At 39.2% G+C, this 72,089-nt stretch overlaps 1 long non-coding RNA gene across 1 annotated transcript; it reads right to left on the reverse strand.

The window, feature by feature from the left end:
- Positions 1-43,375: 43,375 nt before the first annotated feature.
- Positions 43,376-43,854, reverse strand: LOC110711153. The gene is made up of 2 exons (XR_002509280.1): positions 43,722-43,854; positions 43,376-43,584 (listed from the first exon to the last, which is right to left on the reverse strand). It is a non-coding gene; the product is annotated as an uncharacterized LOC110711153 (long non-coding RNA).
- Between the last annotated feature and the right edge of the window lie 28,235 nt (positions 43,855-72,089).

The raw sequence follows: 72,089 nt of genomic DNA on the forward strand, positions 1-72,089 counted from the left end.
CTGCTGAGCACAAGACCCTTGCTCAAACACGAAACCACGGTATGGTTAAGACTATTAAGAGGATAAGCACAGGAGACCTGAAGTAGAAGCAGCAGTCATCTATGTAATGTTATGTACTACAGCTTGCCAAAATTCTTAACGACAGTCTCAAACTGATTTTAATCCTGAACGCTCAATCCAATGCCTCTCATGGATTTGATTAAGCACATTGACTGTTGAGCCTTCAACCCAACTGTAATTACAAAATTTTCTAGACTTTGTAAAAGTTTCATGTTCATTAAAAATCCCAGAAAATATTATATCTCCATTAATTTCAGAATATACTTAGGGGCATTTGGTGGGCCTAAGCTTAGTCAAGGCTCAAGAAGCCCAAAACACCAGTAAACTAAACACTTTATTTTTAATTTTTTTTTATGTATTACGTATTACTTCGTATAATCTACACTACTCCGTAACATACTTCGTATTTCGTATTAAAAGACGTTTTTAGCCATTAGCAATGTACTTGGTACGAAGTATTACTTATTTACATGTGAAAATAATTAAATGCTTATATGTTACCTTGGGACCAAGAGTATTACTCCATAGTCCATACATTATAAGTCTTACCATCTTAACTATCTATTTAATGTATTTTCTTACTCAACAAACATATAGTTAAGTTGAATAAAATGAGAGTTTGGTTGTTCTATTTTTTCACTATGTAGTGACGGGGCATTTGGTTGGAGGGATAGGGATAGGGATAAGAGGGATAAGAAGGAAGGATAAAGATAGGGAATTGTTAGGTAGGACAAGGATAAATAATTCTTATCCCATATTTGGTAAGTATGGGAAATAAATTAGGGATAAGTAATAAAATTATAAAAATACCCTTATTAACTTCTATCCTTTCTCTTTACCCTTTCAATTTCATTAAGGGTAATTTGGTACTTTTCAACCTATTTCTTATCCCTTCCCCTTACAATACCCTCCTAGTTATAGAAATGGAGGGATAAGTGGGTATTTTTATCCATATCCCCTACCCCTTACTAATCTCCATCCCTCCAAACAAATACTACTTTTCTTCTATCCTCATCTTTTATCCTTATTCCACCATTTTTATCCCCCTAAACAAACACCCTCTAATTTTAAAGCATTCTAAATTTTGATACGAAATAACTTAGAAACTATACTTCAATGTCTAGAAAAATTGTGTCATATTTTTTTCTATATGATGACATATACTTCGTAGTAATTTTATTTTATCGTTGTGGAAAATATTTAGATCACTACGTACAAGACATATTCTTCAAATTCAAACAAACCAAATAAAATGCAAAACAAAATTACTTAAAAAGATGAACCAAATATTCAACTAAATAAATTTTTTTAAAAAAAATTCAAAACAATTATTAAAATTTAGAAAAATATGTCAAATTTGCTTACCTAAGTAAACAAATACAATGTACAATATAGTAATAGTAATAACCCGAGGCAAATCACTTAGGCTACACACTAGTATTTTGTTATTTGATGGAAATTAATAAACATAATAAATCAAATCACAAGATATTTTTCATTGTAACACATGGCTTTAAAAAAATACTATTCTGTTAAAGACACTGAAATTCTGTACTAAACAAATTTGCTATAATTTTCTTTTTTCAGCAAAATTTTTCCCTTACTAAGTTATAACTCAATATATTATATAAAAATAAATTGAATCTAATATTTAGCTAGTAAGACTTCAAATCAAATTCAATCCCATAATCAATACTAAAAGTCCGCTTAGGTGACTTCATTATGTGTTTCGGATGAGCTCCGATAACTTGTATTTGGGTCGATAATGGTTTATTGTCTAACTGGATAAATGTACAGTTAAAGTAGATTAGCTGTCTTTGAAGTTTTTCTGAGGATAACTGCTCTAATGCTAAAGTCAGTAAATGGATGATATGATTGTAAAGGTAATTTGAAAGGTTTTAAGTTAAGAAAATTTGTACCTTAGAAGTGTATATGTTGGGATATTTATAGAAATCTCTAAGCAGGTATCATGTGGCGGTCTTTACAAGTGGGCGGTGGGTGTCCACGTGGTCGGAAGCGGGTCTCCATGTGACTGGCGAAGTATGTCGATATGGGTAATGGGCCGGTATGGACCGTGATAAAAAAAATACAAAGGTCCGACCCAGTTACCTAAACCATATCGATATCATCCTGTACACTATATGCTCAAGTTCTGGCAAACTCTTTAATCAATCTAATATGAATCCTTAAAATTTTAAATGTGAGCTTTTAATGCCTTCATCATGTACTTGTACATATTTACATCTACCTTTATGCTGTACGTATACACAATGTGAATCATATACATACTCATATTAGCTAAACTTATCTCTAATCCCACTTATTGTCAAAATTTTGAAAGTGAGCTCTCATTATTAGAATCCAAAATCCAATAAAATCGATACACTTACAAATTTGAATTAAATTGAAGAACAACATGAAAAGTAAGTTCTCACTTTTCATTATTAGTCAATAGTCATTACATCTCTAATCAACACAATTATTACTTAGTCTTTTAATAGTTAATACCACTTATAAAAATTCAATCCCTAAATAGTTACCTTTTTGTGTTTTTCTATTTTCACGTGCCACATAAAATTAAAATTATCAAAATTATGTGGCATTCAAACATTGAAAAATCAACATTATCTTATTTTTTTCTATGTTGGGCCATGAAATGTGACATCTGCTTATCTAGCTACTTCTTGGTGTTGGATCACACCGTGACGGTGATGACTTACAGCCAGGTAAATAGGGCCCACTAACCAATATCCTAAATAAACAGTTATTATCAAGATATTAGCCTTACAAATTTTAACCACATTTTTATTCCTAGAATACAGCTAAATGGTCCAAACGAAGGAAAAAAAAACTTTATAAAAAGAATATCTTAGATAGATCTTTATTTCTCTAAATACTTGGCTCCTGTTGGACTAGGACCTTCCTACTTTAAGACACTTGGAAAGTCCCCATCATTACTCTTTTTTTTTTCTTTTTCTTTTTTTTTTTTTATTATTATTAAAAAAAAACTATTATTATATTGCCCCTTTTATTAAAAAAAGTTATTATATGTACACTTGTTATTGGCTGTTTATTTAATCTTATTTCTAATTATTCTAGATAAAACATAAAATTAATTAAATTTTTTTCAAAATAATTTAAAAATTTTCTGACAAAATAATATTATACAAAGTATATTTATGTCAATATAATATTTGGTATAAGGCTATGTTCAGTTTAGCTTTTTTAAGTTGATACTCAGTTTTTTTAAGTGTATATTGGTTTGATCGGCACAACTATAAAAAAAAGGTGAAATAAATAGAGTAAAATATTGTATAAATGAGATTTGTTGAGAAATAAAAAAATATTAAAGAAGAAATAGTGCAGTAATAGCTTATTAAAAAGTTAAAATGTGAGTTGAGATTATTAATTAACAAACAAAAAAAAATAGAATTGGGGATCATGTGAGGATAGAGATATAATTTTGAAGAAGATGACAAAGAAGTTGTCTTATAAAGGAAGTGGTGCTTAAGAGTCAAGGATAACTTAGGTGGCTAGAGATTCCCTCCCGATTCTAGTTCATCCTTATATCAATTCTCATCACTCGCTCTCTAATAAAGAGAAAGAAGGGAGTATTAGCTTATTCAATTCCTTCCATTTCAAGTAAAAGCCCAAATTTGACTTTAACACTTGTAGACACCTGATTGTGTCTCCCCAAAAACCAAACCCAGTGATGAGTACATTTCACGTTCTGATTTACGAGTTCAATAAAGAGTTGAAGAGTCTCGTGAAGTTCCCTTAAGCCTTGACCATACCCCTAACCTTCCTAAAATGGTTTAATCCAAAATCATTCATTTCGTGTCTTTAAACCAAAAATCATTCATTTCGTGACCTTAAAATCATTCATTTCTTGTCCAACTCATAAAAACGTCCAAGCCAGATTATTTTGGTCTATAATCCTGGGCCAATTGTTTCTTAGTTGGATGGGGTAAAAAAGATCTTTCCAACGATATATTATAAGCCCAAATCCGAATTAAAACGAATAAATTATGACCAAAATACTAAACCGAGCCCAAACCGAGCTAGGTCCACCTTACCTACGACCCAATAATCATGTGAGGGTCCAAATACCTTATTCCCAATCCTAAACCCATTAGGATTCCTTAGGAGCTTCTAGATGTCTCTAGAAGGTTCTAATCTATCCTTTTCGAAAAAGATAAAGATCAAAAGAGTTCGAAACTGAATAAAACTTATGTTTTAATAGTCTTTATCCCGATCAAATTCAAAGACGTCCGGATATGTTTCGTTAACCCAATTATATTGGAAATCAAATTATGTACGGCTGTTTATCTTTAGAAACCATCGCAGAACGACAGAACCATCGCGCCGCGATGGACTTTGTCGCGTCGCGATACTTCTGTCGCCCCGCGATGGAACCTGTTTTATTCCGTTCCAAATTATGATCTTTTCTGATCGTTCAGACTCTCTTTTTTCCCTATAAATAGAGGTCGTTTACCCCATTTCAGATCATCAACAATCATCAATAATCTCAATCATCATAACCCGGAATTCTTAATTCCAATGTTTTTAGCCTTAGCCTAAACATATCCTTGATAATCATCCAAATCAGTCAGAATTCCTCATTTGCGAGATTTGAATATTTCTAGCCATACCAACATTGCCTTCGACCTCGACGTGAAAGGGTTGATAGTTCTGAGGGTTTGGTCCCAAATCTATATTTCCATTCATATTTGATTTATTTACTTTATGATTTAACTTTCTTGAAGTTTACTAACGTGTGTATTGTTTTAATAGCAAGAAGATTGAGGCATCAAAATGAGTAATTCAATCACCCTAATTATTATTTTGATTTTGGAGTAGAAATCATGCTTAGGATGTTTTTTTTTTAATTCCTAGTATCATGTTTAGGATGTTTTTATAATCCCTAGTATCATGTTTAGGATAATGCTTTGATTTTGATTATTAGTGACATGTTAGGGTTTGTTATTAATCTGTTTAGTATCATGCCTAGGATCTTACTATTAATGATGTTTTGATGATGTTGTTATGATGATGATTGTTGTATTAATTATATGTTGCTTGATTATTTATGATTTATTGTTATTGCTTGATCACGCCCCTTTTTGTAGGTTTAAAGGGAATTTTTACTTGAAATCACGCCTAATAAGATAATTAATAATTTGATTTTAGGCTAATATGATTTTTAATTCAAGTGATCACCAATGATAGATTTGATTGTGCATTAATAATCAACCAGCGTAGATTAAATGGGTTTAGGATTAACTTGATGTATGTATGTTGATCGAAAAGCGCACATGAATATCATAAGAATTGAGTAGAGGCATATTTAGGGCGGGTTCAATCTCTTTTAGGTTGGATTCTTACCATCATCCCCGAACATCCAGTCATGGTTTCGGACCACTATGGAGTTAGCAATCTCCGTGATCGTGAATGGGGTGTAACCTTCACACCCGTGAACGGTTTACAAGTTCCTAAACCTTGTTGGCGACTCTTTTATCTCTAGCTTCTTTTCCTTGGAACGCCGCCATGCCTAAAAGCATGAACCACAATAGGGCTCAAAGATGAGTTTGAAAAATTCCCTACAACACTATTAATATACACCATTTGATTTCGATTTTTCTTTATGCATAAGATCAAATATAGTCATGTAGGTGCTTGTTAGAATCGTCTTAATGTATAGTTTTTTAATATCATTTTTTTTATATAAGTAATGCTAATTATTGATAATTTAAAATTCGAAAAAATTCTATAAATAATACAACCCTTAAGTGGTTGAATTTATATAAGACAACCTTTAAATTATTTCTTAACATTACAACATTTGGGGGTCTCAAATTCAAATAGGTCAAAACTAGATGTAAGCTGGTGAACAGGTTAACTATGCCACGTGTTGCTCTACGACTGGCTTACAAAAATTATTTAATTTTTATTTCTCCCCCCCCTCTAACACCAACATTGTTGCACCTCCAACAGCCCTCTTTCTGCATCCCCACCACCAGAAATGCCCCCTCTCCAACCCCACCTTCGAAACCTACCCTCCTCCCCAACCCACCCCCTCTATTTCCCCCACCCCCAAAACAACCCCTTCCCTTTCCCCCACCCCAAAAATCGCCCCCTCCTTTTCCTTAGCCCTAAAACCCACCCCTTTGCTCAAGCTCTAAAAACCATCCCTCCTCTTCCCTAGCCCCGAACAACTGCCCTCCCCTCCCTAGCCCCAAAACCCCACCATGATGAGTTCGTGCTATTTAGTGGGGTAGGGGGCTAAGTGCGTGGTGTTCATCATCGGGGGAGGGGAAAGTGGTGCATGGTGTTCAACGTGGGAGGGAGGTTGGTGTTGACACTGAAATTTTGCTATTTTTAGGTGTTAAACAAATATGTAAATAAGGAGATAATATCAAAAAATAAAAGATATTTATCTTTGTAATCTCGTAGAATATATTATTTATATCTTGTATACTACTCTACGACACTCTATATAAAGAGAGTCGTTTCTAGGGTTTAAGGAGGCTCAGATGGAAGACTCAATCTCTTCCCTACTACCAAATATTGCAGGCATATAATAGAATGGAATAAGCCGACAAGGCCCCGTACTATAAACAAATATCAAAACCCAAGCCATGTGGAGAGAGGAATCAAGAGATTTACGAGAGTTGTAACCCACAAATCCTCTATACTAATATATTTAAAGGCATTCCTAAGAACGTTCACATGTCATGTAGACTCCCCTCACTACGCCACGTCACCTACTCAACTACTCATTACGCCACGTGGTTGGTGGCTCTCCTTTCTGATTAGGGGATTTTTATCCACCAAGCGCCGTTTGACAAGTGGACCAACCAGGTTCCGCCACGCGTCCTCCACGGACCACTTAAGACACGCCACGTGTCCACCCATGCCAAATGGGACAACCGGCCATCAAGGCCCATTTCAGTCTAGAAGCCCGTTCGGCCCTAGGTTTACCTTAAACCTAGAGAGTTGCACGCTTCCCAAGGCTATAAATACTCGATTAATCCTCATTAATCAAGGGACCGAATAATTTACGGAACACACTAATAACCGGCTGATCTCGCTAGCAAAGCAGATTACCTACATTAAATACTCTCACCTAGAGAGACCTTATTACATTAATTTCTGTATTAATTACTCCTTAATCAGGTACTAACTTGACCGTTGGAGGCGGAGCTCTCAGGAGTCTCCGTTATTTTGCAGGTACAGGCGTCCGGTTCCAGTCTCGGAATTGTAACTCTCCCGCAGGACATCAGAAAACCCCGAAACATTTGGCGCCGTCTGTGGGGAGAGTACTTCAGAGATGGCATCCAAGTCTGTACCGACCCCAGAAGAGAGGCGTCCCCTAGACGACCCTCAAGTTCAGTCGGACCATGATACCGAAAGTGAATTTGAAGTTGAAACTCATACAGCTCCAGACGGGACCCTAAGGGCCCGCCGTACCCGTCATACTGAAATAAGGGAACGGGAGTATCTTCAAACAGGAAGCGAGCCAGTAGGCGCACCGCTTGCTCGGCAACAGCCGACTGATGGGTCTGCTCCCATCACAAGGAACGAACTCATGACCTTCATGAGGGGATTCAAGGGAGAGATCCAAGAGTTGATCAACAAAAAACCGCCTGCTTCAGTCAAAGAGCAGGCGGCCAAAAAACCTTCCACTTCACTGAAGAGGAAGCCAGTTCAAGGGCGAGAGGCGACTCCCCATCCTAAATCTAAGAAGCGGGAGCCGTCTGCTCTTGATTTCACAAAACTCCGTTATCCTACGGGAAATAGGAAACCGGTTCGTCATATTCAGGCGGACGGGTCAAAGCAGACGTTCACAGATGCTCGGCACCTGCTAGAGCAGAAGAAGAGTGACCGATTATCAGAGTCGGCTTCTACTTCAAATTTTCAGGACAGTTTGCGAAATGCCTCGATGAGGCCAACTCAGTCGTACCATGAGAGTCAGTCAGGCGGCACCTCCCGTCAGTCTGGCTTTCATAGTGCGCAGGCGGTACCAAATTTACCATTTGTGCCGCAACAACAATATTTTATGCAGCCACCTCCATTTGGTGGACCTGCAGCAAAAAACGTCCAACCTATGGACTGGCAGCTACGGCTGCTTAGACTTGGTGAACAGCCGTCGGCCTTCTCCAAGGAAATTACTGAAGCCGCTCAGCCGGCCAAAGTAAAAAATGTTTTAGTAGGCGCCTATGATGGCACTACTAACCCGGAAGACCATCTGATGGCATTCACCAACCTGATGTACCTTCAAGGGTTGGATGATCCCACTTGGTGCAAGTGTTTCCCAGCAACTCTCAAGGGAATTGCACAGCAATGGTTCGGCAACCTGCCGACTGGTTGTGTAAACAGTTTCAGGACGCTTGCTTACTTATTTGCCTCCAACTTTGCAATGAACATCCCTGCGAAGAAAACGACCCTTGATTTGGGAACAATTCAGCAGGGTGAAAAGGAGGGGCTTCGTTCCTACATCGGGCGGTTCAACCTGATGAGAATACAGATTCAAGGGTTACCGGATGAGGTAGCTTATACTGACTTTTTTAGAGGTCTCAAAGACGGGTCTACCTTCAAATTTGATTTAGTTCGAAAAAGGGTGGCGACTCTTCAAGAGGCCTTGATTGAAGCAGAAGCCTATATACAGGCGACTGATCTGTGTACAATGAAACAGTCGGACGGGAAGAGGTTCGACAATAGAGAAGGACGACAGAAACAGTCGTCCAACAAAGATGAAAAAAGAAAAGGGGTCTGGGCGGCTGATTCCTCTAAACAGCCGGCCAAGAAGAAAAAGGAATTCAAACCATACTCCCCAAAGTATGTGTTTAACAAGGATAACCAGTTTATCCTAAAAGAAATAAAGGGACGGCTCTCAATTGAGAAACCGCTCCCCATGAAGGGTTCTGCGAGCAACCGGAACCAAGACAAAATCTGTGCTTATCATGATGACATTGGTCATCACACCAACGACTGCATTAGTCTCATGCGGTACCTAGACCGCTTGGCTGATCAAGGTGATCTTGACACTTATGTCAAGAAATCTACGGGGAATACTTCCTCAAAAAAGCAGTCGGCCAAAAAGAATCAACAGGCCGACAGTTCCGATACAGATGATGCAGTCGTCTACACCATTGCAGGCGGCTTCTCAGGAGGCGGCCCCACTATTAGGGGCAACAAAGATAATATAAGGCGGTTAGATGTAAATTCCGTTCACCAAGAACGACCGTCCAAATATACATTTCCTGAGATTGTCATCACTGAAGAGGATCTAGGAGGAATAAGGGGGCCGCATGACGACCCTCTCGTTATTGAATGTAAAGTGGCCAACCAGAGAGTTGGTCGAATCCTCATAGATACTGGGAGCTCTTCAGATCTCATCAGCAGCAAATGTCTGTCAAAACTGAAATATCAGACGGACTGCATACATCCGGCCTCCCACCCTTTAATAGGGTTTGGAGGAGGAGTCGTCCACCCACTGGGACGAGTTGATCTACCCGTCCGCCTGGGCGAAAAAGGGGAAGGACGACACATGGTAGTCCGATTCCTAGTTGTAGAGGAACTCTCTGCCTACAACATGATTCTGGGTCGCCCAACCCTGAATAGTGCCAAGGCTGTTATAATCCCGTCACTTATGCTGCTTAAGTTTGAAAGGGACAATGGAACAGTCGGCTCCCTAAGGGGAGATCAGAGGATGGCCCGAGAGTGCTATCTCTCGGATGTCAAACCCACTGCTAAGGCCACTGGGTCAAGTGGAGAAAAAACAGACCTTGACAATGTCAAGGAAAGTGCGCCTGTTCAAGAAACAGGCGACAGAAAAAGAAAGGCGTCCCAGACAGAGTCCGCCAGAAAGGCAAGAAAATAGCAATCATTGGCAGAGGACCGGCCGGATGAGTTCCGCCCTCAGCCGGCTGGTGAGCATACGGACCTGATATTAGACGACTCCCGCCCTGACCGAACAGTCAAAGTTGGGACGACTGCTCTGAGAAACCTTGGTGATGACTTTCACAACCTGTTGAAAGAATACAAGGACATCTTTGCATTTGAAGTCCATGAAATGCCAGGCATTAGTCCTGATCTGGCAGTACACAAACTCGCTGTGGATCCGAAAAAGAAGCCGGTACGGCAAAAGAAGCGGAACCATGGTGAAGAAAGAGGTCAGGCGGCCGCCGCCGAAGTCAAAAAATTACTTGATGCAGGGTTCATTCGGCAATGTTACTTCCCAGATTGGGTTGCAAATGTGGTACTTGTTAAAAAGCCGAATGGCACCTGGCGAATGTGTGTAGACTACACAGACTTGAACAAGGCGTGCCCCAAAGACAGTTACCCTCTGCCCAAAATTGATAACCTGGTCGACTCAACAGCCGGCCATGCCTTGATGAGTTTTATGGACGCCTATTCTGGTTTTCATCAAATTCCTTTGTGGAAGAAAGATCAGGAGAAGACGGCCTTCGTCACTGATCAGGGATTATACTGTTATACGGTCATGCCGTTTGGTCTTAAGAATGCCCCGGCTACATTCCAACGAATGATAAACACAGTGTTCTTTGATCAGATTGGGAGAAACGTCGAGGCATACATTGATGATATGATTGTTAAGACTAAACTTCAGAAAGATCATCTGACGGACCTCCGAGAAACTTTCGCCACACTCAGGCGGCACCATGTCATGCTCAATCCCAAGAAATGTGTATTTGGAGTTGAGTCTGGGAAATTTCTCGGATTCCTTATCAACCAGAGAGGAATAGAGGCGAACCCTGAGAAGGTACAGGCGGTCATTGACATGCAGTCGCCTCGTACCGTCCGAGAGGTTCAGAAGTTAACAGGTTGTCTGGCGGCCTTGGGAAGATTTCTAAGCCGATCAGGCGACAAATGCCTATACTTTTTCCAGGCAATTAAGAAAAAGGCAAGGTTTGAATGGGGGCCGGATGCTGAGGCCGCCTTCCAGAAATTAAAGGTTCACTTGCATTCCTTGCCAAGGCTGGTCAGCCCTTTGCCCAAAGAAAATCTCTACATGTACCTGGCCGTCTCTGATCATGCGTTAAGCGCGGTGCTCCTTGCTGAAAGGGACGGCTGTCAACTTCCGGTCTACTTTGTCAGTCACGTACTGAAAAATGCCGAGTTGAGGTATCCCCTAGTGGAGAAATTTGGTCTTGCACTCTTCATGGCTGTTAAAAAATTGAAGCCCTACTTTCTGGCACATGCAGTCGTCGTGTATACCGACCAACCGATCAAACGGCCCTTACCACCATGGAGTCCTCCGGACGAATGATCAAATGGGCCATAGAAGTGCAGAGTCTCGAAGTTACTTTCGAGCCTAGAAAAGCAGTGAAGGGGCAAGCCTTTGCTGACTTTATTGTAGAGATGACTCGTCCTCCTGACTCTCAAGTTCCAGACCAAGTCTGGAAGGTATATGTGGACGGAAGCTCTACTTCAAACGGTTGTGGAGCAGGCGTCGTATGTCAATCTCCAGAGGGCGACAGGTTCGAGTATGCTCTACGCTTCAGTTTCCAGGCTTCAAACAATGAGGCAGAATATGAAGCTTTACTAGCCGGGATCCGCATGTGTAAGGCGGCCGGGGCAAGGAAAATAGACGCCTGTTCTGATTCACAACTGATAGTGAGTCAGTACAATGGCGAATACGAAGCAACACATCCGGCCATGATCAAATATTTACAGGCGGTCCGACAAGCAGTCGGCTCCCTTGAGGATTTCCATCTGATCCAAGTACCGAGATCAGAAAACAACCAGGCAGATGCACTCTCGAAATTAGCATCATCCGCCTCCTCCGATACTCCTCGAACTGTGTTTTGGGAAGTAATGGAGAAGAGAAGCATCGAGGAAAATCCTATTGGAATTCTAGACAGAAGCTCAACCTGGATGGATTCAATCAGGGCATATCTGACAAACGGTACACTGCCGGATGATCCTCAACAGGCGGCATCACTGAAAAAACGAGCCTCCTGTTTTGAAATGATACAGGGGGAACTGCACAAGAGGGGGCACCTTCAACCCTTCTTAAAGTGTGTTACTCCTGAAAAGGGACGAGAGATACTAGATGATCTTCACTCTGGTTTCTGTGCTTCCCATATAGGTGGTAGGATGCTTGCTCAAAGGGCAAGGCGGCAGGGCTACTTTTGGCCTACTTTGGAAGCAGATGCAATGGAGATGGTGAAAAAATGTGACAAGTGCCAAAGGTTTGGCAAATTAATTCACCGTCCGGCTACTGACCTCACTACCATTCACAGCCCATTACCGTTTGCTAAGTGGGGCATGGACATTCTGGGTCCATATACGCCTGCTACAGGCGGCAGAAGGTATATACTTGTTGCCGTTGACTACTTCACTAAATGGGTAGAGGCGGAGGCTGTAAAGGGAATCAAGACGAAAGATGTAATTTCATTCATTTGGAAAAACGTCATCACTCGGTTCGGGGTTCCCATGTCTATGGTTTTTGATAATGGTCCCCAATTTGAGACGCCTGTTCTCAAAAGCTGGTTGGGAGACCAAGGAATTGGACATTACTTTGCATCTGTCGGCCGTCCACAAGCAAACGGCCAGGTAGAAGCCTTTAATAAAATCATCTCAGACGGTCTCAAGAAAAAAATTGAACGAGCAGGCGGCCTATGGGCAGATGAACTACCACATGTTCTTTGGGCCATTAGGACGACTGAAAAAGGGGCGACTGGAGAAACTCCATTCCTCCTAACTTATGGTGCAGAAGCTGTTCTTCCAATAGAACACTACGAGCCGACTCTTCGAGTAATGCTATATGACGAAGAGGCAAACTGGGAAGCTATGCGCCTGGCATTAGACTCACTTCCTGAAAAGAGGGGCAATGCTGTTTTGCGCCATGAAATCTACCGCCTGAGAATGACTAGATCATACAACAAAAAAGTGCACAGGCGTCCACTCAAAGTAGGGGACTTTGTACTTAGAAAAATGGAAGCAGTTGGTAGGGCTAACGAGTCTGGCAAACTAACTCCCAACTGGGAAGGACCCTACCGAATCTATGCGGAAGTCAGGGACGGTACCTACCGTCTGGAAACACCAGACGGACAACCGTTGCCTCGAACTTGGAATGTAGATAACCTTAAGAAATATTTCTTTTGAATGATGTAAAGTAAAGAGCTACTTAATAAAGTTGGCACTTACTATTCAATTTTGTATTACGAGGGGCATGCCGTCTGTACCTTTACAGTCGGCTACTCTCCATTGAGTTTCACTCTTTATCTTTACAGGGGCATGCCGTCTGTTCCATTACAGTCGGCTACTCTCCCTCGAGTATTTTACTCACAATACTTAGCTAAAAAGTTTAGGGCCTGGCCGATCCTGTAACTAACAGGCGGCTACCCTTCTTTTACTTAGCACATACGTTCACCAAGAACATACCAAGGCCACTGGCCGAATGATCAGACCAGGCGCCTAGTCAACTGATCTAACTTTTAAAAACTAATCCGACCTGTCCCAACATTATAGCAGGCGTCCGGCGGCATCCATTCGGATGAAATTCGTCGCAGAGAGCAGCTCCCTTTTGGGTGGAACATTGTTCTATAAACTAATTACACGGCACCTATACGACTGTCCCAAAGGGCAACCACGTAGCCGTTTTTGAGACAAGGATAACTCTAACACTAACCAAACCAGTGGTAGCAGTTGACATCTGAGTCAGATGACCGCCTGTATTACTTGGGATAAATGCAGGGGGTACCTATTGAGTTAATAGCCAACAAACATTGGCGAATCAAGGGGTCTAGCCGGCCTACGCCGCCTGGTACCTCTACTTCTCAAACAAAAGTGACGGCGACTGAGTATCTCCAAAGTTAACTCATAGTCACTCCTTCAAATTTGGTATGGAACCTAAAAAGTTTGAGTCGTCCGCCTGTTTTATACAAACAAGGGCACTCGAACCCCTATTCCTACTGGATAACCTATTGAGTAAATAGCCAACAAACATTGGTAAATCAAGGGGTCTAGCCGGCCTACGCCGCCTGATACCTTTACTACTCAATCAAGATTGTGACGAAGACTAAGTAGCTCCTATGTTAACTTAATAGTCACTCAAACTTAGTACTGAGCCTAAAAGGTACGAGTCGTCCACTTGTTTTTAATAAACAAAGGCTCTCAACCAATACTCTTGCTAGGTTAACAAATAACAAATTAGAGGCCAACATTGGCAATAAAGGGAAACAACCGGTACCCGCCGCTTGTTTTCCTACTTAAATTCCTTGGCTACTTGGTAATTCTATTTACTTGGTCAAATTGAATAAAGAGTTCGAATACCGATTGATTAAATGGCCGACTGATCATCTATCCTGGAAACAGACAACCAGTCGTCCAGGGGCATAGGCGGCATACTTACTATTTGTACCTGTCTTAACGTTCGGCCATACACAACAGTCTGTCTAGTGAGCAAATTTCAAATACTTAGACAAATTTGAACAAAAACAAAAAATTTGATTAAAATGAGCCGGCCATAAAAGACCAGCAGAATATTCAAAACCCCGGCCCCCTGGCCGGGTAATTACAAAGCAAACGGCACGCAGGCCGTGGAAAAAAAAAAAAAAATATACTTAAAGCTTAAGAAGGGGGCAGTTCAGTATCAGCAGCAGCCGCCTGGTCAGCACTCTTCTTGCTGGACTCGGCCTTAGCTGCATCATCTTTTGATGCCTTACCCCCAAGTGGCACAAGCGCCACAACCGGCTCTTCCTCCTCCAACGCAACGTCCATCGCCTCTTCTTCAGCAGCCGCCAGGATCTGTTGATTATATATTTCCGAACACTGGCGGTACGTTCTTTCCCATGAGGCAAAGTCGGCACTGGGGAACAGTCGTTCCCAGGTCATGCGTTGGATTTGGGCGGAGTCTTCCACCATCTCCCGGACGAGCTCTTGTTTCTCTTGCTCGGCCTTGTCCGAGAGCTCTTGGGTAAGACTCTTCTCCTGGTTCACCAGGCGTTCTTTTACGTTAGCCAAAGATTTCTCCATGGCTTCGTAAGAGTGCATTTTCTGACGAAGGGGCTTCAGCTCGGCTTTAAGTTTGGTGACGGTCCCCTCCAGCTCGTCAACCTTCTTTTGGGCCGCCTCTAGCTGAGCCCGAACAGCGGCGGTCGCCTGCGCCTGATAATAAAGAAGATCAATGGTCAGTACTTCATGTTGGGTAATTTGAAACATTGCTTTATCACAGCTGGAGGCGGCCATAGCCTTTGCGGCCTTTACCTCTTTGTTTTTCCGATCAATCGGCTTGCGAAGGCTGTTGACTCGGAGCAGGGCCTAAGTACAAAGAAAAACAGGCGTCAGTTTCCAATCATAAGGGTTAACAGGCGTCCTGGAACTTCAAAAGGGTATACCTCAGCTAGGATCCCCGAAATTCCATCGAGGTCAAGGGTGCCGGCACCCTTGACCGCCTCCCTGTCAGAGGGAGGAACTACTTTAACCATTGACTTGGCTACCTCAACCAAGTCAAGTCCCTGGGGGCCGGCTGCATTAAGCAAAAGGAAAAACAAGTTAGACCTAATCAAGAAGGAAGCAAGAGTGAGTTTTTACAAGCAAGTGTCCATACATCTAGGCGGCCCCGCCTGGGTTTTTGAGGAAGTGGCCGGCTGCTTCTCAGCCGCCACTGTTTTCCTGGAAGACCCAGGAGAGCTTGCAACAGTTGTTCTCCGGGCCTTGGGGTCCGGCTGTTGCGAGGAAGAAGCCCTTGGAGTGCCAGACTGAAAACAAAAAAAGTTAGTATATGCATAATACAACTTAAAGGGGAAGAGTTTTCAAAGCTTACCAAGGGTGCCTCCTTGCTGGGGGAGTCGGCGTACGACTGCTTCATTAGCGAAACCCGCAGCATGGCCGCCGCAGTCTTAGATGCTGTTATTTTACTCATGGCGTCGGCTGAAAGAAATAAACAGCAAAGTTAGTAAAAATCCCAAGTAAACAAGGCGTGAGAAAACAGAGTATTCGTCAGGCCGGCTACCTCTAGAGCACCGACTGCCGAGGCCACAGGCGGCCAAGAAGTACTCATCATAGAGCCACTTGAAGCTCGGGACGCAGTGTAGGGGTACTTGCTCTCGTACCCCTGAAGTAGAGTTCACCCTAGTCTCTACTTTGAAGAGTCCTTTGTCTAGGATCTCTCTTTTAGCCTTTGGGGGAACAGGCGGCATGCTGCGGCCGCCTGCAAGAAGAGGCGGATCTCTGTTCCACTTGTTAAAACGTTTGTTCAGCTCCGTGTCTGAACTCTCGATAATAAGGAAGGTGTTCCGCCAATCCTTCCATTTGTTTGCCTTACCTCTCGTCATGAGGTAACCCCTGTGGCTTGTTAGTTGATACCAGCCGGTACCTCCCGACTTAGGGGTCCGGCTGAGATAGTTCATGTGGGCGAAAGCCTCAAAACTTGGCTCCACCCCGTTCAGTTCGCACCCGGCCACATAGCCGAGTACGTTTACCCAAGAGTTGGGGGCTAACTGCCATAACCCCAGATCATACCCATCTAAAATCCGCTGAACAGCCGGATGTAATGGGAAGCGCAGACCAGCTTTGATGGCCGCCACATAGCAGCCAAAACAGCCGTCACCATAGCTGGTACCAGCCGGCCAGACGACAGTATCTTCTGGATCCGGCACAAACAGTAAATACTCCGGGCCCATTTTGTGGTTAGCAATAAAGCTCGCCACGTTGTCTCGCATGGTTGCGATTCGGCCCCGGGGCACCCTGCAGTAGTAGGGGGTGTTTTCCTCTCTGTAAGAGGCGGACGGCTCTGCCCAATTATCCCCCTTCTCCACTGCATGGGAACTTCTCGCCTCTTGTAGGCGGTTATGTTTTTCTTCTGAGTCAGAAGAACTATGGTCAGAAGAGCTGGAATCGGACTCGTCCCCTGACGAGTCCGAAGAGGACGACTCCTCCCCTCTCCTAGAGGGGCCCGCCTCCTCTCCCTTAGAAGGAGCAGAAGGTAAATTAGACATGTCCACGGTTAGATGAGAAGGGAACACCTTGGTCCCTCTCTCAGAACTGTCAGCTTGACAGTCGCCTCGTTCCACATCTGGCGCCTGGTCAGATGTTTCGCTAAGGAGTACCCTTTGGGAGGAGCCGTCTGAGTTTGATATTCTAGCAGTCTTTTTTGTTCTGGCCATCACGTTCTGCATAGACACAGATTCAGTCGGACTTTGTATAAAGGGCAAAGATGGGTCCAGAAAAGGGCAGGCGGCACTCCTAGTCCTAGATTCAGCCGTCCCCGGTGACCGGCTGATCACTAACTTAGGGCGTGTCGTGTGCTTCCATGGTGCCATTTCAAAAAATAAAAAGAAAATTAAGAGTAAGAGAACTGAGTTACCTGAACGGATGACAGTTGATGAAGTCCTGAAAGTTCGGGTCAGTCGGCTTGTCAGAACAGGCGGTAGGCAGAAAAAGTCCGAAAATGTCAGAGCAAGTTCAGGGGTCCGAATGTTCTCGCAAAAATTCTCAAATGTGAAAATGACCGAAGTCAGCACTTCCTTTTATAGGCAAAATGAGAAGGCGAAGGGTCGCCTCCGAATTCAAATTTGGGCGGGAGAGTCTCCCGGCCGTCTGCAAGGTGACACCTGTAACGGGCCGTCGCCTGTCACCGTGCGACACCTGTCACAGGCGACACGTGACCAGTCGCGTGCCACCTGTGAGGGGCAAATGATTAGGGGATTTTTATCCACCAAGCGCCGTTTGACAAGTGGACCAACCAGGTTCCGCCACGCGTCCTCCACGGACCACTTAAGACACGCCACGTGTCCACCCATGCCAAATGGGACAACCGGCCATCAAGGCCCATTTCAGTCTAGAAGCCCGTTCGGCCCTAGGTTTACCTTAAACCTAGAGAGTTGCACGCTTCCCAAGGCTATAAATACTCGATTAATCCTCATTAATCAAGGGACCGAATAATTTACGGAACACACTAATAACCGGCTGATCTCGCTAGCAAAGCAGATTACCTACATTAAATACTCTCACCTAGAGAGACCTTATTACATTAATTTCTGTATTAATTACTCCTTAATCAGGTACTAACTTGACCGTTGGAGGCGGAGCTCTCAGGAGTCTCCGTTATTTTGCAGGTACAGGCGTCCGGTTCCAGTCTCGGAATTGTAACTCTCCCGCAGGACATCAGAAAACCCCGAAACACTTTCCATTTTTTTCATTGCGTGTCATGCACTTATAATTATTAAAAAAAAAAAAAAAAGGTTCCCCGCAAAATTTGAACACGCAACCTCTAAGTCTAGAACTGTGTTTCTTACCACCAAACTATGTGATTTTTTATGTAATCTTTTGAATACAAAATATTAATATGTAGCAAATGACAATTCAATATGAACAACAAATTTAATTACAAGAAAATTGAGTTATAAATTACAATGTATATTAATGATCAACCCCAAGTAATAACCCGGGGCATCACCCGGGCCCAAAAACTAGTTATTAATGAAATTATTGTTTCCATATATTTTTCTACCTTTGTATTTGTATATTGCATGTTTGAATTTTTATGGTCCACAAGTGGAACGCTAAACGTCACCCTCGAATTTCCAGGTAACGGCCGAAAATAATCTAAAATTACGTACTTACCTTTGTTATAAAAATAATTAATCTTACCTCAACTTAATACTTTTACTCTCCACAAGAATTTTGGCCGTTCTCTCTAGTGGTCACCGGCCACGAACGACACCGGTCAACCACCAACCACCATAATTTTCAAAATCAACCAAATAATATAAATTTTGCAAAATCAAATTTGTTGGATCTCATGGATGATGATGACAAACCGGGGACACCACCTACGATGCTCACTGGAGGCTTGTCGGACCGTACGGAGCCGGTGTGTCGATTTAAATTTTTTGTTTATAGTTTTTCCAGGCAAAAGCCCAAAAAATTCGAAAACCCTAGGAAGAAATGCCTAGATTTTTCGAAACTGCCCAGGACGTTTGAAAAACTGGGCGTTTTTCCAGAACCGCCCAGTTTTTTCGAACACCCTAGGTCGTTTCAAAAAATCTAGGCTTTTCTGCCTAGGGTTTTTGAAATTTCTAAGCGTTTGCCTGGTTTTTTTATTTAATTTTTTGTTGATTTCACATATTTGTTATTAGAATTATTTTTAATATTATTAGTTATGTTTATTATTATTATTATTATTATTATTATTATTAGTTGGTTGTTGTTAGAATTGTTGTTGTTGTCGTTGTCGTTATTATTATTATTATAATAATAATAATAATAATAATAATAACAACAACAATAATAATAATAATAATAATTAATATTATTAATAATATTAATTATTATTATTATTATTATTATTATTAGTTGGTTGTTGTTAGAATTTTTGTTGTTGTTGTCGTCGTTGTTGTTATAATAATAATAATAATTAATATTATTAATAATATTAATTATTATTATTATTATTATTATTATTATTATTATTATTATTAGTTGTTGTTGTTGTTATTATTATTATTTTTATTATTATAAGTTGTGTTTGTTTGTTTAAACTTTTATTAATATTTGTTTTTATTGTTATTATTATATAGGATTGTGAGTCCGAGGATGGTGATGATATGGACTACAACAGACATATTTTGACAGACACTGTATTTTCGAGTTTTACAGATGCTATTCAATAGGTACAAAATGTTTGTCAGCCGCTCAGATTTATGTTAGTGAAGTCTTCTTACAAGAAGGATCGGAGTGATCAGCTGTATTGACAAGGGTTAAATCGGTCGCTACAATCTAACTCTCAATCAAACAATACTTATACGAACACCCTATAACCAAGTACAATGGCAAATAAAGGTTCGGTCCACGAGGAACAAGAGTAATTGCAAATCAATCTTAAACCTAAGCTAGTTCGAAATCAAAGGAAAATGGTGTTCTAAAATACTACTAATAAGATGGGATAAACCAAATAAACTAAGACACTAGGGAAGACGGGAATTCACCAAACCATCGGTAACTACGCAACAAGGAATCACAGAGACAAACGGGATATGCAAAGACTATATGTCTGATCAATATCATGAGGTAGGAAGACAACGGGCAATATTAAGCTTGGATTTCTCATGCACTTAACATTACTCGATACATAATCAAACCACATTCAACAATGAAATACTCAATTCACAATCTCTTGTTCAAATCAAGGATATCATGCAATCAAATTCAAGATTCTAGGTTAGCTACTCCTATTATAATGAATTAACATGCAATCGCATATAATCAATTTAATCACAATCCGTTTATCAAAATCAATCCTCAATTACATAGGTTACCTAGGCCGGGTTTCATCCCGAAACCCTAGCTAGGAGACTACTCACACATATTCATAATCAAAGCAATAATGAATTCCAAAAGCATAATAGATATAAACATGAATTCTGATTAAGGAATAATAAAGCTTGATTAATAAACAAGAATGAATAATACCAATTGTATTGATGCGAATCAATGGAAAAGTTCAGAACTTTGATATTCGTCGTCAATGAATAATACAAAGAATCTTCACAAATCTTGCTTCAAATCAATCCAAGAAAACTAAAATCGCTAGAATAATCTCTAAGAAAACTAATGAATCTCTAATACTAAGAACGTTCTCCAATAACTCTCTACAAAGGCTCTCAAAAACTATCTCTAAAACTGTCTGTTCTTAACCCTCACAATAGGGTTATATATATATATGTTTTAATTTAGAAAGCAATTGCGCAGGCTGCCCTTCGTAAATCAGCACGGCCGTGCTAGAAGTGGCACGGCCGTGCAAGCATGGCAGTAGCTGATCCGCAATATATTCAATTTTGGCACGGCCGTGCTAATGCCTAGCACAGCACGGTCGTGCTGAATCTGGAAAATGGCACGGCCGTGCTGAATTTGGCATGGCCGTGCTAATACCTGGCACGGCCGTGCAAGCATAGGCAGGAAGGTTGCAGGCACTTTAGTCTTCTTAAAACAGTCACAAATTCTTATCCAGAGCTCCGTTTGAGGCGTGCAATATATCGTTGGAAAGCTCTTCAAGTCTACTTTTCAATGCAATTAGAATCACTCCATTATCATTTGTATATAGAAAGTTATGAGCAAAATAGTGAACAGGTGTCATATTTTTGAACTGTTCTGCCTTGCCTGCTACTTAACTTGCCTTTCAAGGCCTTGAGAACCGCAGCAAAGCCTTATCTTGGTGGACTAGGATCGATAATAGCCTGATTAAGCACCAATGGTTCGGGACTCGACATAACTTGGTCAACTATACCTGTTAACACACCAAAAACAGACCGAAACCCGTGAAGCACGTTATATGAAGGAAACGAGTGTAACAAGGCAATAAACAACCAAACGGGCCTAAATAAATCCAAAATCACCCATTTATATGCCTTAAAGCGCGCCCTAATGTGCGCTTGTCACGTATCGATATGTAACTTTTGATCGTGGAAAAAAAGTATAATAAGAAATCTGATGAACGCGATACTGTAGACATCTAAAAATGTCTCCCCAAAACCAAACCCGATGATGAACAACCTTTCACCGCCATTATGGGTCGGATCAAGTATTTAATCTCGGAAGTGCTTAAAATCCATATTCAATCCAATACAGTTTACAAATCATTCCACGTATTTAGTCAAGCCTTGTCAAATTCTCATTTTAGCCCAAACCATTTTTAAACCATTTCATTTATTTATTAATTTAGACCAAATAATAAAATATCAAAACCCTAAACCTGAAAATGAGTCCGAAATGATGGAAACGATGCCTATATCCCGATTTACTTTAAAAATACGATAAAAACCAATTTTGAAGAAGTTTCCAGAAATTCCAAATGTCACGCCACGGCAGAAGTACCGTGCCACGGTAGTCTTTTTACCCGTCTTTATCTTTTTTCACGCGTTTTTATGTTCAGACGGGATAATATTGAGTACTGCGCTACGGTACATGTGCCGTGCCACGGTACATGTGTTGTGCTATAGTACATGATGTGTCGTGCCACGATGCCCAATGCCATGGCGCGGTGCACATTTCTTCTACGACGCTTCATTTTTAGGGTTTCGAATCTCATCCCTCATTTCCTCTCTATAATACGAGGCTGATTTACAGTCTCGGGGCACCAATTCATATTCTCTCTTTCTCTCTTATACTCTAGCCTTATATACTAGCCTTCCCTATTTCACAATTCATCCCTTAAGCACTCCCCGGAGTCCGTACATACTTTACCCGAAATTCTATACTTAAACCAAGGTGTGAAAGGTAGAATTGTTTGAGGGTTTGGCCCCAAATCAACTTTACTTACATTTGAATTAATTTCCATTTTACTATTTATTTTCCTGGAAGTTACTAACGTGTTTATTATTTTGTAGTTGCAAGCAAACACAATTTAAGTGAGGAATCATGTTCCTTTTGTTCCTATTGTATTTCTAACGATTGTTATTATGTTTGTCATGTATTAATCGTTGTTATTATGGTTAAATTGCTTCCAATATTAATGTTTATTCTATTGTTATTGTTGATCACCATATTGCATGTTTAAAGGGAATATGTAATTGAAAATCACGACTAATAAGATAATTTGGACGACCGGTTTAGGTTCCTTTTTAATCTTGTTGTAAATCAAAGTGATCACTAATATTTAGAATTATGCGTTGCATTAATATTCAACCAATTTAGCCTAATTTAGTTTGGAGCGAATTGAATCTTTGTTTGCATGCCTTTGAGATTGCAGGAAATACTTTTCACTATAAGAATCGAGTAGAGACCAATACGGGAGAATGTGACTCCATGACTCACTTCCTACCATTATCCCCAATCCTCCTTTCGTGGTTCCGAGTTAGTAATCTTATGGATTATGAATGGGGTGTAACTTTCACGGGTCCTTTGTTGAGGCTTGGCTTGTCCCTTTATCGTGGTTGTCTTTAATGATTCGTGAAAGGTTTACAAGTTCCTTAAAAACATGTTGGCGGCTCCCTACTTTCCTTGTCCCATCCTCAGGCCTACCGCCCATCGGCCCCTGAACAAGCCAAGCCTTCGCAGATCAATGTGGTCGGGTACTCGTGAATCTCCCATCATGACCTCGCGACACAAAAGTCGGCTGCTCCTCAGCCTCCTCACTATCATCGTCCCAGGCCCATCATCATTCTCGTACCTCAAACCCGAACCCGAGCCAGGACTCCTCAAAAAACCAGTAGGCCAACCACCGTCTCCCTCCTGCTCGTCCAACTAAGTCCCATAATCATCCACTACCCTCCTACGCTTCTGTACTAAACTTCCCTCCCGTATACTAATCCCCCTATCTCTCCTAATCGACACGTTAATACCATGTGATCTAGCATGCCGTGGACCCGTAATTTTTAGCGAAAATGTGCTTCAAGGGTTTTAGCTAGCAATGCTTTAAGATGCTTGATTTTGATTAAAATGAAGCATGTCATCAAGACTTAGTCTTTATATTTTTTTTTCTAATTCTGATGTAATCCTACTTCTATGGCTTTCTAATAATAGCCTTTTAAATCAACAACAACAACAATAACAACAACGACCCGTCTTTCTAAAACAATCCCACCTTCAATTAACCAAAAATAATCCTACCTTTAACCCTCATCTTTTTTTAATGGTCCTTTTGACCTACAACTTGTTTTACAGGTTAATGTTTTAATTTTTTTTTTTATTTTTTTTTTTGCTTTTTCCTTAAATCTCTCTCCTCTCCACAACCACCAACTCACTACCACCGACACCACCGCTGCCCTCACCGTCACCACCTTAGAACACCCACCGAAATTTTGAAAACATCTCCCCACCTTGTTCTTCCGACCAGTCTGCCACTGCCCACCACCCCTCCTCTAAACCCACACAAAATCCCACCCACGAAAACCCATGTCCAGCCAACCACAACTCCACCCACTCAACCTGCACATTAACTTTCCCTCCACGCTGATATTCATCACCCTTGCGTTGCAACTACCACCAACAGCCATGCCCCCTTGCCAACCCACTAGGGTTGAGCAAAACTATCTGAAGATCCGAAAATCCGATGATTCGATCCGCATCCGATCCAAAAATTATGGATATCCGATCCAAATTAAATTTCGGATCGGATATCCGATCCGGATATTTCGGATATCAGATTGGATATCGAATATCCAAATTTTGGATTTCAGATATCTGATATCCGAAATAAGTCAGATACCGGATATCCGATCCAATATCCGAAAAAAATCACCCTTATTCCGTGTTTTTTACCGAGTACATGTAATAAATGCCAAACTGTAAAACTACCCTCAATCCCCACTTCCCCAGACCCTCACTGGGCACATCTAGTCATCTACAATATTTTGAAATTTGTGGAATTAATAAATTCAAAAAATATGAATAATGTAATTAGTAATTACGAAATGAATGTCAATATACAGGAAGATGAAATATTTGCCATTAAACATTATTTAAACTTAACTTTATAGAGAATTTAGAATAAGATAATGCATTTTTTTTTTCCTATTAGAAGTTTAATTACCATCAATTGACCTCTACAACAAATAATTTCAAAAAAAGAACAAATAATTTTTGCCAAATAAATAGAATTTTAACTGCATTATAAAAAGGGTCGGATATTGGATATCAAATATCTGGATTTTCGAATATCCGATCCGTGCTCACCCCTACAACCCATTACTTCCTCGGTCCCTCCTAGACCCATAAACACTAAGAAGTCGCATTAAGTAAGATGTTGTTGTAACTCTACTCGATCAAATCATCATTCTATCAAATCACACAAAATCATATTAATCATACAATTCATCAAATTAATTATAGTTTTTAGTTGTTAAGGAGATAATTAGTAATTATGGAAGGTAAAAGCTCTAAAATTATTAAGTACTCTTTCTTTTGTGTTTCATTTTTTCATTATTGGTCTTGATTGCTCGTGTTTTGGGAGGGATTTTGGGGCTGTTGTTACCGTTGGTTTGTTGTTGACGAATGCGGTGAGACGAGGTGGTTTGGTGGTTGTTGTCAATAATTGTGGGGCGGCGGTGGTATTTCTACGGAAGGGAAAGGTGGCTCGTGGCTAGTAAGCCATGGGAGGACTTAGGAGGTCTGTAAAGGTGTGCACGGGCCGGGGCAGCTCGCGGGCAGCACGACACGGCCCATGAGGTGGCCTGGCACGACACAGTGGTCGGCAGGTGGGCCGTGGGCCGTGCCACATTTAGAGATTCACAATTTCTAGCACGGAACGACACGAGCCTACTCCCAAGCCCGTTTTCCAGCCCGTGTTCGACGCGCATGCCAGCTGCATGACCGTTGCTCAACGTCTCAATTTGAGACCGTTGCTCAACGTCTTAATTTGAGACCGTTGCTCAACGTCTTCCACCATTTCCAACGGTCTTCTTCCCCTAAATTTCTATAAATAGCTCCACAATTCTTCATTCCAAATCACAAATTCATAATCTCTTCTCTTAATCTCTTATATTCTCTAATAATTCTCTTAATTTCTTATATTCTCTAATAATTCTCTTAATCTCTTAAATTCTCTAATAATAATTATCATCTCTTAATATCGAAAATGGTGTTATAATTATTGTTATTACTTATTAATTACGGGTTTTTCACCAAATACCACTGAGTTCTTTCGTAATTCACCATATACCACACAAAATTTTCTAGTACACCAAATACCACTGAGTTTTAGGTAAATGTCACAACATACCATTTCCGTTAACGGTGTTAGTCATTAACGTTAATTATGCCACGTGGAAACTTGTAATTGGTGATTATTAATGTTATTTATTTAATTAACTAACTTTTAAAAAAAATAACACCACCAACTCAGCCACTATTGCCACCTGCCCAGCCCCGACCTCTACCCCCGGCTGGACACCTGGTCCACTTTCCAGCCGGTCGGCGACCATCCCCCTTCCCTCCTCTTTCCCATCGCGACCCACCCACCCATTAAAACCCAAAACCCGACCAAAACCCCACCCATGGAGCTTGCGTAATTGATGAATGGAGATATCGTCTTGTTGCTGTTGGTGATGATCTTCATGTTCGTCATCTAAATCCATGGCAGAAGAATCCATTGAAGTCGGTAACTCGAGTAATTACCCTCAGCAACAAACCTTCTTCCAAAACACGAATACACTCTATTTGCACAAACCAAGTTCGAAAAAAACGAAAACCCCATTTAGGGATTCCAGATTTTGGGGAAACCAATTCACAATCAAATCCGAAAAAAAACGAAAACCCCATTTGCACAAACCAAGTCCCCTTCAAGATTAACCCTAACCCACGACCTAATTTAGGGATTCTAGAATTTGGGGAAACCAATTCAATCATAGTAGAAAACACACAAATTGCAATCGAAACAAGCATTAAACCATAATAACGATTCTCAATTCCATCAGAATCCTTCAAATGGAGATGAGAAAGTAGAGAAGAGAGTTGATGATGATGAGGAGAGAGAGAGAGATACGGCGGAGATAAGGGTGATTGTGGAGAATCGACGGTGGTTGTTGGGTGGTTGTTGCGATGGTTGGGAGGAAGAGGAGAGAGATTCCCAAGCTCCGAGAAGGATGAAACTGCCGCCGGCGAATGCCATTGAAAGTAGCCCCATTGTAGTTTTATGGTTTTCTAGGAATTGGAGCTTGATATTCTGCAATGGTCAATCAAGAAATGGAGATGGAAGAAAGTTGAGAGATCGGTATTTGGTGGTGGCAGCAGGTTTTTTTTTTTTTTTAATTATTTTTTGTTATTTTTTTTTATTAATTTTTATTAATTTTTGTTATTTTTTTAGTTTTTATTTTTTTTGATAATTAATTAAATAATTTAGAAAGGAACCAATCACAAGCTGCCACGTGGAATTATTAGCCTTAATGACTAACGGTGTTAACGTCCGTTAGTCATTAATGGTATGTTGTGACATTTACCAAAAAATCAGTGGTATTTGGTGTATTAGAAAATTTTGTGTGGTATATGGTGAATTACGAAAGAACTCAGTGGAAAAATCCGTATTAATTAATAATATTGTTATAATTATTGTTATTAATTATTATTATTGTTATTGTTATAATTGTTGTTATAGTTATTGTTATTGTTATTATTGTTATTAATTATTATTATTGTTATTGTTATAATTGTTGTTATTAATTATTATTATTGTTATTATTGAAATTATTATTGTCAATTATGGCATCACCAAACATGAACAACCCATCATCCTCTAGGAAAGCCCGATTTGTCCGTGGTAATAGTTCTAGGGAATCACCTAATCCAATGACCCCCCCAATTTCAAGTTCGACGACCAATGACCCTGGTAATGTCACCCTACGCTTTGAACAATTTAGGCACGATGGTACTTCCGGTTTTCAACCATATAACATGAATAATATGAATATGCCCGGATTTCCACAAAACCAATTTCCACAATTCGGTCAATTCCCACCTAATTTCTTTGACCCACAAAATTTTTATTCTAGTCAAGTAGCCAAAAAGATACCCTAAATGCCTCTGGTTCTACTACTAACCAACAAATCCCTGAATCTACAAACACCTAATTCCCAAACACACAAGAGCAATGGTTAACCGAAAGTGACATGGTAAATATTAAAAGCCGTAAAAGTGATGTATGGAATTATTTTGGGCTAAATAATGCCCAAACAAGAGCAAAATGTAAAACTTGTGGTAAAATATACTCGGCAGAATCCAAGTTCGGGACGAGATACTTAAGTAGACACTCTAGAAATTGTCCACAACCATCTAGTGATCCAACCCAGCCAAAAATTTCCCAATTCCATCCACACGGCTTTACCTACAACTATGAGACGGATAGGGATGAACTAGGGAAAATGATAGTACACGCCGAACAACCTTTTCTTTTCTCCGAAAGTGACCCATTTAAAACTTACATTAATAAAGCATTACATCCCCAACATAAAAGAATCTCTAGGAAAACCATTTGTTCCACCGCCATGAAAAACTTCCTAGAGTACAAAATGCAGTTACAAGACGAATTGAGTAAACTTAATTGTAGAGTGTCTTTGACTGCCGATTCTTGGGACAGTGGTTATAAATATCACTATTTATGTGTGACTTGCCCTTGGGTAGATGATCAATGGTTGTTACAAAAACGAATAATTCATTTCAAAATGCTAGAATACCCCCACATCGGTATTAACATTTCTCACCATATAATGGAAGCAATAAATGAATACAACCTTTGAGAAAAAATCATGTCTATGACATTTGAAAATGCAACCTCGATGACATATACTGCAATTATGTCAAACAAAACTTGACCGATGTAATATTAGATGGTGACGCACTTCATACTAGATGTGTTTGTCATGTTCTTAACTTATGTGTAATGGATGGAATTAGAGCAATTGGTCCATACTATAACAAAATTAGAGATGTTATTATGTCTATTAATAGCTCAAACATGAAATACCAAGAATGGAAGAGTTTTCTAAAGCAAAAAAAGATAAGCGCAATAAAAATCAAAACCGATTGTCCAACTAGGTGGAATTCCACCTATGACATGTTAACCAAGGCAATTGAATATAAGAATCCTTTAACAATTTTTTACAATGGAAAATTTCCAAACAATGCTATATATGAGGATGATTGGGATAAATGTGAAAGATATATGCAATTTTTACAGTTATTATATAACATGAGGTTTTGTTGTTCTTCTGTTTATAATCCTTGTGCTCAAAACTTTCTTTCAAATGCATGTTTACTCGCCCAACTTTTCGCTGATCATCGCACCAAAGTGATTATGATCAATATTTTCCAGCAATGGAAACAAAGTGGCGTAAATATTATGGTGAAATTCCTTTGATTATATTTTTGCTTCCATATTAGATCCTAGGCAAAAGTATGAAAATACATTTATGTTAGTTGACATTTATTTTCAATGCATGCTTATTGACAATAATGTAGAAACTTATAAGAGTAATGTGAAGGATCAATTTTTTGCTTTATATAAAGTCTATGAAACCAAATATGGCACCGTTCCTCGCTCAGGCCCTTCCTAACCATCCAAAAACGTAAGTAAAAAGGCCAAACATTTATTTTCACAAGCTACTAAATTGATTTCAATGTTTTCAGGTGATTCATCAATAAGGAGAATGTAAAGCGATGTCTCGGAGTTGCAAATGTACCTGAGTTACGACTTCACCAAGGGCATGGACAACGATGAGATAAACAGCCTCGACCTCCTTGCATGTTGGAAACAACAAAGCACGAAGCATCCAACTTTGGCGGCAATGGCACGAGACATTCTTCGTATCCAAGTCTCCTCCGTTGCCTCCGAATGAGCTTTCAGCGCATCCGGGAGGGTTTTAGACGATAGAGGAACAAGTCCAAAACTCGAAACACTTGAAATGTGCGTGTTGGATGCTGAAAATCGCTCACAAGACCGTTCTTGCGACGACAACGACGACGATGAAGGAACTACCGCTTCCAACTGTTCGGGTTCGGCTAGTTCCCAATCTATTCAACTAGCCGATGACCTTGAAGAAGAAGAAGAAGAAGAAGAAGAAGAAGAAGAAGAAGAAGAAGAAGAAGAAGAAGAAGAAGAAGAAGAAGAAGAAGAAGAAGAAGAAGAAGAATAGACAACTTTTGTATATTATACGATTTTTATCATTATCAATATTATCATTTTACGATTTTTATCATTATCCAATTTTTTTTTAATATCATTGTACAATTTTTATCATTATTATTATCATTGTACAATTTTTTCAAGTAATAATAATATGAAGTATGCATTATTCACATCCAAAGTCCAATTATCCTATACTTTTCTCCCTAGGAAGTCTTCTTGCCTTTTTTTCCCGTTAAGTTATAATTTGTAAATTAATATAACAAAAAAAATTATAATAATTAATAATACAAAACTAAATATAATAAATTATATGCATTAAACTATAAAGTAATAGTATAAACTAAATATAAATATAAATAAAAAATATAAAAAATAAAAAATAAAAAATATTAAATATAATAAATAAAAAAACATAAATATTAAACTTAATTTATTTTAGAAAAATAATAGTATAAACATTAAAAAAAACAAAATAAAAAATAAAAAAAAAACAAAGAAGCAATGCAGCACGGTGGCGGCACGCAGGCCAGCCCGGCACGTGGGTCGTCCCGTCCCGTGGGCTGGCCTACAATTTTGGGTGGCACAGCACAACACGCTTCATCAGGCACGTGGCACGACATGGCTCGGTACGCCAGTGACCGTGGCTCGCCAGGCATGGACCGTGGCGGCCCGACACGACCCGTTGCCCACCTTTAAGGAGGTGGGTAATGGGAACAGGGAATTTTTTTTTTTTTTTGAATTTGACCAATTAAAACTCAACACGTGGCAGCTTACCTTATCTAGCATGTTACCAACCTATCAAAATCGGTCATGGCTTGTTAAAAGAATATTGGTGTCAAAGGTGAGATAATTTTGGGAATATTCAAAGGTAGGATTATTTTGGAAAGATCGAACAAAGGTGGGATTATTAGTTTTAATTTTTCCTAATAACTATGGGATAATTTTACTATAGCCTTTTGAAAAGTGACTACTACAAGCCTAATGATGTGGCATAATTTGATTGGATGTTATAAGCCATGTCATCTTTGACTTTTCAAAGATTTTTTTTTAATAAAAATTCATATTTTTTACTTCTAAAATACTTTTTTTAATTTACAAAAAATTCATTTTATTATTCAGAAATTATTTTTTTTGATTTCTTAATTAATTTCAGAAAATCAAAATTAAAAAATCAAAAACAAAAATTGTTCTTCATTTTCTTCATCCAAAATCAAAACTTTCATGCAAATTTGTCACTATTATGCACTAATTCGTTCAATGTTTCACTGTGAAGTTTGATCTTTAATTTCGTTCATCAGTTTGTTTGGTAGCATTGCGAATTTTTTCACTTTTTGATTTTTAGGTTTTTGTTCTTAAAAAATCTCAACCAAAATCATATTATTACTATTTGTTAAGGATGAATTACCAGCATAGGTGTTTGGTATTTCGCGGCGGTCGGCGGCATGGTGGTTTAGGTTGAATGACTAGCGTTCTTTCGAATGTATGATTGGAGAAGACAACAATTCATTTTTTTGTTTCGTCCCTATTTGATCTGTAAAAATGTAAATAATTTGTCGCGAACTTGTTTGTGGCTTAGGTAATGGCCAAAGCTCTTTTAGATCATTACCTTTGGAAAACAGTGTTTTATATGTTGTGGTAATGACCTTATTATATTATGGACATGACAAAATATTAGGAGAGTGTCCACTATCTAGAATAGTGTAAGTAGTTTAATTATACTTTTGATATTGATAGCAATATATGTTAAAAAACATAAAACGATTTTAACTTATTTTACTAATTAATTATAGCGCATGATTATTTATATTGTAATTCTATAGCATAAAATTGGCAATGTTTAAGTAGCCTTATATAAATTTGCCATATATAAATTTTTATTTTTTTGACAACATAAGATTGGTAATATATAAATTTCCCATGTATAAATTTGCGAATTTGCCTTATTTAATTTGTAATTTTAATCTGTGTATGTTAGTTGATTAGTGGTTTTTTAAAAAAAAAAAACAAATATTATTATTTTTAAATTAGTCAAACATCACCCATAAATCACGCCTAGACTTAACAAACTACTCAAATAATTTATATATAGGCCTTTTTTCCTTAATATCTTAAATTCTGAATAAATGTTTTGTACTTTTAAAACTGAAAAAAAAATACAGTATAATTTTTTAAACAACAATCTCATAACATAAACTTGGCAAACTGTGATTAGAATAAATAGTGACAGACTATTTTCGTATACAATAATAATGCATATATTGTGTTGATCCGTACTACATAAAGTAATGACCTAATGTTGAAAATTACATGACATAACATATTGTATTTGCATTGAATATAAACTACTTACACTCTCCTAAGATAGTGGACACTCTCCTAATATTTTGTCATGTCCATAATATAATAAGGTCATTACCAAAAACATATAAAACACTGTTTAAAAGAGTTTAGGTCATTACCTAAGACACAAACAAGTTTGTGATAAATTATTTACATTTTTACGGATCAAACAAGGACGAAAACAATTAACGAATTGTTGTCTTCACCAATCATACATTCAGAAGAACACCAATCATTCAACCTAAACCACCATGCCGCCGACCACCACGATATAGCCAAACACCTATGCGGGTAATTCATCCTTAACAAATACGTTATAATGCGATTTTGGTTGAGATTTTTAAATAAAAACAAAAAACTAAAAATCAAAAACTGAAAAATTCGAAATGCTACAAAACAAATTGATGAACGAAATTAAAGATCGAACTTCACAGTGAAACATTGAACGAATTAGTGAATAATAGTGACAAATTTGCATGAAATTTTGATTTTGGATGAAGAAAATGAAGAACTAACGAACAATGAAGAACAATTTTTGTTTTTCATTTTTTAATTTTGATTTTTAATTTAATTTTGGTTTTTCAGAAAAAAAAAATTAAGAAATCAAAAACAGAATTTTTGAAATTATAAAATATAGTTTTCGAAAATTAAAAAAAAACAAATTTAGAATTAAAAAGTTAAATTTTAATTAAAAAAACTTTGAAAAGTCAAAGATGACATGGTTTATAACATCCAATCAAATTATGCCTCCACATCATTAGGCTTGTAGTAGTCACTTTTCAAAAAGCTACTGTAAAATTTTCAATAATTATGATGATGATGATAATTAAAACAATACTATTTAAAAACAAAAAAAAAACAAAAAAACAAAAGCTGGGCATTTCACCTAGCGCTAAGAAATTTAGAAAACCCAAGCGGTGGTTCAAAATTTCTAGGCGTTTCCACCTTAAATTTTCGAAAAAAAGGGCGTTTCAGCCTATTCCAAAAAGAGAAAAAACTTGTCTCTAGCAACTCCATCGATGACGGCCTTTCCCTTGTCCCTCCTCGGCATTTTCACGTGAAAATATTTTGATCTAGTAGAAGTGGTGGTAAAAAGAGGTGGTGGTTTAGAGTGAAATTCTTTTAAGAGAGACAATGAGGGTGGTGGTAAAAAGAGGGATTGAGGGTGCAGTGTGTACTGTGAGGAGGGTGGCGCGTTGTTGGGAATCCCATTTCCTCTATGCATTTGGCGCTTTAAAAGCCTAGGACTTTACACCTTTTAGGGTGTGTTAGGATTTGAATTCCTGACTGTTTGGAAGAACTTGAACTATAGTATATCATTACTTTTTTTTATAAGAAATCAATATAGAGTCGCCAATGAGTTTTAGGAAAACTCATAAACCTCGTTCATACATTTCTCCCAAGTAGTGTTCAAGGGATAATTAGCATGAATCATAAGTTTACCCATGCTCAAATTGGTCTACTAAACCATAAATGAGTTCGGGAGCAAGGTTACTAGAAAATTGTTCTCTTTGTGAATCGCAATCCTAGCCCTAGTGCGGTCTCTAATAGCTCTTCCTTTATCACAATTTCATTACCAAATAATATATGCAACGCGATTCCTAAAACCTAAGTTAGTTGATTTTATTTACAAACATTAATCACAAAAACTCTACATTGCAACGAATGTCGTTATTCTTATTTAATTCAAATTCGTGAAAGGAACAAGTGATAAAACAAGATTCGCCTTGACTTAAGTGATAAAACAAAAATTTAATTATTCATTTTCTAGTCTTTGATTAACACAAGAATACTATGTGAATAAATTAATTAATCTTATTTGATATGACAAAGCAACACTAATTATCGATTAAAGTTATTTAAAATAAGAAAAGAAAAGTGATTTATCTAAGTGCTCAAGACACTAACCATTCTCCTTTGTTTGCTTAAATCTCCGTCTTGGTATTTATGGACTTCCCTCCTTCTTCGTACCTCCAAGGACTTCAATGGATTAAATTAGGGTTGAAGAGTATTTGAGAAGCGAGGGGAAAAGTAATATGATAATAAGAGAACTTGAGAGATTAGGGTTTTTAGAATTCTAGGGTTTTAATTTTGATTTTTCTGTCCTCATTAGGGCTAACGAAGACCCCTATTTATAGGCGTAGGAATCTAGGTTTAGGGTTTTAGACCCGCGGCATCAAGTGGCGTGCAACTCTCAAAGTTGCTCTGGAGTGGTGCCGAGTGCTGGAGTGCCGACTTCCAATGTTGTGTGCGGCGCGATTTGCCTAACACGAAAACGCATTTTTAAAACTTCCATAACTTTTGATTACGAAGTCGGATTAAGGCAAATGAGATATTATTGGAAATATCTGAATGTCTAATTTCCAATTCCGTTTTAATTATGTTAAAATATATTGTGGATCAAAAGATATGGCCATTTTAGTGCAAGGATGTTGGTTTTCGGGCCCGATTTAGTATTTTGATGATATCTTCTTCGTTTTAACTCGAAATTGGACTTATAATATACCTTTAGAAAGCTCTTTGAAAGTGCTATCCAATTGTATAGGCCTTGAGTGGATATAATGTATTTAACTATTCTTGTTGTCTCGATTTTCAACAATGTAAGATCCATTTGATCCAATCATTGCATTTAACGCATTTGGGTTCATTATTAATCAAGATTAAACATGTATGAGCACGTTTTAGGCCTAATTATTAATAGGACAAGGCTGTAAGATAATTTGGTCTCAAATACAGGTTTTAATTTACTTCATAATGCATTTTGGAGTCCATAAACACTTCACCTTTGGTCTAGCATAAAGAACGAGTTTTTGTAACATCATCGCACTTCCCGTTGGGACAGGAGGCCAAAAGTAGGTGTCTACAGTACTACACAGTGGTTAGAAATTATATGTGATGGTGAATCCATGTTTATATGTGAGGGTAAATTCGTAAAATATATTTTATTTTTCGGGCGTTACCTGGATATTTGAGGGCGGTGTTTAACAACCCCCTTTACAAATTACAAAGGTAGAAAAATATACGGTAACAATAATTTCATTAATAATTTGTGGGTTACAACTCTCGCATTATATTATGGGCATGTGGCCCTGCGCACAGAATTTTATTCAAAGGCTTTATCTAAATCGGTTTTTTTTATTATTTTATTTAAATCACATGTACTTATTTTATATGTAAAATATAAGTTCAAACAAAATAAATTAAAAAAATTTACAAATTAAATTTCTTACTATAAGTTCCAATAAAGTTCTCATGGAAACATCTCTCTTTTTTACTTTTTTTTTTAAGAAATTATTTGATTTTGCTTTTCAATCATATTATGATTTTCATTTTAATAATTTTATTAATTATATGTTCAAAGAATTAGCTTACCCACTTTCTACTACTACGGGGGTGTTTGGCACGGGATTTTTGTAGGCTTGAAAACATAATCAGATACCGTTTTCGTTAGAATCCGTTTGGTTGAGGAGTAAAGTAACAAATCACGTTTCTTAGTGGAAACCCATTCCACTACTTTGTTTCCGGTAGAAAAACTGGAGAAACAATTAACGTTTCTCTCCTCTAACCCCAAAAACACACAACAACCTCTTCTCTCAAAGAAATGTCGAAACCCTAGATTTTGCTCAACGTATGCAGATTTCGTTCCCAAATTATCGAAGCTCTAGATTTCGCTCAAGTTAGGTATGTTATCTCAAAACCCTAGATTTTGAATTGTTGTTGAATTTATAAATCTTTCTATTTGATTGATTGTATATTTTGATTTTTCTATCTCGAAATACATGATTGATTGCAATATTATTTGAGTTTTTATCTATATTTTCGTTTGAATGTTTGATCTATTTATTGATTGCTATTTTCGATTTATGGTGTTAATTTCTAGAGTTTTTTCCCTAATTTTTCTGATTTATTTGAGTTTTAAATTTTTCAATTGAATGTTTTGCTTTTTACTTCATGATATTGCGGTGTTACAGACGTGAAACCACACGATTTGAGTCGTTGAAGTTTTGATACCATGATTTGAAATACATGTCATAAATCTCATAATCATTGTAGAAGCCAAAATTCTACAATGCCAGAATACTAGAGGCGTAGCACTAGAATATCAGATTTACAGCAACAACATTAGAGATATGAGTAATTGCAATTGTTAATAATAAGATTTATGAAAATGAAAGGATGTGCAGAATCTGGAGGTTGCCCAACTGACTATGTTGCTGTTTCTGTATCTTCCCTTTCTTTTTTTTTCTGTATGCTCTAACTTTTCCCCTTTTATCAATTACATCATTTTTGTATTAGTTGTAATTAGTTCATCAATTTTAATTTTAACCCTTTTAATAATATCATTTTTGCCTTAATGGGTCAATGATTCTTGCTTGTTTGTGCTAATTTAACTTAATTATATGGACCTGTAAAATGTGCTTCACTAAATACTGTTTTTGATTAGTTTTTTCTGAGTTTTTTGGGGGGATTTTTGGTTAATCTAATGCTAAAAGTTGATGGGTTACTTATCAATTGGTTTGGTTATTGCTGGTTAATTTCTAGTCTCTAGGGTAATGCTACTTTGGACTATCCAATTTTTTCATTCAGTTAATAACATTTATTGATCTTATCTGAAATTATTGTTAAATCTACTGTCTGTTGGGTGTATGTGTTGTCTTTGCTATGTAATGATAGCAATAACAGATTTAGCAAATCAGCTTGATGGATTTGGTTCTTCTTATTAGGACTAACTAATTAAGTATTATTGACAATTATGCTCTTTCTAATATTTTCTGTTGAATGTTTAGATATAAGCTGCATGATTTTGTTGTAGCACTAGAATATTATCTTTTTCTATTGAATGTATTTTTAAGGTTCTTGAAATGGCTCGTATTGGGAAAAGAAGAAGAGCAAAACAAGTTTAATTGGTTATTACAATGATTATTGTAGTTTTTATGCTATTTTGGATTTGGTATTTGATGAGCGTTGTTACAATTAAAGGGGCTCAAATCAATGAAAGGAAAAGGAATAGGAAATTGTTACGCTCGTTATTTTTGAGTCACTTAATAAGACAGAGTGATGTAAGCTGTAAAAGTGAGCTTCATGTCAATAGACGTACTTTTAATATTATTTGTGAGATGCTTAGAGATATAGGAGGTTTAAGTGGAACAAGAAATATGACTCTTTAAGAGATAGTTGCAATGTTTTTGTACACGTTGGCTCATCATCAAAAGAATAGGTCAATTGGAAATCTCTTTTTAAGAAGTGGGAAACAGTGAGTCGACAATTTAACCTATGTCTAAGGGCTATTTTGAAGTTGCATGAACACTTATTGCACAAGCCTAAGCGATATCTGATGAATGTGAACATGAAAGGTGGCAACCTTTCAAGGTATAATTCCATTCATGTTCTTTTTTCTGTTAGATTTTCATGTAATATATGTAAATGAGTCATATCTTTGTCTTTTATAATGTAGAGTTGTCTAGGAGCGCTAGATGGTACCTATATTAACGTAAGAGTAACTTCACAATAAAGGGGAAAATATCGAACAAGGAAAGGCACAATTGCTATGAATGTTTTAGGTTCTTGTGCACCTAATATGGAATTTATTTATGTGCTTCTGGGGTGGGAAGGATTAGCCTATGATGTACGTGTCCTTCGTAATGCTCTCTCTAGGCCAAATGGTCTTAGGGTACCTCGAGGTAAATGGAATAGGTCTATTGTTTTTTGTGAGTATAATTATAGTTGTTAGTAAGGTATCTAGTGATTATCTTATTTTGATTTTTGTGAAGGTAATTATTATTTGGTTGATGCGGGCTACACTAATTGCGATGGATTTCTTGCTCCATATAGGGGGCAACGATATCACCTTAAAGAGTGGACAGATGAACAACCTGAAAGTGCCGAGGAATATTTTAATATGAAACATGCTAGGGCAAGAAATGTGGTAGAGAGGTGTTTTGGTTTACTTAAAGGGAGATGGAGCATACTTAGGAGTCCCTCGTTTTTTCCTATACGCACCCAAGGTCGTATCGTGATGGCTTGTTGTTTACTACATAACTTAATTAGAAGAGTCATGCCTACTGATGATATAGAGGAAGAAGAGTTGAGTGAAGATTCCGATGATGACTTTGATGATGAACTTGAATATATTACAAGTGTTGCAACTTCAGATCAGTGGACCAATTTTAGAAACACACTAGCACAAGATATGTTTAATGGGTGGAGGGTAAGAGGTAGAAGAGTTTAGCAGTCAAGATCCTCGGTGTAGTGGGTTCAAATTACAAGATGTTGCTGCTGCATCACCTCATGTTAGAATACTCTTTAGTGCTAAGACCAAACTGTTAGAATCCTGTAACTTGATTTACATACTTTTTTAGTGATATGTTTAATTTACTTACTTTTTTAGTGATATGTTTAATTTACTTACTTTTTTCTAGTACACCATATGATACCTATACTCTTGCACTAATTGTCTTGAAATATGTAAATTTTCTCCTTGAAGTTGTATATGATGGGAGAAGAGGGAAGCAATCGAGGAAGAGGTAAGAATAAGCGTTTTTGGACCTTTGAGGAAGATACGGTGCTCATAAAATATTTACATGAGTTATCTCTCGATCCTAAATGGAAAAGCGAAAGTGGCTTCAAAAGTGGTTACATGAATAAGTTGGAAGAAATGATAAAATATGTGCTACCTAATTGTGGCTTGAAAGCTGATCCACACATTGAGTCAAGGATTAAGCATTGGACAGAGAAATATAGTGCAATGGCAAAGATGTTATCTACTTCTGGATTTGGATGGGATTCGGACAAAAAAATGTTGCAAGTAGAGAAAACTGTATTTCATGAATGGGCTAAGGTAAGTAAGCTTTTTAATGTTCTTCATTTTTTATGATTTGAGTAGTTATTAAATTCATTTCAATAATGCTATTGTTATTAAGTTTGTATTTAGAGAGGTGGCTGATGTTAGGCTGAGAATAATTAGCAGGAAATGAATTAGTGAATATGAAGTTGACATAGCTGATTTAAGTAAGATTGCTAGCTTAGTACTAGTATAAATCTGCTCTAAAGGTGAGTATGATGAGAAGCAGATATATTAGCTGATTTTTATTTTATTTTTATGTAACATGGATTTTGAGGCTTTGAGCTTATATTTCTGTAAGGGAATAATCTAAAAAAGGCAGGGGAGGAGCAGAGAGTAGAATTTCAAATTCTGATAAACGAGTTAGGTTCATGTTTGAATGATTTACTTTATTTTATTGTTTTTATGAATGTTGTTTATCTAGAATAGAGTCTTATCTAAGCATGTATTTCTCTGGCTGAGTATGCTGATCTGAGTATGCTGAGTATGCTGTTTATCTGGAATAGAGTCTTATCTGAGCTTACATTGCAGGCTCACAAGAAAGCAAAGGGGTTGTATGGAGTACCTTTTCCTCATTATGAGACACTTGCTGAAATCTATGCAAAAGATAAAGCAATCGGAGAAGTTAGTGAATCATTTGTTGGAGCTATTGATAACATGAATGTTGAGATTGCAAATCAGTCTATGACAATACAGAGTGACGAAGACGGTTAGATGGATTCTCCCAATCATTCTACCCATTCCACTCAATCAACAACTCAATCCCATAAGCGACCAATGAAGAAAGAGGATGATAATACTCATTCCAAAAAATCAAAGATGAAAGAAATGAAGGGAAAAGGAAAGACACATCAAAAGGTAGATGATGCTAATGAGTTAGTAGCTTCTCTTCATAATACATCTAAAACTTTTGGGAAAATTTTTGAGGACATAAATGCAAATCTTGGAACTATGGCAAATTCATGGTCCAAAGCCGAAGAAAGGGAGCAAAAAATGGATGATGAAGTGAATACGGTGTTAGAAGAAGTTATGAAATTGGATGGTGTTTCTCCTTCGGAATCTTTAGAGGTGGCAACAATTCTCATGGCTGAAAAACATAAGCTTCGAATCTTTTTTCAAGCTCCAACTAACTTGAAGAAACAATATGTTTTAGATCTCCTTAAGAAAAAGTAGGTGGGAGTATTGCTAATCATCTACAATGTATGTCCTCTGAAACTTTAATTAAGGCTTATTTTGTTCTTGAATTTCAGAATTTTGTAGTATACATTTGTTTGGTTTCCTACAAAAAGTACTTGTTATGCTATGATATAATCAGTTTAATATTATAGCTAACTTATTTTTATGGTATTTTAATAATGGTATGTAACTTGATCAAGTTCTGTTGTCTGGTTTCTGAAGTTGGTCCTGCTGTGGGTGGTTTATTTTGCTTTAGCTTTGTGTGTTGCTGTGATCTGATGCAGGTTTTGAGCGGGAGCAGTTAGTCTGCTGCTGCTGCTCCATTGTTGGTGTGTTTTTGGGTTATTGTTCTATTGTCTTGGCTTTGCAGCTGGTCTGATGTGGGTCTATACAGGCATATGCTGGAATGTTGTTTCCTGCTGCAATTGCTGGTGTGTAGCTGCTGATCGTTCGGTTTATGTACAGTTGGTGGCTGTTTCTGGCCTGCTGTTTTCTGGTCTGGTGTTTATGTGTTCTCAGGCTGATGGTGTTTTTGGCTGAGTTCTGGTTTTGATTTTGTTATTACTTGTGTCTGTTTTTTGTGTTGCTGGGCTTATGTTTGTTACTTGCTGTAATTCTTTCATTCTTTGTTAATAATATTTGCTTAATTCCCCAAAAAAAAAATGATCAAGTAAAATTGCTCATATATTAAATAGCAAAAACTTCCTATTATAAGTAGTTGCATTTTCAAATGATTCATTTCCATTAGGTAGACCAAACAAGAACAAAGGGAGTAAAGTTTAATTGATTCCTTTCCATAGTTAAACCAAACAAATGTAAAGGTAATAGCTAAATGATTCCTTTCCCCCCTCTTATTTGTTTCCTTTCCACTCTGTTTCCATTATCCGAACCAAACGCCACCTACATGTGAATAGCACGAAGAAAGTTCGTTACCTCTTAAAAACAACAGTATCTCCTGAAGTTGAGAAGAAAGTTGTAACCACTTAAGCTATCCCTCACTCTCATCATAAAAGTATAATTATAAAAGGAAATTATCTCAAAAACTACCATTTAAATGACCACTTTTGAAAACAACTACCTTTTAATTTTTTTTTTTTTGAAAAAACTAACACAAAAACTTTGAGCAGCGCTACCAAATTTAATTTTCCGACAAGAATCTCTGGTTAAAGGAGCCTTAGGGACTAAACTTATTTAGTTTTCACCTTTTAGGACCTGAACTTTTTTCTTTCACTGTTTAGGATTTGTGGTTAATTCACAAGCAAGTTAGCCCATTTAAAAAGCTTACTAACTAACCTAAGCATTAATTGGAGTTAAAAAATAAATAAATTCAGTAATTCCAAAGTAAAATTAGATCGTGCACATCAACCAGACCCGTAGCAAGGGCGGGGCAGGGCCCAATGTTGGGAAGCCCAATTTTGGTTTACATGAAGGCCCCTAAAATTCCAATGATTCTTCTTCTTCTTCTTCTTGGTTTTCTTCACCCTTGATTTTCACACATGATATTCAATTTCCTAAACTAAATTTATTCACGCCTGTAATTAATCATTTAACAAATCCCCATACCTTCTTTCATACTTTTCAAAATCTACCCAAATTCAATTTCTTTTTCATATTAATCCCTATTTCCTAATTAATCCCTATTCCCTAGTTTTATCAATTATAAATATGAAAATTATTAATCTGTATATAAATAGTGGTATATATTCTCAATTTTCAATGGAAAAGCTTTCAATTATATTTAAATTGATCCTCCTTTGAACTTCATATTTCACCAATAAAATAATACTCTCTCCGTGTTTTAATAAGTGTTACACTTCAACCGGCACATAGTTTTAGGCAATGTAATTGACTTAAATAAAATAAGAGGTATGTGGGGTATTTGGAGTATTAAAAATTATAAAAAAAATAGTGGGGTTAATAATTTATTGAAAAGTAATGAATGTGAGAGGAAAGATATAATTATTAAAAAAAAAATAGTAATGAGTTTAGGTGGGGACCATGAGATGAGAGAGATATAATATTTAAGTGTAGTTATTTGCCAAAAAAAAAAAGTGTAACACTTATTAAAACACGGAGTGAGTAATACTTCTTACTGTTATTTTGCTAAATCACTATCTAAAGTGGTAAGGTTTGTGTTAAAGTTTCATCCTTTTTTTCATTTTTAAATTTCACACATATTTTTTTTGTTTTTACTGATTTAGATAAACTGTGTTATTAATCTAAATTTTAATTAAGATTTAAAAAAGAAAAAAAAAGGCTTAAATTAGTAATAAACTGATTAATATACAACTTCCGCCTTTCCTCTTTTTCTCTTCCTCCTCAAAAACCCTAAATTCTTGTTTCTAGGGGCTACCACCAACCAAACTAATATCTTAGTTTCTTACTAGTTTTTACTTTATGCTCACAATAATTATAATCTCTCTATTTGAGAGTTTTTCTACCCGTATCGGGTTAATTTCTCTCTTTTTGAGAGTTTTGGGGCTATGTTCTTTAATTTCGTAAGAAAAATTGATTTTTTATGAAGAGTTGTGTTATGTCGCCATGGAGATTAATTCTACCTCTACAATCAATTGTATCGAATAGTGTTCGATTCCAAAACTACAATAGATCGAAAGACCCCCTCGTGAAAAGCTGTATCAAACAGCGGTGTGAAAGAGGGCATTTAGAAATGTCAGATACAGATACCAACGATCGTAGTTTTGTCAAATTAGAATATTATTTGATTCAGTTTGTATTGTATTTGCTAGTTTTGATTTATATTGTAGATGTCATATGATTCTTCTATTAATGAATTAATTTTCTTTTCAAAAAAAAGTAATAAACTGATTAAAAATGCAATAAATGCACCTGTGTAAAGATAGATTAGCTAGTGAAAAATAATTTTAACAATTTGAGCGTATAGATTTTTTTTTTTGTTTTTTTTTTTTTGTTTTTTTTATGCTTTAGCTCCTGATATTCATATGAAGTGAGCAATTAGTTTTTTTAGTTCTAATTTCTTATTATATGAAGATTCATGGGACAATGAGTCAATGATTTGATTTTGAATTAAACAAGTGGTTTGACTTCTATTCCATATTGTTCATCGCTAAATATTTATGAAAGGAAGTCTATTTTCATATTTTTTGAAAACTTTGTTATATTTTCCCTCAAACAAAAAAAAAATGAACTTTGTTATATTTGTCTCTTATTTTTAGATTTGATATGTGGAGTTAAAATTGAGGCGGGTAATTGTCATTGTGCATACCCTTAATGGTAAATTTTTTTAAAAAAATACTCCTTATAGGGTCCCAATTTATATGTTTGCCCTAGGCCATTAAAATCTCAGAAACGGGCCTAACATCAACTTTAAAACTCTTTTAAAAAAAAAAAAAAAATCAACCTCAATAAATAGCCTTTTATATTCCAATTCTGTTCCTAAAACTAAAATAGCAAACAACAATAAACAAATCCAAAACAAAACAACATCATCCGACATCCAAAAGCAGCAGTATCCAACATCCAAAAATAGCAGCAAGCTTTCTTCATATCATCTCCAATTTACTTTAAGTTTTTTTCTTGCTCTCCCAAAATCAAGTTTTTTAGCCTACAATCATGAGTATGAATTGGTAAAGCTGGAGATGGTAGTTAAAAAATTTCAAATTGCAATTTTTTTTTCAAATATTTATTCTTAGGGCGTTAATTTGATGTCGTATAATTGAATTAAGAAGATGGTTTTCTTACCTTGCATTTAATTGAAATTAGAATAATCTTGTTGGTCCACTATACAATGAACTTTGTTTTGTCTAATGGTTTGTGTTTGATCCATGACTTGACTCACTTGGTACATATTCATGACTTCATTGAGGTGTAATTGTACTCTGAAAAAGAAAATTTGCAAATTTAATGTCTTTTGAAGGAACAAAAATAAAAGAGCATTATCGAAAGGTAAAGAATATGGAAATGGGTGGGTATGGTTTCAAAAGAAATTTTACACCGGGTCAGAAACAATCATATAAACAAAATAATTCTGAATTGACCCCAAATTGAAATTCGAAATTCTGAAATACAAGAACAAACAAATAAATTCAACACTATAACAACACTAATACCCATAAAATTTTATCAAAATAAGCCCTAAACCCAGCAATAAATTATGAGAAAAAACAAATTTTGAAGTAATTAGTACCTAAAATAATTAATGGGTTCCACTGCTTAACCATAGTTAATTTTTTCAACTGAAATTCTTTCTTAAGTCCCAAACGGTGAAAGAAAAAAGTTCAGGTTCCAAATTGTGAAAAGTTAAAAAATTTAGTCCCTAATTATTAGTTTAACTCTAGAAAAACATAAACTTCAAAAAGTAGCCTTCTATTTTTCAATTTTGTCCTAAAACTAAATTAATTGCAAACAACACTCCAAAATAAAAATTTCTATCAAATTGAAGGAAGCTAACTCTATTGGAGTTGCTAAAAGATTCGAAATAAAAATACTTGGGAAAAAAAATTTCTTAATTTACCCCAATTCATCGCTCAGCCTTATATATTTGGGAAAATAATTCTTTATTTACCATTCAACACACAAAAAAATTCAAAATTATTTTTTAAAAAATAAGCCCTAAACCTTAACAGAAAATACAAAAATTGAAGGAAATTTTTTTGAACAAGATTCATAGACAACATACTTATGCTAAGATGCTTTATAAGTCGCAAATATTGTGCACCAAAATACCTTCTGAGCTCCAATTTTTTTTTGAAAGGGAGAACAAACAGATGGAGGTTGATGATGAACAGTGGGAATTGAAATGACACCTTATTTTTTTTTATTTTTTTGGGGTTAACACGCATTTTTTTGGGAGGGGAAACTAACAAAAATTTCTCTTTTGCAAATAAATTAGAACCTTAAACAATTAGTGGGCCCCATCACTTAACCATAGTTAATTTATCCCACTAAAATTATTTTCTAAGTCCCAAAAGGTGAAGAAAAAAGTTTAGGTCCTAAAAGATAAAAAATTAAAAAGTGTAGTCCCTATTTATCACCTAACTCTACGAGTATATATATATATATAGCCTCATAGGATATATGCCCTGCATTAGCATATATTTTACTACAAGTGTTGAAAGTAGGACCAAAAGGGAAAAAACCTAAAACGATGGAGTGCTACTGTACTAGTTATAATGACACTTAGAAAAATTTAATAATATTTTTCACCTAAAGAATAAAAAATAGAACAACACAAAAAATAATAAAAATTTCCGCCCCTTTAAAAACACTACTCGTACTAACCTAATTAGAACTAACGTGAAAACATAAACCCCCAACAACCCTTTTTTAGGGCCCACTTTTTCCATTTCCAAAAACTTATGGCCACAGAATTTTCCCCCTAATTTCCCTTTTTCCTTAAATATTCCTCTTACCTTAAAATAAAATACGTTTAAAAAGTGGACGAGAAACGTCTACAAATCAACCATATCATAAGATATTTAAATGAAATTCCAATTTTACCCTTTTATAAAAGCAACGTGGCAGTGCAAATTAAGAAGGGCGGCAAGTTGAATATGACGTGGCCAAAAAGTGCACTAAAAATCCACCTGGACTTTCTCTCTCCTAATCTTTCAATCCTCATCTCTTTACTATTGGCCAAGTATTTTCCTTTTTATTTATTTATTTAAATTTAATTTTTTTCTATTTTTAGCGGCTATAGATATTTTTCCGGTGGTTTTTAAAATTTTTAAGTTTGGTGATGATAAATATCGTTTTATTTATTTTGGGGGGTCATCTAATTGTTGCGAGTTTATCTTACTATTGTTGGAATTTATTATTAGCGGTATGGTACGCGCGCGAGTAGAATATTAAGTTTCGTACGCGCGTGATTAGTGGTTACACGTGGGGGAAGTGACAGCCATATGAAAAATCTCACAGCTAGCAATTTGTAATTTTTTTTAAAAAAAAAAAATTAAATAATATACTTTGTAGGTGTTTTGATATGCTTGCCTTAAGCGCTCCGCTAGAGCCGTATTTCTTCTACGCAATATTCCTCTAATTAATTCCTTTACCGTAAAAAATAAAATAAAATAAAAATAATTTTAAAATTTTAAAACAAAAGTTTTTTTTTTTTGAGGGGGTTATGTACTTATGTTTCCAGTACCATAGTAAGTTACGAAAAAAATGATAAAATAGTAAATTAGGTCCTGTTTACTTCACCTTAAAAAATAATATTAAGTCAAAATAATTTTAGTTCAATACAATTAATTTCAGTTCAATAAAAATAAGTTCAGTTCAGTAAAATTCAATATCTAAAAAGAATAAATATAATAGAAAATTTGTAAAAATAAATTCAGTTCAGCAATTTTCTTTTCTAGTCTTTTTTTTTTTTAGTTTCCTTTGTTGTTTTGTGTTTTCTTGTTTTAGTTAGCTATCTTGTTGTACTTCTGTTTCGTTATATGAAATCTTTGTCAAAAAAAAAAAGTTCAGCAAAAATAATTTCAATTCAGTAAAAATAATTTCAGTTCAACAAAAATAATTTCAGTTCAGTAAAAATAATTTCAGTTCAACAAAATAAGGTTAAGTGAACGGGCTTTAGTATGCATAGATATGGGTGTGTTGACTGTGTTACTATTCAAATGATTTTTATTTATCTAAACTTATCTTATATTTGAAATTATTTTAGCTATAATTTGTTTTAAGGTAACCCTTATCAACTAATTTGAACTTATAAAATCTTAGATAAGTAAAATAAAGTGAGCAAAACAAGGCTTATGTATATTATATGAGATTAAACTATGCGAGGTAATTGAATATTTACGATTGAAACCAATTTTCTTACGTTTTAGTGAGCTCAAAATCTCAAATTATATATATATATATATATATATATATATATATATATATATATATATATATATATATATATATATTTTGACAACTAGAGCTCAAATTATCACTAACGATTAATATGGGATTAATAGTAAGATTTAGAAAGTATGTATCTCTATCATATAGGCCAATACGTGAGGCGATGGTGTTCAGACCACCTAACATACACCAATGCTGTTAAATTTTACTTACTCTTGGTTTTGTGCGTATTAGTGTATAGATCGAATTCCAAAGCTAGTGTCAAAAAAATTTTATATGTGGCTGGTCACACTGTGTGGCAGGGATTAATTGTAGGGATTACTCGTTTGATTAGGGGTTACTTGTATGGGTACTTATTTTGGGGTTACTTATTCAGAGGTTGCTCGTTTGGTCATGGGTTACTTATTCAAGGGTTACTCGTTTGGTCATGGGTAAATTATAGGGGTTACTTATTCAAGGGTTACTCGGTCGGTCATGGGTTACTCTCACACAGAAAATGCGCTAACCGACTGAGTAAGTAACCCCTAAATAAGTAAACCCTACAAGTAACTCCTGAATAAGTAACCCCTGCCACACAGTGTGGTCAGCCACATAAGTTGTTTCCAAAGCACGCATCATCACCAGCATGTTAGGTGTAATTGTGTGTCTATAAGAACACTTAAACCACTTTATGTAACACTTTTCGAGTGCTACTTAGGTTAGGTTTTTATTTTTTATTTTTTTTTTATTTTACACGGTAAGATTCGCGAAGGGGCACCTGGGGTGAGAATCGAACCTAGATCACACCTGGGGAAGATGGAGGGACTAACCACCCCTCCACTCCTTGATCCTCACTTAAGGTTAGTTATGTACTAGTACTTGTTGGTAATTCTACTTTCTAATAGTGTCGTTAATTTCGTGTGGGATCCAAAGCAAGAATAAAATAAGCCTAAAAAAACTAGTTAATAAATTCGGTAGTTTGGTCCCTTCCCCCCTCGAGCCCCTATTGAATGACCATTTTTCCCCTGAAACTTTAGGAGAGATAGGTCGTAAAAAAATTACGAGAGAGAGCATAGCGTAATTTCGTTCGTCATAAAGTGGTTTTTATCCTTCTTACGGAGTACAATAGATCATATTTTAGGCGAGGTTAATTTAATTAATTACAAGTAAGTAATCTAACTTAAAAAAAAACCTAATAATATAATATACTTCGTATTTTTTTAAAATATTAAATTTAACAATAAATTAAATCCAGATTATGAAATTTATTACATTAAATTATCTAAAATTCTCAAGCACCCTTAAAAGTATTTTAATATGAACAAATCACCAACACTTTTTTTTTTTTTTTTTTTTTTTTTAATATGCAACACATAAAATAAAATGTTAATTTTCTTACATTATAAAGTTACTACACAACCATCCTCTTCCTTTAACCTATCAAGGCTTTCTTAAACAATGTTTGTTGTACTGTTTTTATGGTCCCCTTCTATACGCCCTTTTGATGTACTCGTATCAAGATAACTATCTCTTAGTACCTCGTAGCTTAGAATATTTTCGCACCTATAATATTAATCATACAATACAAATATACAAATAGTACATAATTTTAGTTTATGGAAGTTTCATGAATACTTCCTCGTCTAGATCTCCATGGAAAGCGTTATGAACGTCTATTTGATGTAGCTCCCAATTTTTAGAAGCTGCAATGGTAAGAAAAGCACGAACAGTAACCATCTTAGCAATCGGAGCAAATGTTTCAGTGTAGTCAATTCCCTCCTTTTGATGATTGCCGAAGACAACTAATCTGGATTTTAGACGTTCGATGCTTCCATCTGAATAATATTTGATTTTGTACACCCATTGACTGTCAAGAGGTCTCTTGCCGGGGGGATCTTCCATTGTCCATGAGCCAATTTTCTCTAGAGCTTGAATTTCATTTTGCATTGATTTTCTCCAATCTGCATCCTTCATAGCCTCCTTAAAAGACTGTGGCTCTTTGCCGGAAGTAATAGCTACAATAAAATTTCGGTAATGTGGAGAAAAACTATCACAATTAATAAAGTGCACTATAGGATAAGGAGTACATGTGGGATGCCTTGGAGACGGAGTGTTAGGAGATGTGGACGATGGACTGTTAGCAAGAACCGTATAAGTCACATAATCCCGTAAGAGAACATTGGGAAATTTGTCACGCATACCTCTACCTATATGCGCATCACCTACTGTTGTGTCTTGCTGATTTTGGGTGCTGAATGTGTTGACAGAAGGCTGCGATGAGGGAGTAGTAGACACGGGGCTGTGTGGCTGATTACCCTCCCCTGCGTATGCACTCCCAGCAGCACCCACGTCCAGACGAGAGGACGTTGGATTACCAACAGGCTGGCAGTGGCTGGTGGGTCTTTTGCCAGCGTACTCCTAATGGGCGCTGGTGAGGCGTGTTGATGCGGAGCTGGACTGTCGAGACTTACCTCGACTGGTGGTCTAGCAGCATTGGTCGTATCATTTTCGACCCCATGAGTATCAACATGAACCTCATCAAAATCATAATCCACCCTTGAATGCATTAGCACGATTTTCTCCGGAACAATATTTGATGTTGTCGGATCAAGAAAAGGGAAGACATCTCAAGAATTTAACATCACAAGACACAAAAAATTCTTTTGAATCCAAACCGAACAAATTCCAACCTTTCTTCCCAAACGGATACCCAACAAAAATACACTTACGACTTCGACTAGCAAATTTATCTCCCTTAGCTTTTTTATTATGAGCAAAACAAAGACACCCAAAAGTACGTATGGTTGTATAGGAGGGAGTAGTACCAAACAAAATTTCGTTAGGAGTTTTGTTATGCAATAAAGGAGAAGGGGTTCGATTAATTAGGTGAGCATCAGCAAGAACACTCTCCCTCCAAAAGTATATCGGCAAATTAGCCTAAAATCTCAAAGCTCTCCTTACATTTAAAATGTGTTTGTGTTTTCGCTCAACCCGACCATTTTGTTGTGGATTCCCAACACAAGAGGTTTGGAATAAAATGTCGGTTGCATTAAAAAAAATCTCGCAAACAATGAAATTCTGTGCCATTATCACTTTCAACAATTCTAATTGTTTGAGAAAATTGTCTATCCACCATTGCCACAAATGACATAAACATATGAAAGACCTCAGTTTTATCAATAAGAAAATAAATCGAAACAACACGAGAATAATCATCCACAATAGTCAAAAAAATATCGAGCACCACAAGACGATGCATGTCTATATGAACCCCACAAATCACAATGTACTTTTTCAAAAATTCTAGAAGTCTTATGCTCACTTAAAGAAAAACTATCTCTAGGGTGTTTAGCATGAAAACAAACTTCACATGCTTTATTTAAACTACCCTTAAAATCATGAACGGGAGGAAGAATTTTCACTACTTTTTCGAAAGGATGACCCATTCGCTTGTGCCATAATTCCAACAAAGAAGAAGATCCAGTCACTGCCACATGTTGCACCGATGCTTTTCCTTCGAAGTAAAACTGTCTATCTCGCCTAACACTCATTCCAATCAGCTCGACTGGTCCTGTATAGCACACATAATAGAGTTAAATTGGATAGTATAATTTGTATCATCGATCAATTGAGATACCGAAATTAAATAACGCAAATCAGGAACATAAAGCACATGATTAAGAACAATTTTTGATGATAATCAAACCGAGCCTTCCTTTGTGGATAAAATATTTTTGCCATTGGGAAGGCCAACCGGGCAGTGAGAAATGGTATGAGCATCAAACATCCATCTGTCATCAAATGTGACATGTCTAAAGGCACCTGTGTCAACGATCCACATTGTATTGTCAAACTCACCAGTCAAGCGATCGTCGGGAATTTTTGTGTTACCAATAAAGTCGGGCTATAGCTTTCCATTGCTACACAGTGAAGGCCGAAAAGGGACCCACGGTCTCCACAGTGTTAGAAGCTCTTGATATAAAAGAAGAGTGTTAGAAGAAACAAGAGAGAGGGAGACTCACAAATGAAAGGGAAAAAGTCCCACATTGGTTGGGGGGAGAGGTTTTGCCTTGTTTATATGTTGTAGTGTCTCAGCACTACTAAGTTAAGTGACTTGGAGGTGGGTGTTGTACCACACACACGTCGGGCTCGGGCCTCGAGACTTGGGGTCTTGGGAATGCGATGCGCGTGCGTGGGTCCCTCTTATCTTTTTGGAGAAATTTTATTTCCTTTCTTTGTTGACAGAATATTCCTTAACATTTATTCCGGTTTTGACTGTTAAGATTTTCTGATTGTTGGGAATGTGTCAAGCGATTAATTCCTTGATTATAGCTTGTCGTTACTCTCCTTGATTATTGCTTCATATTAATCGACTTAATTTGGACGCTTTTCTGGTCGAGTAGTTTCCTTCTTTTGTGCTAGCCATTTTCCCTTTGCTGCCTATTTATACTCGGTTTTTCTTCAGCCAAAATATACAACAATTCATACATATCTCTCTTCTCTAAAATACTAAACACTGTTCTTTATTTTTCTGGGCAAGTATTCTGAATTCTAGTCGGGTTTGTGAGTGCACATAAACTCCGGCGCCGTGCTTATCCCGGAGGACGACCGCTTCTTGTCTACTGAACCGAGAGGTAGCGCGAAATCGTCTTTTAGGTCAGTGGTTCGCCACGACACGGCTACTGTCAGTTTTGGTTAACGCATCAAGAGATAAGTAATTTCTGTTTTATTGCTTATAGTATAACAATCTAAAAGACGAGTATGGCTTCCAAAATTCTGATTCCTGATATGTCTAAGTTAGAACCTCTTGATGGCAAGAATTATAAACGTTGGGCTGTTAGGATGCGTTTTTATTTGGAACAAATTGATGTTGCGTATGTGCTTCATGATATTGTTGAACCTGCTGATAAGGATGATTTGTCTGAAACTAATGATAAGTTTGCTAAAGATGATAGAACATGTAAGGGCATGTTGCTGCATTATATGTCAAATAATCTGTTGGATATTTATATGGGTTTTTATCATGCTAAGGATATTTGGGATGCTTTAGAGAAAAAATATGGGACTGATGATGCTGGTACTAAACGTTATTATGTTAGTAAGTGGTTGAGTTTTCAAGTTGTTGATGATAAGCCTATTATTGATCAGATTCATGCTTATGAGAATGTATGTATTAATATGGCTGCCGAAGGTCTGTCTATTTGTGATATCACCCTTGCTATTGTTTCGATTGAGAAACTCCCTCCCTCTTGGAAGGATTTTCATAACCAATTGATGCACAAAAAGAAAGACTTAACCTTAGAGGAGTTGGTAGGACACCTCAAAATTGAGGAGGAAAACTGTATCAAAGACAAAGGTCATTCTGTTTTCCCTTCCTCTTCTTCTGCCAAAGCCAATCTTGTTGAACCCAAACCAAACAACCAGTTCAAAGCCAAAAACAGTTCTCTTAAGCCTAAAGGGAAGGTTGAGAAGTACAAGTTTAAGGGTACTTGTTTTGAGTGTGGTCTGACTGGTCACAAGGCTAAGGATTGCAGAGTCAAGAAGAAGAAGAATGGACAGACTCAAGTGAATCTTATTGAGGATTCTAACATTATTGTTGCTGTTGTTTTAGAAGCTACTTTACAGGTAATGCTACTGAGTGGATTGTTGACACCGAAGCAACCAGGCACATCTGCGCCAACAAGGACATGTTCACCACCTATGATAAGGTTGAAGGTGAAATGTCTTCATGGGCAACTCAGCTTATGCTTCTATCCAAGGCAAAGGGAAGATCGTTCTCACTCTCACTTTTGGAAAATTGCTTACTCTCACTAATGTTTTGCATGTTCTAGAAATGCGCAGGAATTTAATTTCTGCCAGTTTGCTCATGAAAGATGGACTGAAGCCCTCCTTTGATTCTGATAGATTAGTTCTTACTCGCAATGGGGGATTTGTGGGGAAGGGCTTTTGTAATGGGGGCTTTTTACTCTTGATGTTAAAATTGACACTATGAATAAGAATGCTAGTACTTCTTCTGCTTATATTGCTGAGTCTATTGATTTATGGCATGCTAGATTGGGTCACGTTAACATTGATTTGATTAAAAGGCTTAAACATTTAAATTTGATTCCACGTTTTTCTAACACTAATTTTTCGAAATGTCAAATTTATGTTGAAGCCAAATTCACAAAGAAGCCATTTAAATCAGTAGATAGACAGACTGAAGTACTAGAACTTATTCATAGTGACTTGGGTGATTTTAATAATCACGAGAGCAGAGGGAGTAAAAGCTAAGGAAATGTTCCTCAAATATAAAACTGAGGTAGAAAACCAATTAAACAAGAAGATTAAGAGGGTTAGGAGTGACGGGGGTGGTGAGTACAACATCGACACTCTTAAGGCATTTTGTGAGCAACTCGGCATTGTACATGAGACGACAACTCCCTATTCACCCGAACAAAACGGTATAGCTGAAAGAAAAAATAGAACTTTTAAGAATATGATGAATTCTATGCTTATTAGTTCTGGGCTTCCTAATAACATGTGGGGGAGGCTATTCTTTCTGCTTGTCATGTTTTGAACAGGGTTCATCATAACAAGCTTGACAAGACTCCATACGAAATATGGAAAGGTCGAGTACCAAACCTGAAATACTTGAAAGTGTGGGGGTGCCTAGCAAAAGTAGGTATACCTAGTTTCAAGAGGGACAAAATTGGTCCTAAAACGATTGATGCTATTTTTGTTGGCTATGCTTATCAAAGTGCGGCTTATCGTTTCTTTGTTAAAGGTACTAACAACTCTTATTCAGGTGGCCATATCATTGAGGCAAGAGATGCATAATTCTTTGATAACATTTTTCCTTGGAAAATTTCTCCCCCTAGTGATAGTGAATTACCTGCTAGTAGTTCTGTTAGTTTACCTATTGCTAATGCTCTTAATACTAACAATGATTCTGTTTTGGAGCCAAGAAGAAGCAAAAGGGCACGAAAGGACAATAGTTTTGGTCCTGATTTTATTACTTCCTTTTTATCTGAATCTTCCTTAATTGATGATGATTTTGTGCATATCTTTCTTTTGGAAGATGATCCAAGAACCTATGATGAGGCAATGAGGTCAGTTGATGCTGTTTTTTTTGGAAAGAAGCAATTGATAGTGAGTTGCAATCAATTCTCAATAATAACACTTGGGAATTGGTTGAATTTCCTAGAGGTTGTAAGCCCATTACTTGTAAATGGATCTTTAGGAAAAAATTGAAAGCCGATGGATCCATAGACAAGTATAAGGCAAGGATAGTGGTAAGGGGTTTTACTCAAAAGTTTGGCATTGATTATTTTGATACTTACTCCCCTGTCACTAAAATTGTAACTATTAGGACTTTAATTGCTCTTGCTTGCATTTTGGATCTTGTTGTTCACCAAATGGATGTCAAAACTGCATTATTGAATGGTGACTTGGATGAGGAGATTTACATGGTCCAACCTGAAGGGTTCGTTATTCTGGGCCAAAAGAACAAGGTTTGTAAGTTAGTCGAGTCATTGTATGGGCTTAAGCAAGCTCCAAAACAATGGCATGACAAATTTGATAAGACTATGACTTGTAATGGTTTTCATGTTAATGAAGGTGACTCTTATGTTTATTCTTAGCATGATAGTCTTGGTTGTGTGATTATTTGTCTTTATGTGGATGACATGTTAATTTTTTGGACTGACTTGGATCGAGTAAATGAGACAAAACAGTTTTTGAGTTCGAATTTTGAAATGAAAGACATGGGTGAGGCAGATGTGATTTAGGGAGTAAAAATCAAAAGGACTCCAAATGGCATCTGTCTTAATCAACACACTATGTTGAAAAACTTCTTAAAAAGTTTGACTCATTTAATGTCGATCCAGTTAAGACTCCATATGACCCGAGCTTCCACCTAAAGAAAAATAATGGTGATCCAGTTGATCAGTCTGAATATGCTAGAATTATTGGTAGTTTACGTTTCTTATGAAATACACTAGACATGACATTGCTTATTTTGCTAGTAGGTTGAGTAGGTACACTCATAACCCAAGCAGTGATCATTGGATTGCTCTAAGGAGGTTGCTTAGGTACCTTAAGGGTACTATGGATTGGGGTTTGCACTACTCCAAATTTCCTGGAGTTTTGGAGGGTTTTTGTGATGCTAACTGGGTATCTGACAATGATGAAGTTAACTCCACCAGTGGTTATGTCTTCACTCTTGGGGGTGGAGCCGTATCTTGGAAATCTTGTAAGCAATCTTATACTTCTATGTCTACTATGGAATCTGAGTTTATTGCTCTTGAATTAGCAGGTCATGAGGCAAAATGGTTGAGGAACATGCTTTTTGATATTCCACTGTGGGGAAAGCCAGCTTCTTCAGTTGCACTTCATTGTGATCCGCAAGCTGCGATTGCTGTTGCACACAACCATGCCTATAATGGGAAGAAGAGACACATTCGTCTAAGGCATAAGGCCGTCAGAAATTTGTTGTCTGAAGGGGTGATATCACTGAACTATGTTAAGTCCAAAAAGAACGTTGCGGATCCGTTGACTAAAGGCCTATGTAGAAAACTAGTTTTGGAAAATATCGGAAGAGACGGGGCTAAAGCCCTTTGTATAAATTGTGAAATAGTGAACTCCTACTCACTATGAGTTCAAAGGGGAACATTATATCACAACTAGAAAATAGGCTATTTTAGACGGATCGGTTCCGACGGACAGGTAATTTCGTCAGAATAACCAAAATTTCTGACGGAATTATATACCGTTAGATATTTCCAACGAATTCAAAAAATCCGTTGGAATTCCATCGAAATATTTGTAATTTTCGACGGAAAATAAAGCCGTCAGAAATTTTCGAAGGAAATTTCATCGGAATATTTAATTAAAAAATAAAAAAATCCCCTTTCCGCCCCATTTTCTCTTTCCTCTTCTCTTTCCTTTCCTTCTCTTTCCTCCCCTTTCCTCTTTTTTTTTTCCCGGATCCTCTTCTTTTTCTCTTTCCTATTCTCTTTCTCTTTCCTCCTCTTCTCTTTATCTTTCCTCTTTCTTCTGCTTCTTCTCTGTTCCTCTTCTTTTCTTCCTTTCTTTGTTCGTCTTCTTCCTTTCCCCCTTTCTTTGTTCCTCTTCTTTTCCCCCTTTCTCTGTTCGTCTTCTTCCTTTCCCCCTTTCTGTTCTCTCGTCAAAACCGGCGCCACCCAATAACTACAACCACGGCGCAACAACAACGGCTACATCAACACCGTTGCGAACCACCCAACAACAACAACCACAACCACCGTTGACAAACAACAACGGCGCCACCCACCCTCAAGGTTTTTGTTTCGTAGATCTAGTTTTAATTTAGGTTAGATTGTAGATCTAGTTAATTTTTTATGTAATTGTAATGTTAAATATAAATTTGATTAGATAATTGTATATTTATATATTTCCTTTAACTTTTGTTGTTTAATTATCATTTTTTTTAATTTCTTTTATGAAATTCGGTTAAAATTTGTAGATCTACTGGTTTTGATATTTTTGTGGTATTTTTTGATTTAATTGTGTTAATTTTCGTATTTTTGGGCTAATTTATGTGTTTTTGGGGTTAATTTTCGATTTTGGGGTTAATTTTTGGTGTGGTAGTGTCAGTGGTGGTGTGTGAAGGTGGGATAGGGGTTGGTGTAAGTGGTTTCGGTGGTGGTGGTTGGTGAATCTAGGTTATGGTTCGGTGGTGGTGGCTAAGGGTGGTCGTGGGTGGGTGGATAAGGGTTAAGGGGGAGGGTTAAGTACGTTGGTGGGTGGGTTAGGGTTAAGAGGGAGGGTTAAGTACGGTGGTAGGTGGGTATAGGGGTAAGGGGTTAGTGGTGGGTGGATTAGGGTGGTTGGGGCTGGTAGCAGTGGTGATGGGTTTTTTTTTTTTTTTTTTTTTTTTTTTTTTTTTTGTGCAAGAGTTTCCGACGGATTCCGGCGGATTTGTATTCCGTCGAAAATTTCCGACGGAATTTCGGTGCTGGAAAACCTCTTCCGACAAAAAATTTCCATCGGAAAAACTGTTCCGACGGAAATTCCGTCGAAAAATGTCGTTTTTCCTACAAAAGGTTTTCCGACAACCGGTTCCGACGAAATTCAGGGTAATTTTGACGGAATTTTTCCGTTGAAAATGGCCTGTTTTCTAGTAGTGTATAATAATTCGGAAGCACAATTTTTATTTTTTGTCCATCTCTAGATGTTTGTTTTGTGCTTAGCTACAAATGAGAAAGAGGTTGAGCATATGGCTCTTAATGAACCCATATCCATATTTTTGGAGGTGTGTCGTAGCTCACACTTGGTGGGATTCACCTACTTAGGTGTGGAAGTGTGGCCGCTTCCTATGAGTATTTCGTGGGCTAATACTCTAGAGCACCTATGAGCATCCAGGCTTGGACATATGATTAGTATAATGTGTCACCTTTATTCGCGGAATTTCAGAATATTTTACATGTTCAATTGTGTGTCTCAAAGTGACGGGTCCCTAACTCCCTATTGAGTTCAAGACGAAGGTCACTTGGTAGGTGAGGGATCATAGCTTGATGTCCACTATGTGTTAATTCAAGTCGCGAGACATTGACACTTATGCAATTGTTTTGTTTTGCCCAGAATCATTTTTTATTCTTCCTTTCTTTTTCATATCTTCGAACCTGTGGGGGATTGTTGGAAGTTCTTGATATAAAACAAGAGTGTTGGAAGAAAACAAGAGAGAGAGAGACTCACAAATGAAAGGGAAAAAGTCCCACATTGGTTCGGGGGAGAGGTTTTGCCTTATTTATATGGTGTAGTGTCTTAGCACTACTTAGTTGAATGACTTGGAGGTGGGTGTTGTACCACACACACGCGCGCGCGCGTCGAGCCGAGTCGGGTCGAGCTTGGGCTTCGGGTCTTGGGGAATGCGATGCGCGGGCGTGGGTCCCTCTTATCTTTTTGGAGAAATTTTATATCCTTTCTTTGTTGATAGAATATACTTTAACATTTATTCTGGTTTTGACTATTGGGAATGTGTTCAGCAATTAATTCCTTGATTATAGTTGGCCATTACTCTCCTTGATTATTGCTCCATATTAATCGACTTAATCTGGAAGCTTTTTTGGCCGAGCAGTTTCCTTCTTTTCTGCTAGCCATTTTCCCTTCTCTAAAATACTAAACACTGTTCTTTATTTTTCTGGGCAAGTATTCTGAATTCCAGTCGGGTTTATGAGTGCACATAAAGTCCGGCGCCGTGCTTATCCTGGAGGGCGACCGCTCTTGTCTACTGCACTGGGAGGTAGCGCGGAATCGTCTTTTAGGTCAGTGGTTCACCGCGACACGGCTACTGTCAGTTTTGGTTCACGCATCAAGAGATAAGTAATTTCTATTTTATTGCTTATAGTATAACACGCGGTGTTGGTGCTAGGAGAGGATCCGGCAGTGGTAGCATTGGCTGTGGCAGGACCACGCCCTTTTGCTCCTGAATGCCCTGTTTTACCTCGCTTGGATGGGTTTGGCCACCAGTAAGGGAAGCCGTGTAGTTCAAAACAACCAGAAATTAAGTGACCAGATATTTTGCAATAAGTACAGTGCATACTGGACTTATCAGATTTTTCATCGGAACCTTATGAGCCTGCCTGCTTCCCCTTCCATGCACTGGTGCGAAGAGCAAACCCCACAGTGTCAGGAGGTTGGTTTTCGGGTGTTTGTTTAACAAGCCGAACCCGTTCATCTTGGAGAGCCAACTGATAAGCCCAATCAAGGGTGGGCAGAGGATCTTGTGAGAGGATGTTGGTGCGGGTTTGGGTGAAATAATCAGTGCACAACCCCATCAAAAACTCATGAAGGCGAGTGGTTTCACGACGCCTCTCATGCTCCAGCCCGGCTGTACACTTCTCGCAACAAGAACTAGCAATAATCAGTTCATGATTATTTAATTCCTCCCACAAGGCCGTTAATTTCCCAAAATAAGCAACCACTGTCATGTTCTTCGACTGCTCACACTATGCGATTGAGGACTTCAATTGTTGGATCCAAGGTCCATTGACGGTAGCAAAACGCATCTTGAAAGTGTCCTACAACCTCTTTGCATCTTTGTACTTGGATAGAGTGCTCTTGACTTCGGGGTCAATTGTGTTCATGAGCCACGAAATCAACATTGCATGAATGGTGTTTCGGGGTTTTCTGATGTCCTGCGGGAGATTTACAATTCCGAGACTGGAACCGGACGCCTGTACCTGCAAAACAACGGAGACTCCTGGTGGTGGGAGCTCCACCTCCAACGGTCAAGTTAGTACTTGATTAAGGAGTAATTAATGCGGAAATTAAAGTGATTGGGTCTCTCTAGGTGAGAGTGTTTAATGTAGGTAATCTGCTTTGTTAGCGTGATCAGCCAGTTATCTCTGTGTAATCTTTGTAATCCCCCCTTAATGAGGATTAAGGGAGGTATTTATAACCTTGGGAAACGTGCCAATCCTAGGTTTAGGTTAACCTAGGGCTGATTGGGCTTCCCTCGGAAGTTGGGCTTGGGTGGCCGGTTTCTCCATTAGGCATGGAGTATGCCACGTGTCATGACATAATAGGTCCAAGGTGGACGAATAAGCGCGTGCCACGTGGCAAGCCCTGACAGTTCCAACTGGGGGACACTTGGCAGGACCTGATTGGCCCACGTGGCGCATTCCGATTGGTGGGAGCAAAATCCCCTAATCATTTGCCCCTCACAGGTGGCACGTGACTGGTCACGTGTTACCTGTGACAGGTGCCGCACTGTAACAGGCGACGACCTGCTACAGGTTTCACTCGGCGAAAGGCCGAGAGATTCTCCCGCCCAAATTTTGAATTCTGGAAGTGACCCTTCGCCTTCTCACTTTGCCTATATAAAGGAGTGTTGACTTCAGTCATTTTCACACTTGAGAATTTTGTGAGAGAACATTCGGACCCCTGAACTTGCTCTGACATTTTGGACTTTTCTGCCTACCGCCTGCTCTGACAAGCCGACTGCAAAAGATTTTCAGAACTTCATCAATCGTCACTCGTTCAGGTAACTGTCGGTTCTCTTACTCTTAATTTTCTTTTTATTCTTTTTTGTTGAAATGGCACCACGGAAGCACACGACACGACCTAGGTTAGTGATCAGCTGGTCACCGGGGACGGCTGAATCTAGGACTAGGAGTGCCGCCTGCCCTTTTCCGGACCCATCTTTGCCCTTTATACAAAGTCCGACTATATATGTGTCTATGCAGAGCATGATGGCCAGAACAAAAAAGACTGCTAGGATCTCAAATTCAGACGGCTCCTCCCGCAGGGTGTCGATTAGTGAAACATCTGACTAGGCACCAGATGTGGAAGTGAAACAAAGCGGCTTGAAAGCCGGCTATTCTGAGGGAGGAATCAACGTGACCCCTTCCAATTTCTCAGTTGACAATTATTCATTCTATCCTGCTCCTTTTAAAGGAGAGGAGGCGGGCCCCTCCGGGAGAGGGGAGGAGTCGTCCTCTTCAGACTCGTCAGAGGACGATTCCGAGTCTAGCTCTTCTGGCCGTGCTTCTCTGGACACAGAAGAGAAAAACAGTCGCCTGCAAGAGGCGAGGCTTTCTCACGCAGTTGAGAAGGGGGACAATTGGGCGGAGCCATCCGCCTCTTACCGAGAGCAAAATACCCCCTACTACTGCACGGTACCTCGGGGCCGGATCACAGCCATGCAAGAGAAAGTGGAGAGCTTTATCGCAAACCACACAATGGGCCCCGACTTTTTACTGTTCGTGCCGGATCCAGAAGACACAGTCGTCTGGCCGGCTGGTACCAGTTATGATAGCGCCTACTTTGGCTGCTACGAGGCGGCCATCAAGGCTGGGCTGCGCTTCCCATTACATCCGGCTGTTCAGCGGATCTTGGATGGGTATGAGTTGGGGTTATGGCAGTTAGCCCCGAACTCTTGGGTCAACGTACTTGGCTATGTGGCCGGGTGCGAACTGCACGGGGTGGACCCGAGCTTCGAGGCTTTCGCCCACATGAACTACCTCAGCCGGACCCCTAAGGCAGGCGGTACCGGCTGGTATCAATTGACGAGCCACAAGGGCTACCTCATGACGAGAGGTAAAGCAAACAAATGGAAGGACTGGCGGTGCACCTTCTTCATCATTGAGAGTTCAGACACAAGGCTGAACAAGCGCCTCAACAGGTGGAACAGGAATCCGCCCCTTCTTGCAGGCGGCCGCAGCATGCCGCCTGTTCCCCCCAAGGCTAAGAAAGAGATCCTTGATAAAGGACTCTTTAAAGTAGAGTCGAGGGTCGACTCTACTTCAGGGGTACGAGAGCAAATACCCCTGCACTGCGTCCTGAGCTTCAAATGGCTCTACGACGAGTACTTTTTGGCCGCCTGTGGCCTCAGCAGTCGGTCCTCAAGAGGTAGTCGGCCTGTCGAATACTCTGCTGTTCCGTGCATTTTTGTTATAACTTTTATTAACTTTGCTGTTTGTTTTTGCAGCGGACGCTATGAGCAAAATTACCGCCTTCAAGACTGCAGCGGCCATGTTGCGGGCCTCCATCATGCAACAAGCTTCAACCGACTCCCCCAACAAGGGGGAACCCTTGGTGGGCTTCGAACCTTTCACCCTCTTTTTGGAGTTGTGTTTATGCATATACTGACTTTTTTCTTCTTTTTTAGACGGGCGCTCCAAGAGCTTCTTCTTCCCAACAGCCGGACCCCAAGGCCCGGAGGACGACTGTTGCGAGCTCTCCTGGTTATGCCAGGAAACATGCGGCGGCTGAGAAACAGCCGGCCACTTCTTCTAAAACTCCAGCTGGGCCGCCTAGAAGTATGAAGTTGTCCTAGTAAATTTTAGACTTGCTCCCTTTTTTACTAGGTCTAATCCGTTTGTTTATGCTTGATGCAGCCGGCCCTCAGGAGCCTGACTTGGTCGAGGTGGCCAAGTCTATGATCAAGGCCGTTCCTCCAGCTGAAAGGGAGGCGGTCAGGGGTGTCGGCACCCTTGACCTAGACGGGATTGCAGGGGTCCTTGCTGAGGTATACTTAGCATATTTTTGAGTATTTGAATTCCAGGACGCCTGTTTTCTTTTTGTTTGGAAACTGACGCCTGTTCCCCTTTTTACTTAGGCCCTGCTCCGAGTGAACGACCTTCGCAAGCCGCTTGACCGGAAGAACAAAGAGGTAAAGGCTGCAAAAGCTATGGCCGCCTCTAACTGTGATAAGGCAATGTTTCAAATTGCCCAAAATGAAGTTCTGACCATTGATATTCTTTATTATCAGGCGCAGGCTACCGCCGCTATCCGGGCCCAGTTAGAGGCGGCCCAGAAGAGGAATAGCGAGCTGGAGGCGACCATCAACAATCTCAAGGCCGAGCTGAGACCTCTTCGCCAAAAGATGTCCTCATACGAAACCTTGTAGAAATCCTTGGCGAGCGTAAAGGTACGCCTGGTGGCCCAGGAGAAGAGTCTTACTCAGGAGCTCTCCGAAAAGGCCGAGCAAGAGAAGAAAGAGCTGGTCCGGGAGATGATGGAAGACTCTACTCAAATCTAGCGCATGACTTGGGGCCGCCTCTTCCCCAATGCCGACTTTGCCTCATGGGAAAAAACGTATCGCCAGTGTTCTAACACATATAATCAAGAGATCCTGACGGCTGCTGAGGAAGAGGCGTTGGAGGAAGCGTTGGAGGAGGAGGAGCCGGTAGTGGCGCTTGTGCCGCTTGGGGGTAATGCATCAAAGAAGGATACAGCTGAAGCCGAGTCCAGCAAGAAGAGTGCTGACCAGGCGGCAGCTACTAATATTGAAGATCTGCCCCCTTAAGCTTTATGTATTCTTTCCACGGCCTGCGTGCCGTTTGTTTTGTATTTACCCGGCTAGGGGGTCGGGGCTCTGAATATTTTGCCGGTCTTTAATGACCGGCTTCTTTTAAATGAATTTTTTGTTTTGCTTCAAATTTGTTCAAGTATTGAATATTCTGATATCCAATTGTACACTATACCGACTGTTTTACATGGCCGATAGTTGCAGACAGGTACAGATAGTTAGTCACGCCGCCTATGCCCCTGGACGACTGGTTGTCTGTTTCTAGGATAGACGATCAGTCGGCCATTTATCCAATCGGTATTCGAACCATTTTAAACTGGATCCCGTTTAGGCAGGCGGTCCTGTCATTTGTAAAATTAACCAAGTAGGAAAGTGGTCTGACCAAGTAAACATGATTGTTGCCTAGTGGCCAAGTAACTGAGTAGTAGAGGTATCAAGCGGTGGGTACCGGTTGTTCCCCTTTATTCGCCAATGTTTATTGGCTTTTAACTCATAAGTTGTTAACCTAGCAGGAGTAGTGGTTGAGAGCCCCTGTTTGCTAAAAACAGGCGGACGACTCATACCTTTTAGGCTCCATACTAAGTTTGAGAGAGTGATTATGAGTTAACTTTGGAGTTACTCAGTCGTAGTCACTCCTGCTTGAGTAGTAAAGGTACCAGGCGGCGGAGGCCGGCTGAACCTTTTGATTCGCCAATGTTTGTTGGCTATTAACTCAAGAGGTTACCTAGTAGGAATAGGGGTTTGAGTGCCCTTGTTTGCCAAAAAACAGGCGGTCTACTCAAACCTTTTAGGTTCCATACTAAGTTTGAGGGAGTGACTATGAGTTAACGTTGGTGTTACTCAGTCGCCGTCACTCTTGCTTGAGAAGTAGAGGTACCAGGCGGCGGAGGCCGGCTAGACCCCTTGATTCGCCAATGTTTGTTGGCTATTAACTCAAGAGGTACCACCTGCATTTATCCCAAGTAATACAGGCGGTCATCTGACTCAGATGTCAACTGCTACCACTGGTTTGGTTAGTGATACAGTTATCCTTGTCTCAAAAACGGCTACGTGGTTGCCCTTGGGGGCAGTCGTATAGGTGCCGTGTAATTAGTTTATAGAGCAATGTTCCACCCAAAAGGGAGCTGCTCTCTGCGACGAATTTCATCCGGAGGGATGCCGCCGGACGCCTGCTATGATGTTGGGACAGGTCGTATTAGTTTTGAAGATTTGATCAGTTGGCTTGGCGCCTGGTCTGATCATTTGGCCTGTGGCCTTGGTTAGTTCTTGGTGAACGTAGGTGCTAAGTAAAAGGAGGGTAGCCGCCTGTTAGGCACAGGGTCGGCCAGGCCCTAATCTTTTTTAGCTAAGTGTAAGGGGGGTGGCTGTGTGTTTGGAACCAGTCAGCCCTCTTCTATGGAGAGTAGCCGATTATATGTCCAGACGGCATGCCCCTATGGTGATAGAGAAATACTCAATGGAGAGTAGCCGACTGTAAAGGTACAGGCGGCATGCCCCTCTGAAGATAGAGTGAAATACTCAATGGAGAGTAGCCGACTGTAAGGTACAGGCGGCATGCCCCTCTGAAGATAGAGTAAAATACTCAATGGAGAGTAGCCGACTGTAAAGGTACAGACGACATGCCCCTCTTAAGATAGAGTAAAATACTCAATGGAGAGTAGCCGGCTGTAAAGGTACAGGCGGAATGTCCCTCTGAAGATAGAGTAAAATACTCAATGGAGAGTAGCCGGCTGTAAAGGTACAGGCGGCATGCCCCTCTAAAGATAGAGTAAAATACTCAATGGAGAGTAGCCGACTGTAGAGGTACAGACGGCATGCCCCTCTTAAGATAGAGTAAAATACTCAATGGAGAGTAGCCGACTGTAAAGGTACAGGCGGTATGCCCCTCTGAAGATAGAGTGAAATACTCAATGGAGAGTAGCCGACTGTAAGGTACAGGCGGCATGCCCCTCTTAAGTAAGAATTTAAACATGGAGAGTAGCCGACTATTTGTTAGTAGGCGTGCCCCTCTTAGTACAAAATTGAATATTAAGTGCAAACTTTTATTAAGTAGCCCTTGATTATTTACATCATTCAAAAGAAATATTTCTTAAGATTATCTACATTCCAAGTTCGAGGCAACGGTTGTCCGTCTGGTGTTTCCAGCCGGTAGGTACCGTCCCTGACCTCTTCACAGATTCGGTAGGGTCCTTCCCAGTTGGGAGTTAGTTTTCCAGACTCATTAGCCCTACCAACTGCTTCCATTTTTCTAAGTACAAAGTCCCCCACTTTGAGTGGACGCCTGTGTACTTTTTTGTTGTATGATCTAGTCATTCTCAGGCGGTAAATTTCATGGCGCAAGACAGCATTGCCCCTCCTTTCAGGAAGTGAGTCTAATGCCAGGCGCATGGCTTCCCAGTTTGCCTCTTCGTCATATAGCATTACTCGAAGAGTCGGCTCGTAGTGTTCTATTGGAAGAACAGCTTCCGCACCATAAGTTAGGAGGAATGGAGTTTCTCCAGTTGCCCCTTTTTCAGTCGTCCTAATGGCCCAGAGAACATGTGGTAATTCATCCGCCCATAGGCCGCTTGCTCGTTCAATCTTTTTCTTGAGATCGTCTGAGATGATTTTATTAAAGGCTTCTACCTGGCCGTTTGCTTGTGGACGGCCGACAGATGCAAAGTAGTGTGCAATTCCTTGGTCACCCAACCAGCTTTTGAGAACTGGCGTCTCAAATTGGGGACCATTATCAAAAACCATAGACATGGGAACCCCGAACCGAGTGATGACATTTTTCCAAATGAATGAAATTACATCCTTCGTCTTGATTCCCTTTACAGCCTCCGCCTCTACCCATTTAGTGAAGTAGTCGACGGCAACAAGTATGTACCTCCTTCCGCATGTAGCAGGCGTATATGGACCCAGAATGTCCATGCCCCACTTAGCAAACGGTAGTGGGCTATGAATGGTAGTGAGGTCAGTAGCCGGACGGTGAATTAGCTTGCCAAACCTTTGGCACTTGTCACATTTTTTCACCATCTCCATCGCATCTGCTTCTAAGGTAGGCCAAAAGTAGCCCTGCCGCCTTGCCCGTTGAGCAAGCGTCCTACCGCCTATATGGGAAGCATAGTAACTAGAGTGAAGATCGTCTAGTATCTCTCGTCCCTTTTCTGGAGTAACACACTTTAAGAAGGGTTGAAGGTACCCCCTTTTGTGAAGTTCTCCCTTTATTATTTCAAAACTGGTTGCTCGTTTTTTCAGTGCTGCCGCCTGTTGATGATCATCCGGCAGGGTACCGTTTGTCAGATATGCCCTGATTGGATCCATCTAGGTTGAGCTTCTGTCTAGGATTGCAATAGGTTCTTCCTCGATGCTTCTCTTCTCCATTACTTCCCAAAAAACAGTTCGAGGAGTATCAGAGGAGGCGGATGATGCTAATTTTGACAGTGCATCCGCCTGGTTGTTTTCTGATCTCGGCACTTGGATCAGATGGAAATCCTCAAGGGAGCCGACTGCTTGTCGGACCGCCTGTAAATACTTGATCATGGCCGGATGGGTTGCTTCATATTCTCCATTGTACTGACTCACTATCAATTGTGAATCGGAACAGGCGTCTATTTTTCTTGCCTCTGCCGCCTTGCACATGCGGATTCCGGCTAGTAAAGCTTCATATTCTGCCTCATTGTTTGAGGCCTGAAAACTGAAGCATAGAGCATACTCGTACCTGTCGCCCTCCGGCGACTGACATATGACGCCTGCTCCACAGCCATTTGAAGTAGAGCTTCCGTCCACATATACCTCCCAGACTTGGTCTGGAACTTGAGAGTCAGGGGGACGAGTCATCTCAACAATAAAGTCAGCAAAGGCTTGCCCCTTCACTGCTTTTCTAGGCTCGAAAGTAACTTCGAGGCTCTGAATTTCTATGGCCCATTTGATCATTCGGCCTGACGACTCCATGATGGTCAGTGGCCGCTTGATAGGTTGGTCTGTATACACGACGACTGCATGTGCCAAAAAGTAGGGCTTCAATTTTTTAACAGCCATGAAGAGTGCAAGACCAAATTTCTCCACTAAGGGATACCTCAACTCGGCATTTTTCAGTACGTGACTGACAAAGTAGACCGGGAGCTGACAGCCGTCTCTTTCAGCAAGGAGAACAGCGCTTAACGCATGATCAGAGACGGCCAGGTACATGTAGAGTACTTCTTTGGGCAAAGGGCTGACCAGCCTCGGCAAGGAATGCAAGTGAACTTTCAATTTCTGGAAGGCGGCCTCAGCATCCGGCCCCCATTCAAACCTTGCCTTTTTCTTAATTGCCTGGAAAAAGTATAAGCATTTGTCGCCTGATCGGCTTAGAAATCTTCCTAAGGCCGCCAGACAACCTGTTAACTTCTGAACCTGTCGGATGGTACGAGGCGATTGCATGTCAATGACCGCCTGCACCTTCTTAGGGTTCGCCTCTATTCCTCTTTGATTGATAAGGAATCCGAGAAATTTCCCAGACTCAACTCCAAAGACACATTTCTTGGGATTGAGCATGACATGGTGCCGCCTGAGTGTGGCGAAAGTTTCTCGGAGGTCCGACAGATGATCTTTCTGAAGTTTAGTCTTGACAATCATATCATCAATGTATGCCTCGACGTTTCTCCCAATCTGATCAAAGAACACAGTGTTTATCATTCGCTGGAAGGTAGCCGGGGCATTCTTAAGACCAAACGGCATGACCGTGTAACAGTATAACCCCTGATCAGTGACGAAGGCCGTCTTCTCCTGATCTTTCTTCCATAAAGGAATTTGATGGAAACCAGAGTAGGCGTCCATAAAGCTCATCAAAGCATGGTCGGCTGTTGAGTCGACCAGGTTATCAATTTTAGGCAGAGGGTAACTGTCTTTGGGGCACGCCTTGTTTAAGTCTGTGTAGTCTACACACATTCTCCAGGTGCCATTCGGCTTTTTAACAAGCACCACATTTGCAACCCTGTCTGGGAAGTAACATTTCCGAATGAACCCTGCGTCAAGTAATTTTTTAACTTCGGCGGCTGCCGCCTGACTTCTTTTTTCGCCATGGTTCCGCTTCTTCTGCCTTACCGGCTTCTTTTTCGGATCCACAGCCAGTTTATGTACCGCCAGATCAGGACTAATGTCTGGCATTTCATGGACTTCGAATGCAAAGATGTCCTTGGATTCTTTCAATAGTTTGTGAAAGTCGTCACCCAGGACTCTCAGAGCAGTCGTCCCAACTTTGACAATTCGATCAGGACGTGAGTCGTCTAGGATCAGGTCCGTATGCTCACCAGCCGGTTGAGGGCGGAATTCATCCGACCGCTCCTCTGCCAATGATTGCTATTTTCTGTCTTTTCTTGCGGCCCCTGTCTGGGATGCCTTTCTCTTCTTGCCGCCTGCTTTTTGAACAGGCGCACTCTCCTTGACATTGTCAAGGTCTATTTTTGCACCACTCGACCCAGTGGCCATAACGGTGGGCTTGACATCCGAGAGATAGCACTCTCGGGCCATCCTCTGATCTCCCCTTAGGGACCCGACTATTCCATTATCCCTCTCAAACTTGAGCAACATAAGAGATGGGATTATAACAGCCTTGGAATTATTCAGGGTTGGTCGTCCCAGAATCATGTTGTAGGCCGAGAGTTCTTCTACTACCAGGAACCGGACTACCATGTGTCGTCCTTCCCCTTTTTCGCCCAGACGAATGGGTAAATCCACTCGTCCCACTGGGTGGACGACTCCTCCTCCAAACCCTACTAAAGGGTGGGAGGCCAGATGTATGCAATCAGTCTGATATTTTAGTTTCGACAGACATTTGCTACTGATGAGATCTGAGGAGCTTCCAGTATCTATGAGGATTCGGCCAACTCTCTGGTTGGCCACTTTACATTCAATAACGATAGGGTCGTCATGCGGCCCTCTTACCCCTCCTAGATCTTCTTCAGTGATGACAATCTCAGGAAATGAATATTTGGACGGCCGTTCTTGGTGAACGGAATTTACATCTAACCGCCTGATATTGTCTTTGTCGCCCCTTATAGTGGGGCCGCCTCCTGAGAAGCCGCCTGCAATGGTGTAGACGACTGCATCATCTGTATCGGAGCTGTCGGCCTGTTGATTCTTTTTGGCCGACTGCTTTTTTGAGGAAGTGTTCCCCGTAGATTTCTTGACATAAGTGTCAAGATCACCTTGCTCAACCAGGCGGTCCAGATACCGCATGAGAATGATGCAGTCATTGGTGTGATGACCAACATCTTCATGATAAGCACATAATTTTTCTTGGTTCCGGTTGTTTGCAGAACCCTTCATGGGGACCGGCTTCTCAATTGAGATCCGTCCCTTGATTTCTTTTAGGATAAACTGGTTATCCTTGTTAAACGCATACTTTGGGGAGAATGGTTTGAATTCTTTTTTCTTTTTCTGGGCCGGCTGTTTAGAGGAATCAGCCGCCCAGACCTCTTTTCTCCTCTCATCTTTGTTTGACGACTGTTTCTGTCGTCCTTCTCTTTTGTCGGACCTTTTCCCGTCCGACTGTTTTACCAAACAAATATCAAGTGCCTGTATATAGGCTTCCGCTTCAATCAAGGCCTCTTGAAGAGTCGCCACCCTCTTTCGGACCAAATCAAATTTGAAGGTCGACCCGTCCTTGAGACCTCTGAAAAAGTCAGTATAGGCTACTTCATCCGGTAACCCTTGAATTTGTATTCTCATCAGGTTAAACCGCCTGATGTAAGAACGAAGCCCCTCCTTCTCGCCCTGCTGAATTGTTCCTAAATCAAGGGTCATCTTCTTCGCAGGGATGTTCATGGCGAAGTTGGAGGTGAATAAGTAAGCAAGCGTCCTGAAGCTATTTACACAACCAGTCGGCAGGTTGCCGAACCATTGTTGTGCGATTCCTTTGAGAGTCGCTGGGAAACACTTGCACCAAGTGGGATCATCCAACCCTTGAAGGTACATCAGGTTGGTGAAAGCCATAAGATGGTCTTCTGGGTTAGTGGTGCCGTCATAGGCGCCTACTAATACATTTTTCACTTTGGCCGGCTGAGCGGCTTCAGTAATTTCCTTGGAGAAGGCCGACGGCTGTTCACCAAGTCTAAGAAACCGTAGCTGCCAGTCCATAGGTTGGACGTTTTTTGCTGCATGTCCACCAAACGGAGGTGGCTGCAAAAAATAATGTTGTTGCGGCACAAACGGTAAGTTTGGTACCGCCTGGTCGCTATGAAAGCCAGACTGACGGGAGGTGCCGCCTGACTGACTCTCATGATACGACTGCGTATGCCTCATTGAGGTATTTCGCAGACTGTCTTGGAAGTTTGAAGTAGAGGCCGACTCTGACAATCGGTCACTCTTCTTCTGCTCTAGCAGTAGCCGAGCGTCTGTGTATGATTTTCTCGACCCGTCCGCCTGAATATGACGAACATGTTTCCTATTTCCTGGAGTAGGAAAACGGTATTTTGTGAAATCAAGGGCAGTCGGCTCCCGCTTCCTAGATTTAGGATGAGGAGTTGCCTCTCGCCCTTGAACTGGCTTCCTCTTCAGTGAAGTGGAAGGTTTCTTAGCCGACTGCTCCTTGTCCAGAGCAGGCGGCTTCTTGTTGATCAACTCTTGAATTTCTCCCTTGAAGTCCCTCATGAAGGTCATGAGTTCGTTCCTTGTGATGGGAGCAGATCCATCAGTCGGCTGCTGCCGAACAGGCGGTGCGCCTGCTGGCTCGCTTCCTGTTTGAAGATGTTCCCGTTCCCTCCTTTCGGTATGACGGGTACGTCGGGCCCTCAGGGTCCCGTCTGAAGCTGTGTGAGCTTCAACTTCAAATTCACTTTTAGTATCGTGGTCCGACTGAACTTGAGGGTCGTCTAGGGGACGCCTCTCTTCAGGAGTCGGTACAGACTTGGATGCCATCTCAGAAGTACTCTCCCCACAGACGGCGCCAAATGTTTCGGGGTTTTCTGATATCCTGCGGGAGAGTTACAATTCCGAGACTGGAACCGGACGCCTGTACCTGCAAAACAACGGAGACTCCTGGTGGTGGGAGCTCCGCCTCCAACGGTCAAGTTAGTACTTGATTAAGGAGTAATTAATGCGGAAATTAAAGTGATTGGGTCTCTCTAGGTGAGAGTGTTTAATGTAGGTAATCTGCTTTGTTAGCGTGATCAACCTGTTATCTCTGTGTAATCTCTGTAATCCCCCCTTAATGAGGATTAAGGGAGGTATTTATAACCTTGGGAAACGTGCCAATCCTAGGTTTAGGTTAACCTAGGGCTGATTGGGCTTCCCTCGGAAGTTGGGTCTGGGTGGCCGGTTTCTCCATTAGGCATGGAGTATGCCACGTGTCATGACATAATAGGTCCAAGGTGGACGAATAAGCGCGTGCCACGTGGCAAGCCCTGACAGTTCCAACTGGGGGACACTTGGCAGGACCTGATTGGCCCACGTGGCGCATTCCGATTGGTGGGAGCAAAATCCCCTAATCAAATGGTATTCCAATCTGTTTGAGTGCACGGAGAGGAAGGTGTTGTGATTGTTCCATCTACAAAGATGAATTTACGTCGTGCCTCTAACGTGGTTTGCATATCACCGGCCCATTTATCGTAATTTTCGCCACGAAGTCGGGTCGGAGTTATGAAATCTCCAGGTCTGTCGTGTGGACCTAGATAATATGGTGATGTGATGTCAATGCGTGGTGGTGGTGGCGGTGGTGTGCCATCACCGACCATGATGATGATGGTTTATGTTTTTTTTTTCCTTGATTATATTTCCTGTGCTCCTGATACCATGTTAGATTAATTTAGGCTCAAAGCTTGAGACCTTCTTCTCATTCATACCATCATATATAGAGTACAAAGGTTTTCCTAAATTACATAAGATAAAATCAAAAGATATGTGAGATATTATCTTCTATCAATCGTAGCCTATAATCAAAGAAACTACTCTAACCAAAAATATATGATAATTCTGCTAATGATCCTTCTAATATTCCTAACAGTAAATTGTGTTCACATACGCAAATGATATAAAACGCATCTATATCGGTAGAATACTTAGCTTGCCAACATTGGATGGTTGACGATCAGACAATGAATATGAAAAGGTGATATAGGATGGATTTTATAGGTGAATATGGCATATATATGTAAGACTATATGCAATACGAGTACAAGTAATTCTTTATCCGTATCACCCTATTAAACTAGCACTTGTTATAAGTCATTTACTCATCTCAATTGTATAGTATAGGTTGACGCTCAAAAGTTGAGAGAGGGTGTAAGAAAATCTTTCTCCTCCTCCCAAACAAATGTGATAATGAGGCTCAAACTAACAACTTTAAAGTTACAAAGTGATTTTTTCGATTTTCACCATTTCCATCTAACTTAGCTAGTTTGGTTATATAATGCTCGTATATATTAGAAACAATTATCTTGATTCTTGATGCCAGTATTTACGTAGTTTTACTTTCAAAATTCAATTATAACACTACTATCTGTTGGCTGTTGCAATATTTTTGGATCCAACGTTAAGTATCACCT

This window comes from Chenopodium quinoa, unplaced genomic scaffold (genome assembly GCF_001683475.1).
Source record: "Chenopodium quinoa cultivar QQ74 unplaced genomic scaffold, ASM168347v1, whole genome shotgun sequence".
Classification (NCBI taxonomy): Eukaryota; Viridiplantae; Streptophyta; class Magnoliopsida; order Caryophyllales; family Amaranthaceae; genus Chenopodium; species Chenopodium quinoa.